Below are 72,089 nucleotides of genomic sequence, written 5' to 3' on the forward strand. Positions count from 1 at the left end.
TGATCTCAAAACATATCCAGTCAACTGTCTCATTCCAACCCATATTTTGTCAATTATCTGATCACACCTTATCTTATCAATTGTCTCATATCAAATCATATCCTGTCAGCTGTATCATTTCAAACCATATGTTGTCAACTGTCTGATTAAACTTTATACTGTCAACTGTCTGATCAAACCATATGTTGTCAACTGTCTGATTAAACTTTATACTGTCAACTGTCTGATCAAACCATATGTTGTCAACTGTCTGATTAAACTTTATACTGTCAACTGTCTGATTAAACTTTATACTGTCAACTGTCTGATCAAACCATATGTTGTCAACTGTCTGATTAAACTTTATACTGTCAACTGTCTGATCAAACCATATGTTGTCAACTGTCTGATCAAACCATATGTTGTCAACTGTCTGATCAAACCATATGTTGTCAACTGCCTGATCAAACCATATGTTGTTAATTGTCTGATCAGACCATATGATGTCAATTTTCAGATAGACCATATCTTGTTAATTGTCTCATTTCCAACCATACCTTGTCAACTGTTTCATTTCAAACCATATTCTGTCAACTGCCTGATCAAACCAGTCAACTGTCTGATAAACCACATCTTATCAATTATCTAAATGACTTGCACGAAGAAGTCATATCTACATTACATAATTTTTTCATCATATAAATACTCTTGACATCAAATCCTTTGGCACTTTTCCAATAAGTGCAATCAATAACAATCAGTCACTAACCAGGTTATTTTCAATAATTCACTTGTGCACATGGGTCTTCAGAAGTAGGAGGAAGTGAAGTACCTGCAGAAAACCCACAAAGTTAGGCAGGTAATACTATACAAACACATTACCTGAAATCAGTGTATAGTAAGTAGCCATTATGGCACTTGATCAGACCAGTTCTTTTATTAAAAAATTTGATAATTTTTTTTTGCCATGGTAAGAAGTACCGGTAAGTTATCAGAACCAATAAATATATAAAATCTCATAAATTTTAAGACTTTATTGTCATTAAAACATTCATAGCATAAGATTATATTAAGTTCTACTCTGAGTTGTATTTTATTCATTCATTTACAATCTTCACTTACAATTAGTAGGCTAATCTTATCCAAATATTACAATAAGTTTCAGCTTTATGAAGATCATGTATTACTTATCATATCAATAAACCCCTTTTGAAATAATAATTAAACAGGGCATTTTCCATGAAAAGATAGCCAGTTAAAGCATGACAATACGCCTACACAGCATCAATGTCGTGTTAACAAAGCTTTCAGCAAAAGGGGGCCGAGTATCGATGGGTTCGTCCTATTATGGCCACAATGCTTCACACCAAATTTGAAAAGAATATTTTGAAAACTATAACCTCTATTGCATTCACAAGTTTCTCAGCAGGGGTTTGTGTGTGTGTGTATGGGGGGGGGGGCGGTGGTGTAACAGAATTTAGAAGAACGCTGAAAATCGACAAATCCTGACCACCAAATTTGAAAGGAAACAGTTCACAAGGTTTATAGCAAAGAGGGAATGACTCTGGTACAGAAGATCGAGGAATGCTTAATTTCAATACATCAAATTTGAAAAGAATCGGTTAAAAACTAAAGCCTCTACATTCACAAGCGTTTCAGCATTTTTGGACTAAAATATGGTTCAATTTGATTTCAATAATTCGTTTGCATTTAGGGGTCTATAGTAGTGGGAGAAACCAGAGGTCCCATGGAATACCCACGCAGTTAGACGACCCTACTCCTCATCTCGTACAAGCTGGGAATCAAAATCACGCTACTTGACTCAATCCCTGCATTAGACCATTCACCGAACCCCCCACACTAATTTTAAAAAGAATCTGTAAACAAGCGGTTGCCATGCAAGATACGCCCACACTTTGCAAGAGATGGACAGAGAAGATAAAAAGGTGATTTTTTGTACAATCAGGGGCCAGGATTCATGAACTTACGGTCTGATACATGCCGATATTGAAAGGAACCGAGATCTTTGGGATGTAAACCTATATTTTAAGTTTGGACAAAATCAGATAAAAATTGTGACCTGTAGAGTGTCCAAAACAAAATGTGAATGGACATCCCGGGTGACGAAAATGTGGGCGTATAAAAACTAGACTATAGCGTTCACAAGGTTTTCTGCAAAGGAGGATTACTCCAGGACGAAAAGTCATGGAATATCGATAGGGTTCGTCCTATCATGACCAGAATGCTTCCCACCAAATTTGAAAATAATCTGTTTAAATATATAGCCTGTATCATGTTCACAAAGTTTTCAGCAAAGGGACACAATTCTGGTAGTGAAGGTCAATGAACGACGAAAATCGATAGGATTTGTCCTCTCATGACCCCAATGCTTCAAACCAAGTTGAAATTTTTTTGTCAAATACTGTAGCCTCTAATGGACCAACGGGTGACGACATAATAAGCCCACACTGACATAAATGTGGGCTTATAAAAAGGTTAATTTAATTTTATAGGGATGGATGTGTTCTAAGATTATAAAAAACACGGGGAATTTAACAGATTTATCATGTAATATTTATCTGTAATCCATTGCACTGAGGCATGAATTGAAATTGAAAATAACTCACATGAATAATATATAATAATAATAATCACCAATTTTAATAATACATAAATAAAATATATATTTCATATGTTTAAATAGGAATACTATACATGAATGTTACTGAACTGTTTGTGTTACTTGAAGATGGCTTTGGTCGAAAATCAATGAAATTAAGGAATGTGAATATCTTTATGAAAAGAAAAAAAAATTAATTATAATTGATTTATGTAAGTAAGCAATAATTATTAACTTCATTTAACAATATATTTTTGGAAAAGGCAAATTTATCTTAAGAAATTAATATTTTTTTAACATAAAAGAATTCATTTTAACATCCGTACAAAACAAAAGGACTGTAATTCCCATATTTGTAAAATATAACCTTGTATTCAATGAGTATTATAGAAGATAAGTTGACAGGCAATCAAACAAAATGCCTTCATATTGTTTTCCAAAACAATTTTTTTTTTACTAGCTTATTCCTTCGAGTTGACGGATGGTTCAAACATTGCATTTCTTACAAAAATATGCAGAAACCAGACTGACTGACAATATCTTACCTTTTTAGACCTTTAATTTTTTTTTAGTTACAACAAAATACAAATAATAATATACTGAGACACAATAATAACACAACACTGATTTCACTGGGGGTAAAAAGTTTGTCCACCTCTAGTAGAAACACACACCATTCAACATTGCTGCTTCCTGCAATGAATAGACACAAATCACGGTCTCCGAGTTCAAATGTCCTCTTAGCATATTGTTCTTTCTCACAAAGTATTGTAGGAGATGTACTGACCCTAGCCGACCCTAGCCTTTATAAAAAAAAATAAAAAAAAAAAAAAAAAAAAAAAAAAAACATTCCATACTCCATGTTCGCAAAATAGAATTGGATTTTCAACATTCCTCAAATTCAATTTTTTGTATTTGAGAGAATTGTTCTGTGGTGTTTTTATGCCATAGTAAAAACATCATTCTCACAAACGATCTGGTCTTGTTACATTAAGAATTGCAAAATAAAACATGTATCTCTCAAATAAGATTTACAATCACCCATTTATAAAGTGGTATGTTTTCATTGGGTCTCAGTATATATAAGAGTTTCATTTGTAAATACATGTAATATATAGAAGGCCACATGACAAATTAAATGTTAAGTGTTACAAAATGTTTTTGGCTTTGGCTTTGGTTATCACACAGTTGAAAAGGGGGGTGGGGCTATAGTACATTGATTATATATCAGATGTAGAACACGATAATTGTTCTATATCAAATATAAACATAACTATTTAATTAGATTAATACTCAAAGAGTTGTACAGTAAAAAACTATTTGACAGAAACAATCAACTATTAATTTTAATCATTAAATATTCAGTTCAATGCATTTGAAATATAGAAAGCTCTTGAATACTTTCAAATGTATGTTGACTTTTAAATGAATATATATTCAACTCTACAAGTTTGTCAAATATATTTTCATAGTATATTTTCAATTTATATTTCATGTGAAGTTATTAAACATTGATAAAGAAAACATCTGTAATACACTCTATATAACATATTTATACATACAGCAGTATAACAAAATCAATATTTTTGATTGTCTACTTTTTTTATTTAAAAGATTTTTTTTTTTTTATTCCATTTTTTTTTCTATTTCATATGAGAACAAATAACAGTTGAAATTGGATTAACATAACCATCTCAAAAATATAAATTTAAGAAACAAATACTACTTACATTCGTTTAACAAGTTCAATAACAGCGCCTTGAATTCAGAGAATTCTTAATTCGAGTAGAATAAATCTTTTAAATGTCTAAGAAAAATATGGGAATATTTTACATATCTAAACAGGTAATTTTTAAAAATATGCCATTTTTATTCAATATGGAGACATATAAATAGAACTTTTTTCTATCTGTATTTTGAGTAAAATAGTTTGCCATTGTTCCCCCAGTCACAATACCATAATACATAAAATAGTTTGATTGTTTACATATAAACATACGCAATTGTAATATTGGTAAATAAGCTGTAATAACATTTGCATTCAAACATATGACATATAAGAAGTTATCTAATAGTTGACTTATGTTATCAAAGATAACAATTATATTTATCTGGTTACTGGGGATATTGTATATTCAATTATCAAAGAATCATAATACTCAGCTTTACATTTATATTAACAATGACTTTATAGTACATAATTATAGTATATACTATATTATTTAAATAAACAGATATTTACTATAATTTACTAATAAATACTTAACTAGTTATCTCAAATAGAATGATTATAATCAAATATACAGTTGTGTTACTTTCATAAAATAAAAGAACCGGGATATATACTAACATATTAAATTAACATGTAAAGTAAGAAGAACAAATAAATGCTTTAAATATGAGTGAATGAAGATCATGTTTCAACTGAATTCCAGATATTCATACCAAACTTGATGGCCAAAATCTAAAGATGTGTCTGCTCAATAGAAGTTTTGTTCACTTGTGTCAAATTCAGAAAGTTTGAGTAACCTTTGTAAGTGTGCAAGCTAAAATTGGCCAAATCTTTCATATGAAATTATTTTCTCATCAGTTGTCCACCCCTGCTCTAGAATATGTCAAAAGATCAATATTTCATAATACCCCCCACAAAAAAATGTTAATACCTTTATTTTCCAGTATAATGGAGAAATGTGAAATCAACGTATTGACTATTTTATAAAGAATTTGAAACAAACTGTTGTGAGTTTTTTTTTAAAATAATTCAGTGATATTGATAATTACCATAGTTGAGAAAGAGGATTGAATTTATACAAGATGGATGTATGATTGACTGGCTGTGTTCAATGACATAGTAGTATGTGTAATGATATTGCATTCTCTTTGATATAATGGAAGATAAATTATTAATAAAATCCAACAGTTTAATTAACTCAACATTTAGTACGAGAATACTTCAGATCAACAATTATGAAGAAAATACATTAAATAATTATAAGTTCTAGTTGAGGCAGGATTAATATGTTTACTTATAGGAAGATTCACTTGAATGAAAAACTGCTGGCAAGTTTTACACTGTAAAGCATAAAATGTTTGTGCTGTGTAATTATTACTGATGGTCTTTAGTAATACCCATTCTAATCTTCTAGAATAGGCTTGAAAACAATTTTTCTTTTAATAATAAAATCTGAACAATAAGTTATAAAGCACTAATAATTGTTTAAAACAGTTCAATAAATCATATATATCAATATCATACCCTCTTGACTAACCTATGTCTGATTAAAAGACAGTTGAAAGGAGTTTATAGCCATGCGAATTCGATACCTATGTATTACAGCAGTTCATAAAGCTCTATTATAGTTAACTTCAACTTGGCATAATGCTGGTTTGCAAAAGTTCATTACTGACTTACGCTCACCACAGCTCAATAGCATCAGCTGTCCCATCATCAAAGGTCTGGTTTCAGGAAAAATAGAATCAATCCAAAATGTTGGGAAGACACAACTAGCTGTGCTACGTATTTAATAAAAGATATGTAAAAGTTATTTACTTAAAGATAATCAGATTTAACTAATAATTGACGGAGTAAAAGATGGAACAAGTTGATAAAACATACTAGGATTGAGACATGGTTAGGCTACACAAAATAAATGTCTTGTTTCTCGGGCAACTGACAGCTGAAACTGTAGGGGGGGGGGGCGGTTTATTTTTTTTTTACCTCATTTCTGGCTAGAGGATGGTGAAAAATCAAATTTGCCTATAGTTGAAAATTGTTGGGGCGGGAGGGCGGCCTTGTATTTTTTTTTTTTTTTTTAATGAGAAAGTCATTACTTGTCTACGGTTTTGCTTTCTGTTATATATTATACATACTTAGAACATAACCCAAAAATCAAGTCTACTCAAACACTGAACACTGACTGAAAGGAAAATAATTTTCCATATTTAATTCACGTAATGTAGCTTACTAATGGTAATGGTGACAACCATAATTGAAATTGGTTTAAAATAAAATTCCGTACAACTATTAATAGCTGTCCATAATAACGACAATATTTTAAAGAGTAAGCCTCTGTCAGCATGTGTATCAAAAATAATCATCACGGTAAACGACACTTCGATCTAAATCTAGTATCGCTGGTTTATAATGATTGACCTAATTCCAACCAATGCATGTCACGTGTCATCGGGATTCGGGAAATGACTGTTTCTCAGGTTATTCGGTGTGTTTCTGAGGATATTCGGTGTTCTATCTGGGGTATATATCGAATGACTATTTAAATTTAACTAACAACTAATAACTAATACATTTGAATGGATATTCACGTATGGGGCATGTAGATACATGCAGCATATTCATTTTTATGACTTGCTTATCGATGTTCGGGCGGGCGTTACATATTTTTTATTTTTCATCAAGACTAATAAATAGGCCGCACGCGCAAACAATTTTGCGTGCGGGTGGTGCCCGAGAAACAACTTATTTTATTTGTGTTGCCTTAGCTTCATTCTCATACACACTAGAATCATGAACTCTCTATACTTGTAGCTGTATTGGTGGCAAGAGCTGAACTTCGAAGAGGAGTTTCCTGAGTAGAAGATAGAAGAGGTTTGAAAGCTGGATAAAAGGCAGATCCTATACTAGGCTTAAATACAAACTGGTTAGGTTTTACTGGACAGAAGAATGATGGTTCTTTTTCTGGTGTTTGTCTGAAATATCAAAATAGTTTATAGTCCATAAGGGAAATAACTCTGTTGACCATGACCTTCTGTTATTAGATTGGAACTCTGTCATAGCAGAGTGGCTAAGGTAGGGTGACCCATGTACTCACAGAAATACAGTCCACCGCTGATAGTTCGAGACTACCACTGAAGCGTGCACATTCGCCGTGCCGAGACCAACTTTCTGACAGTATGATACTATAAATAGCCATGGCACGTGCAATTCTCTACAAATCTATCAACTATTACAGCCGTAAAAAATTTATTGTTGACAATTTTGAATAGCAGTAAAATTAAGCTTCTTGGTTATTACAGCAGATTTAGAAATTACGTTCGTTTCATTTTTTAAATCGCTTTATCATTAACTGTACCGTTAAGAGCGGCATCTTTTGGTTTAGTACAAATAATATCTCTGAATCACTCGGGTTAGACAGGGTGTTAAACGAAAAGATAAGGGGTGTTTAAGGTCTGCTGATAGCGACACCAATATCTCTGAAATTCCATCTTCCCCTAAAAAGTTAAAATGCATCCCGAGATCCTCATTAGGGTAATCCTCATTAGGCAGGGGATTTAACGGGAGTTGATTACAAACACACAGGTAAGTTTACAATAACCAAAGTTAAGTAGTTTGTTCATAATCGACGAAATTCGTTTAAAATTTACGATGAATCAGACAGTAGTGTATTGTTTATAACACGAGGAGTGATATCTGACCTCAATACAAACTGGGTCCAGGTCACCAATCTGCAACAAAATATGGCTGTCGCCTTTCAATTCAGCAGCCTGCAAAAGTTTTTCAGCATAAGTTTCACATGTGACTAATGCCTCCACATTTCTCTTCAATGTTCTTTTGTCAATAATAACCTTCCTCTTTTGGCATATAATGTATTCTTCTGGTAATACATGTTTTGAACGCCTCTCAACAACTTTATCCCTGCCTAATGAGGATTACCCTAATGAGGATCTCGGGATGCATTTTAACTTTTTAGGGGAAGATGGAATTTCAGAGATATTGGTGTCGCTATCGGCAGACCTTAAACACCCCTTATCTTTTCGTTTAACACCCTGTTCAATTCGTTTTTTATTTGTGAAACGTTGATAGCAAACTCTGTGAAAACCACTAGTGTCACGGGAAGTAGAATTGAATACACAAGCTATTTCTTTTTCCTTTCCATCTAGAGAAGCCCACAAAGTCATACACTCACATATCCTTCCCCAGGATACATCAGAAACAGGTAAAATTGGCTCATCTGTGCAGTCAGTGATATGACAACAACATTCAAGCATGGGCGCGGCCATCTTTGTTAGGCTCGGGCTCGACAGTTTTTAGGCCTGATGCTGCCTTCTGATTGGTTAAAATTAAGTCACTTTAAAATAGCATTTTCTAAGTAGCAAACATACATTTTGGGGAAAACATTGCAGTTTTGAAACAAGCACATTCTGCAAATTAATTTGATATATAGTTTATGTAGTCACCAAAAACTTGCACCCTTTGCCATTTTATAGAGGCCATACAGGTTTCGTCCCACGGCCTAAGAAAATTCGAAACTGAATTGAATTTCTGCAGTCCACTTAGATCCGACTTATGCGAAGTTTACTGTAGTTTGATTTTACAGATAATCATGCCAATCAGCCCCTTTGTTATACTTCTATAAGAGATCAAATATCTGTCATTTGCCAGGAGTAAAACAAACTATGTGATGTAATGTGATGTAATGTGGAGTGAATTGGGTCACAGCGTCCTATTCAATATGAGTTAATTTACGTAAAGGCTTTGTGTGTTAAAAAAAAAAAGAAAAGAAGTTCGTGTTTATAATATCCTAATAAACAGTTCCTTCGGTTCAATTTTCGGCAATGCAAGAACAAAAACAAGCAATAAAATGCCAAATCTCTATACTTAGGGACCAGCAAGCGAGTTGAACCAATTTCATCACTTCCTGTTAGAGGTGACTATTTCTAAATATATTTCAAATTTATGGAAACCTTGATGAAAATCATTGGTCTTCTACATTAAATCCCTCTTTCTACAAGATCACACCATGTGCAAACCTGTAACAAGATACATATCTAGCATGATACTTACCGAAATTCTTCAATAGCTTTTATTTTTTCACAACCATCTGGTGGCTCACGAACAAAATCATATGAATTATCTGGCTTAGGACTGGCTGGGAATTTTTCAGGCATTGGACTGGTTGGAAATGTTGAAACAGCAGGTTCAGGAGATTCTTCTTGACTCTCTGCTAAATAAAACATATATTTCACATGATAGAATACTATATCCATATTGTTGATAAATTGTAAGATTATTAAATCCATTTTGTTGATAAATATAGTATCAATATATAAACAAAGAGTAGAGGCGTTTTTACGAGAAACCGATTAGGGCTAATCGATTTGCATTTCCTTTCCAAACACATTTACGGCAAAAATTAGCCTAATCGGTTTCACCTAATTGTCGTATTTACCACGACGATTTGCCAAATCGATTATGCAAATCTTCCAACTTGCTCGCCTGCCGGATTGACGATTCGATTTCCAAGATGGCGTCCCCAACAAGGGACACGACGTGCCCGACGTTAGACCATTTTCTTTTGAATTTCACATTAAAATATGAATATTATGGACATTCCTAATAAAAATATGGGGCATTTGGGGACAGTCAACCGGTACAACTTTTCGTTTTTATTTTTGGGCGGTGTCGCCAAGAACATAATAAAGAAAAGTGAATTTTTTTTAACATTTTTTCTCAATCCTTCAGTCTTCAGCCATCTTGCGAGGCAACTCATCGCGTTTACGAGAACCGATTCGAATACCAACTCGAGACCTATGTCTTTGTACAAAACGAGATAGGTAAACGAAACCGATTTGTTTTCTCGTGAAAACGCCTTAGAAAATTATTTTTCATGACAATACAAAGCATATCTTGCATATTTACCATATGATAATGTCATTTTCTATATGTATGTAATTTTATCATGTAGACTTCTATGTACATTTAAATCTTATATTGTTTCAATTTATTTTTTTGTAAAGTGCCACTGAGCATTGCTCTGCGGTGAAGATGAGCGCTGTATAAATATCGTTTTAATAATAACAATAATAATAATATTTGGTTGATCTGGCAGCTTAGAAAATACTGTAAGGATGACTTGATATTAGTTTAGAGTATACTGATTTCACCTACCCTTTTCTGATTTACTATCTAAAGACTGTGATCGACTAGATGGTTGAGATAAATCCATAGGACCGAGTATAATATTTATGGCTGGACTGATTGATTCACATCTACCAGCCAAACTACTATTTCTACCATCATCATGGTTACTGGACGGGGTTTGTGTATCTACACTTCTGGTTGTACAAGGGATTCTTTGAATTTCAGGAACAGGAGCTCGATGGCCATCAGGAATTTCCTGTAAATATAATAAACTACATAATGATTCGATATTTTGGAAACTGTTTATGGTGAATTTGAACTAAAAACACATTAACAGACAATTAAAACTTTCATTAAACAAAAGCAAGGGCTGAAAATGGCTGTGAAGTCCTGATTTTGGTTGCGCTGACAAAGTATAACTAATTTCATTTTATTTACATAATGTATCTATAGAGCAACTAAAATCCAACACAATGCACTGCCCCCTTGGTGCTCAACCATTATGTTTATTTATTTCTTTTTTCCGCAGCTGTTGTAATTGTTGTTTTATAAACTGTATATCAAATAAAAATATATTATGGAATACATTGTCTGACCATGGATGTCAGTCTATAACTATATCAGACTGGATATTAAGAACAAAATTTAATGTCACAGATTTCGTTATATTTATTTTTGACAAATGGTTGGCACTGTGATAATGACTATATGACAAATAGTTTGGCACTGTGCATCACATAAAAATGGCTTTAACTTTAACTACTTCTTCTAAGACTAAAAAATGCCCTGCAAAGTCGTCTAGACGGGCATGAAAATTGTGATACATTGAAAGCCAATGGTACAAATGATTTATATTAACCCATTAAGTGCGTAGGTCGTTATATAACGTCCTGGACAACTGCCACTCACTGAGTGTACGGCGTAATATAACGCCTTGGAGGTATTTTCCCCAACCTATTCTTAGACCATAGTTCATCACTTCGTCAAATTAATTATACAATAGGGGGTAGTTAACATTTTAAAATCGTCACGCTTAACAGGTTAAGGAGGCCTCCAGAGTGTTAACAAAATTTCACAAATCTATTACTATTAGGTTTAGGCTGACCTTAAAAATAGCTTTGTTTCGCCTAACGCGACCGACTAACTAAAACCACCCCCGACTTAAATTATTTTATTGCACTTTTCCGCCATCTTTTTATTTTATTTTGTGTGTCAACCTGAAATATATCACGAGAGTTATTTCTCTTTACTATGGCTATGGTTTGATTTATTATTGAAACTGGTTGATCAAGACGAAAGCGTCATTAAACAAAAGCAAGGGCTGAAAATGGCTGTGAAGTCCTGATTTTGGTTGCGCTGACAAAGTATAACTAATTTCATTTTATTTACATAATGTATCTATAGAGCAACTAAAATCCAACACAATGCACTGCCCCCTTGGTGCTCAACCATTATACTCTATATATACTATTCAAAAAAAGTAGGGGATATTTGATTTTTAAGTGTTATTAAAGTCACCTAATGAAACTGACGAAGAAACAAATGACAAAATGAAATGAAGTTCACATTCATCGATTTATTCCAAATGATCGTTAGACTAAGTAAGGCACAGACTGACCATTATAAGGGTAAAATGATAGCCGGGGTCAAACAGCAAAGTTACCACAGCATCACAACCAAGTCAGTAACGGGTAAATCCTCCTCTGTTTGCCAAACAAGCATTGATCCGACGTGGCATACTTCTAATGAGACGTCTAAGGTCATTTTGGTCCAGATTGTCCCATTCCTGTTGCAACGCAGCAGCAAGTTCTTGGACATTGGCAGGACGTTGTTGACGTTGACGTAACCTCTGTCCAAGCATGTCCCAGACATGCTCGATGGGGGAGAGGTCGTGACTCTGTGACATCTTGCGTTGTCATCCTGGAAGATGAAACGGCAGCCATGACGTCGTGCGAACGGCACAACATGGACTGCCAAGATGTTGTCCCGGTAGTACTGGCCTGTAACACGCCCTGCAACAACATGTAAAGCCGTTCTTCCAGCAACAATGATGCCTCCCCACACCATAACAGAACCACCCCCAAATCGATCATGTCTGATGACGTTAACGTCTTGGAAGCGCTCGTTTTGACGACGCCACACCCTCCTACGTCTGTCCAAAAAATCAACAGTGAACCTTGACTCATCTGAAAACATCACATTGCTCCAGCGTCGATTATCCCAGTGTTGACGATCCCTACACCAACGACGTCTTGCCTGAATGTGATGATCTCTCAAACAAGGGATCACGCGAGGATGTCGGGCGCGAAGGTGACCCCTATGCAGTCGATTCCGAATCATCTGGCCACTCACTCTCACACCAGTGTCTGTTTGAAGACGAGCGCTGATCTAATTTGCTGTGATGACACGATTTCTCAAGGCCAAGGTACGGATAAATCGATCCTGGGCTTGAGTTGTCGCCCTTGGTCGACCTGAGCGTGGTCTGTCCTGTACAGATTGTGTATCACGGTATCTGGACCATAGCCTGCTTATGACAGACTGAGAAACATTCATCGTCCGCGCCCCAACCGCCTGTGTTGTGCCGATCTGTAGCATGCCAAGGGCACGTAACCTTTCATTTTGGGTAAGCTGACGCATATCAAAATTTGTTTTCTGGTCACTTAAACAATTAAACTGATGTTTCCACCCTGGAATTCAATGCCACAATGACTGTAACATTCAAAGTCAGAGTCGTGCAAATCTTGGGTTGGACCCCCATGATGATCCCAAGCATCACCTGCATTCCATGCGGTAGCTATTGGTGCGTTTGGGCGTCACATGTAACTGGAAATGTTTCTTCTGTTAGGTTCTATAGTGACTTTTTTCGTAGTCATTTGCATATTTTAGTATTATGCCCCCAAAATCAAATATCCCCTACTTTTTTTGAATAGTATATACATGGTCATTAATAAAATGTAGCTGGATTCGGTCAGTAACAAGGGTAAACCAAGCCAGAAAATCCTGAAAAGCTTTCTCATTAATTCTCAACTAACAATAAATCTTTGAAAATCAACAACCTTATTAATATATATGCTGCACCAGGGTTCTTAATCCATTTTGAAATGAACCGGCCAGAATTGTATCAAATTAGATCAAGGTAGGAACTGGATTTTAAAATTTTAAGCTTCCATTCCCTTTAATACAATCAGACTTCATCAAAAATAATTCTTAGTAATTTGTTGTGAGAAATATCTAAACTTATTCTACTGTATGTAATTACCACAAAAATAACGACAAATACATGAAGGTACACCGTTCGGAAAATTTTCCATATTTAATTCATGTACCGACTTGAAATTCATGTCACTAATATTCCTGAATAAATTACGGTATTCGATTTTTTCGATGGATATAAGCTGATACGGCACCTTGGTATTTCTTCATAACACAATTTGTAGGGGTTTTTTTCTATCAAGTAACTTGCAAATGTTTTTATTCATTCGTCTATGATAGACACACTGCACAGTGATCATGTGACAACCATAATTGAAATGGCTTTAAAATTAAATTCCATACGACTATGCAGCTTTCAATAATAATAATAACAACATTTTAAAAATTAGGTCTCTTGTCAGCAGGTGTATAAAATAAACAAGGGCAATAACTCTAGAAGTAATTATTGTAAATTGCTGAAATTCAATAGGCTTTTTCGTTTCACTAATTGAAATTATGCATATAAATTTCACAAAGATCGGGTGATAACTTTTTGCGTTAGAGCGTTCACAAGGATCAAAAAAAGTGAAACAAGGGCCATAACTCTAGACGTAATAAATGGAAATTGCTGAAATTCAATAGGCTTCTCCGTTTCACTAATCTAAATAATGTATATAAATTTCACAAAGATCGAATGATAACTTTTGGCGTTGGAGCGTTCACAAGGTTCAATTAAGTGAAACAAGGGCCATAACTCTAGATGTAATAAACAGAAATTGCTGAAATTCAATAGGTTTCTTCGTTTCACCTATTTAAATAATGCATGTAAATTTCAGAAAGATCGGATGATAACTTTTGGAGTTATAACGTTCACATGGTTCAATAAAGTGAAACAAGGGCCATAACTCTAGAGGTAATAAACGGAAATTGCTGAAATTCAATAGGATTCTTTGTCTCACTAATTTAAATAATGCATATAATTTTCAGAAAGATCAAATGATAACTTTTGATGTTAGAGCGTTCACAAGGATCAATTAAGTGAAACAAGGGCCATAACTCTGGACGTAATAAACGGAAATTGTTGAAATTCAATAGGCTTCTTCGTTTCAGTAACCTAAATAATGCATATAACTTTTGACGTGAGAGCGTTCACAAGATCAATGAAGTGAAACAAGGGCCATAACTCTAGATGTAATAAACAGAAATTGTTGAAATTAAATAGACTTCTTCGTTTCACTAACTTAAATATTGCATATAAATTTCACAAAGATCATATGTTAACTTTTGGCATTAGAGCGTTCATGAGGTTCAACAAAGTGAAACAAGGGCCATAACTCTACACGTAATAAACGGAAATTATTGAAATTCAATAGGCTTCTTCATCTCACTAATGTAAACATATATCAATTTTAAAACAATTGGATGATAACTTTTGGCGTTCAAAAAATTGTGGACGAACAGACCGACATGTGGGCGTATAAAAATCATAACGGTAAACGCTATATAAAACTAAAACTAGCATCGCTGGTTTATTGACCTAATTCCAACCAATGTCACGTGTCATCGGCACTGGAGATTCATAATATTTAATGACTGTTTCTCAGTGAATTTGGTGTTCTATCCAAGGATTATACTCAACTAGGATTTATATTTAACTAACAACTGGTCAGTGAAACCAATAAATTATGATCAAATTATTATTTAAATATTTACCGGCACACCTGGAATTCATTTGCCGTATACGGAGCGTAGAAGACGTGCAATAGATACACAATCCATGCCGTGATCGTATACCTTTGATTGCCATGTGGCTTATTTCCTCAAACGACATTACTGGAACTGTTATGAATAATCAGCAAGCTTTTTTTTTTACCGGGTTATCAAAATTACCGTTACTTGTGCTAATTACTCGGATTATGAACCACGTGGCCGATTCTCACTAAGATATTACTGTTTTTGCAGCCGACAAGCAAGTTGATGGACTTCTTAATTAACAAGTAATAATTTACCCGTTGTAATTTAGCCGATAGAAGATTGATTTATGATACCATAGTGGCCGGTTCATTGTTTTACCAATCGGCTTGATTGAACTTCAAGCAGCTAAAGCCGCCAAAAAACAGCAGATTAAGATCCCCGTGCTGCACATATTACAACTTTAGATAAGGCATTGTGAATGAAGGACTAAAATACAGAGTTGATGACAATATACCAGATTTAAATGAGGGCATATAAAAACTTACACGAAATGTTTCCATATCTTCTATATCACATCCCATAAAGTGTACTTCTTTGGACCACAATTTTTCTATTTCCTGTTACGAGAGAGATAAGAATGAAATTGATTTATACCATAAGATGCAACAATATGAAATAGTCAGGTGTTTGTAGTGAGAGATGATAACTACACAATACAATATATTATTTAGAAGAATCATCATAAATGTTGCTATTCTGAATGTACATTTATAAATTATAAAAAATGCGAGCAGGGTTTTAATGCATCGTTACTTTAACCAATAATGTTAAAATATACTTGTATTTAATTTGGAGAGGAGCTACATTACGTATCAAATTCCATCAACACCCTATAGACAGAATAATCACTAGTTGATTATTTTTCAACAGACACCAACCTAACATTTAAATCAATTATGGTCAATGAAATTTTGATTTTGACTGGCACTTACAGAGAAAATGTCAGCTACATTTGTCAGTTTAGTATCATAGCTATTTGAATCAGGATAATCATGCAATATCCTTATTTTAATTGTACTTACTATGTTTAAACCTTCAACACTATTACGCTGGTATCGAGACATGGGAGTTTTTACCGGAATGTGTGATGCTGGAATATGGATGGCCTTGGATTGGGCAAAAACAGTTGGTGGAGCTGTAAGAGACAGGGCTGAGTGGTTGCCTTGTACTGGACTTTGTCTGTGCTGTTTGGCAGATTCTGTGTGTTTATTTATTTCTTTTTTCCGCAGCTGTTGTAATTGTTGTTTTATAAACTGTATATCAAATAAAAATATATTATGGAATACATTGTCTGACCATGGATGTCAGTCTATAACTATATCAGACTGGATATTAAGAACAAAATTTAATGTCACAGATTTCGTTATATTTATTTTTGACAAATGGTTGGCACTGTGATAATGACTATATGACAAATAGTTTGGCACTGTGCATCACATAAAAATGGCTTTAACTTTAACTACTTCTTCTAAGACTAAAAAATGCCCTGCAAAGTCGTCTAGACGGGCATGAAAATTGTGATACATTGAAAGCCAATGGTACAAATGATTTATATTAACCCATTAAGTGCGTAGGTCGTTATATAACGTCCTGGACAACTGCCACTCACTGAGTGTACGGCGTAATATAACGCCTTGGAGGTATTTTCCCCAACCTATTCTTAGACCATAGTTCATCACTTCGTCAAATTAATTATACAATAGGGGGTAGTTAACATTTTAAAATCGTCACGCTTAACAGGTTAAGGAGGCCTCCAGAGTGTTAACAAAATTTCACAAATCTATTACTATTAGGTTTAGGCTGACCTTAAAAATAGCTTTGTTTCGCCTAACGCGACCGACTAACTAAAACCACCCCCGACTTAAATTATTTTATTGCACTTTTCCGCCATCTTTTTATTTTATTTTGTGTGTCAACCTGAAATATATCACGAGAGTTATTTCTCTTTACTATGGCTATGGTTTGATTTATTATTGAAACTGGTTGATCAAGACGAAAGCGTCATAGGTGTCGCTTCTCAACAAAATGGTTGCAGACGAAAGCACGTCCATTCCAACAAAATGATTGTGCCTCAATATCCGTTTTCGAGAAAAATGAAGGCACAACCCTCACGATCGTTAAAAACGTGTTGAAGGAGTTTCACACTTCAAGTTCGTGGCAAATCGTGTGCGCGTCGTGCATCACGAAAAACCCTGATGTCATTGATTTGTTTGCCAATAAAGAAGACAAATGTTTCCACCCGGAAAATTATCAAGCTGTCGAATTAGCTCTTAAGTTTAATAAAAACTTTAAGTTCGTTACTTTTTACGTCATACCCAAAATTCATTAAACAAAATTAATGAATCTGTAGTATACAGCTACCGTAATAAGTTTTCTGTATTGATTTCTAGTCTGACTTGAAAAAAAAAATCTGAAAAAAAAATCGACCTACCGACCCTTCTCCTCGATTATGGGTCAGGTTTGGTGAAAGAAAGACATTTTTAAGGTCAGCCTTAACGTCTGACTTTTCTGCACCAACTGGGATAATGAAAATGGGCATATTCCATGATTTGTGCCATAAATGATGGAAATACCAAAAGGCACCACTCTTGATACTTTGCTGTGTGTAGAAAGAAATTTTGAATGGTTCTCGATATCTGCTCCAGAAATGACCATCTAGGTTAGACAACGTATATTTAATGTTGAAAAACAGAAAAAAATAAAAAAAGCCAACAGCGAGGCTGATGTCCCCCGCCAAAATCCCAAACGAGTGTGTCCAACGAATTTGTTGTTCTTGATGTGTGAATTGGACATTGGTTATATCGCCCCACATATACTAAGAGAATAATAAATCCAACATAATGTTGTATAATCATTTCCAAAAATGTCATTTGAGGTGAACATTCATTGAATAAGTTCAACTTTATTAGAGCCCATTTCTGGCTGTATGGCCAGATTTTAGCTATAGTACACCAAGTCAAAACCTAAAAGACTGACCTCTTTCTTTAATTGATCACCTTGGCCAAACGAAGCAGATCTTTTGTGTCCCTTAATCTTCTGTAAGTCGATGCTTGGAGTTAAATCCCATTCTTCTGGGGTCTAAAAACAATTAAAATATCTTGAATAAAACAAATATCAACTTTCATTCACATCATTAAATGTTTGCATGGTTTGTTTATTTTGTCATATGCATAGTATAGTACATAGTCCAAAGTGTCACTCACCCCCTAGCTATTTTGATCGGTGTTGTGATGCACATGTATGATAGGAGAGATTCAGAATGAGCAGACCCTGTTTTTGTTAGTTTTACTGAAATATTCAGGTTTTTTTTTTTAGAATTTTTACACCAAAACAACTTACATTATAGTGGACTGAATGCCTAATATTTACTTCAAAGACTCATTCTACTGTTTGTACACAATAAGATTCAATACATAAACTGTAGAAAAACAGACAACTGAGTTTTCAATCAGTGCTTGTATGACAAATATTGTTTTAATTAAAGATGCATTATTTAAGAGCTAAATATGCCTATTAATTGTTCTTTTGGGGGCTTCAAATTATTAATTGGACACTTAATCAAGTCCATAATCAACTCTCTTAACCATCGGCTGGCTGTGATATTGAATGGATTAAAACACAATCACCATTTAATAATTTAAGAAACAAATGGATCACCCAGAATGTTAATTATTGTAGCAAGGGTACTTCAAAATGAAGACTAAATTGTCAGAAATTCAAACACTTGTAACTTTGATCAGAATGAAGTAATGTTTTACTTTGTTTTATACATGAATATTTCAGAACTTTGAACATTATAACCTACATTTATATATTAAGCCAATAGGAAATGGTGTTTTAACATTATACTTTTCTACAACAACCGGGCTATAAAGACGGACATGCAATGTGCTATGAGGGCAATTTTGCCTGGACCCTTCTCTTATTTTTGAATTCCAATTGTCAAAGGGTCATTCATGCGCATGCCAATGTGGACACCAGACCTTGGTTTTTATCCCATATGAACAACTAGACACTAAGCCAATATGAACATTCTTCTTTAATAAAACTGATTTCTACTATGGTTTCTGGTGACAGGAAGAAGGAGATCATACTCAATGATATTGGTGATCTTTGACTTTATTGCAGATTATACTTTACCTGTGTCGATTTGTCTAACATAAATACACCAGTAGTTTGATAATGGTGTAGCATGTTAATACAAGACTCTTTCGGCCATTGTCCTGTTAAATATGGCCCAAGTGTGTCCAACGAATTTGTTCTTTTTAATGTGTGAATTGGACTTTGGCGAGATTTTGATTTATCTGAAAAAGAAATGCATACCCTGTTAGTAGTGTTATTAATGCTGATTACATTAAATATCACTTTACATACTATAAAGTTAACAAATATGGGATTAGCAATCAAAAAGCACAGGAAAGAATCAGAAAACTTGAGTACATATTGTATACAAAGTACCTACATGTATTATGGGCCTCTTTTTAAATTCTTCACTGCATATAAACTTGCATTTCCACTAAAATATCTTATTTCCAAACCAATTATAGATCCAATGAACATGTATGGTATCCAAGAAACCATTAGTCTGGGTAACCGAAGTTAAAGCAAGCAAGTAGGCCGACCATAATACAAACAATAATGAAAGTGAAATACGAAGACTAGTGGGATCAACAGTTATAAGATTCTGACGCTAACTTTGACTACAGTACCAGGGTTCTCTTTTTACTAGCATCTGTCTCATCACCAACCATGAGTCTTCATGTTTGCATCCGGTGCTGGACGAGAAAGTTCCTCTGGATTTTCCAGTGAGGTTTCTCCTTAGTTGTGTAGGACGGAAGTCCTCACAAGGAACAGTGTCAAATCATTCAGATGGGATGAAAATCCAAAGTCCCGTGTAGGCCTAGACATTGACGTACACGTAAAAGAATCCTCGACAGAATAACAGAATTCGAAATAAGAGAAGTCCCTAGCACCACTGTCCAGGCACATAATTTCATTGTCTGGCGTGTAAGCCCCCATCTTCATTTGACCAGTCAGTCAAACTTTTCAAATACAATTTTGTTCAATTTTCAGTTGTCTTTTTTTTAATTTATTGAGATTCAACACTAAAAATAAAAAATGCTGCATGGGTTACAAATCAAAAATTTAAAAGTGACACTGGATTTTTAAACTGTCACAACTATGGGTTGAACTTGTCATTTCTTGGCAAAATCAGAAGCAGCCCAGTTAGTATTATCATAAAGTATTTATATTATAGTCTAAAAAAGCGATATTTTACCTTTGTAACTTGGTGAACAGGGGCTTCGTCTCTCTGGTGATGCCCTGATGTCTGGTGACTTTCTGGGCCATGTTTTCTGTGTGCCAACATTTGCAGTTGGGGAAGCTGAATTCAGACTTCTTGTTGGGCTCCCATGCTTGATGAACGAAAACGCTTTAACAGCTTTAATGGGTCCTGTTTTCGTGTGAGAGTGAGAGGGAGATCCATTCCGTCGAACTCTCTGTGACGGCTGCCCTGACATATTTCATTTGTTCGATTAGGGAATTGAACTATTTAGTAATAGCAGTACAAAGTCTTTTGAATATATTTATAATACTATACAACTTAAATTACGAAAACGTAGAACTACGTGAAATATTGTATCCCCCACAGTCACTCTCAGTTTCAACACAATGAATACCGAGTTTGCAGATTCTCATAGCAAAAAATTTGGGTCACGTGATTACTATTAGCTATATGATTGGCTGTAAATAGCTATATTTCTGACTCGGGGAAATAGGTTTCTTTTGTGTACATTTTGCATTCTTCTAATTAAACCCTAACCATATGCTTGATCTACTGTTGTAAATACACATAGTTTACTAAAATGGTTAACTTGGCATTATACAAGTTATGTTTGAAGAAACAACAAGAATTCACTAAATAAAACCCATGATTCTCTGTGTTACTGCTTAGAGTTATCTCCCCAACAAAGTCCTTGGCAACCATTGTAAACATTTTAAAGCTGGACCAAATAAATAATAATATAATATCTCTATTTTATTTTGAAAGGGTAAACAATCTACGTTCGTCACGTTGTCCCCTTTATAACAAAAGCAATAGATGAATAACAAATACAACAACGGTTAACAAGTGTTTGTGCTTGATCAAAGGCAGATCTACAGTGTGAGTCACTTGAGTGAGTAGTAATAGGCTATCTAGAAATTAGAATAGGCCTTGTGTAGTGTACACGCCATACGGGCCCGGTTCAAGTAAACACACAATGTCAATGACAATCGGTTTTGAAACATTTGACGTGAATGACATTAATTTCTGTCAGACAACAGAAAATAAATTACTTTAGCCCAAAAGCAAGGTGGGCTTACGCTACCGCGGTCGGTGCTACCGCTTCGGGGAGTCAGGAGTGTAGCTCATAGGCCATACTGAAAAGAGATCTAGGCCTATCTACAAGACAGGTCTTGGACTAAGTTACTTAGATTTTTTTGTTTTGATTTTGATTTAAACCGATAGTGCCGGTACCCAATTTCCTACAAATTTTAACTAGGCCTAGTAAAACAGGTTAACTATTTTCTTTTTTTTTTAAACTGCAATTTCTTTTACAAAATTATTACCGCATATGATTATGAAACTCAAGACTCGTCTCGACACTAGCCTACAGTCTACAGTCATCACAACTCGCGACTTGAAAAAAGAGCCATGGTCTCAAGTCCCGGTATGGGAACATTTCTAATTCCAACTTGCGTTGCGGACTCATTTGATGAACTGATGACTTGAATGTGACTTGGGCTTTGTGAACACTTGCAGACTCAACTTGGGCTTTGGGACAAATTGGGACTAGACTCGGACTTGAGGTTCTGCGAATTGGGACTGGACTCGAGGTGCTGTGACTTGGAACAAGACCCTGACTTGAGGTCCCAGGACTTGTTCTAACCTCTGGATGTTCTACCCATACTTAAAGAAGCTAAATTGCTATTCTTTGGTACCTAGAAATGGCCACAAATGGGTCGCAATGCATATAACAATTTAATATGAATGTATATAAACTGACTTACATTCAATCGTTTCTGTTTTTACTCTAATTTTTAATCAGTTATGTTTGGCGAAATATGCGAAGAGTGCAAATTGAATGGCAGTATTTACTATTTGGCATATGGTTATTCAAGTCTACACCGGCCGGTAGTATTCTCCTGTGTAGATGTAATACAAATGGCTCTCGAAAGCATTTAAAATTTTTACTGTGGCTTAAATATTGGATATCAGAGGCCCACTTTTTTTTACCAGTAAGATAACAAGATAAATGTTGATTTAATTAAACTGACCATAATGTGGTATGTCACTGAGTCTAATGGTGTGGATTTTGTTCGATCCAATTCAATAGGATGTCAAAAATTTGGGTTTGAAAAATAAGAACAAAAGTCTTTTTTATACGCCCACATTTTCAAATGGACATATCATGCCGTCGCCCTTGTCCGTCCACAATTTGTTTGTGGACACTCTACAGGTCACAATTTTTATCCAATTTTGACGGAACTTGAAATATAGGTCTATATCCCAAAGATCGGTTTCTTTGGATATTGGCATGTATCAGACCATAATTTCATGGATTGTACAAAAAATGATGGTTTTAGCATGTGGACACTCTAAGAGGTCACAATTTTTATCTGATTTTGATGAAACTCATAACTTCCTGAATTATGCCCCTGATTGTACGAAAAATCACGTTTTTAGCTTGCGGTCCCTCTAGATGTCACAATTTTTATCCGATTTTAAAAACTTTTTGATGAAACTTAAAATATGTTTTATATCCCGAAGATCTAGGTTCCTGTCGATATTCACGCATATCAGACTGTAACTTCCTGGATTATGGCCCCTGATTGTACGGAAAATTGCTTCTTTTTTGAGATTGTTTTGTCAATCTCTTGCAAAATGTGGGCGTATCTTGCATGGCAACCGCTTGTTCAACAAATCGAAAAGTTGCACTGGATACAAAGCAATGTAATTTGTAAATGATGCAACAGGTTTTGTAGATGGTTGTCTGTTAAAAATGGCATCTCTTGACAGCAGAGTGTACCTTCATGTTGGTTTTTCCAGGCAGTTCGTTTTTAAAGTGGAACTTTGCTGTCAATATATTTTAAAACCAAATGATTGATGTACGCTTTATTGCATTCTTTGCTAAGTGGTTGTTCTGCCATTATGCTTTGGCGAAAGATGAGATTAAATACCGGTATATAAAGTAGATAAGACCAAAAAAAATCATCTGCCTTTTAATGTAGGAAAATTACACGATAATAATGGTTAGCTCCCTTTAACCAAGTTTGTACCATTTTCAATTTAAAAGAAGGCAAAATGTAACCAATATTAATATCATATTATAAGGATGAGTTTAATACCCATCACTCTTTGCATGAATTTTTGATGAATGGACTTTTTGTAAAATCCATTGCAAAAAGAAATTTATGTTTTAGACAAATTATTTGTACCTGAATAATAACATAATATACTATTGGCATAAGACTCAAGTTTATGTTATTTTCGAAAGAGATCAATTTTACAAGCCAATGTCATATAGTTTGCCATGTTTTTTAATATTTTGGTTTAAAAAGTAAAATGTCATCAGAGCACTGAAAAGTTTCTATGACAAAATCATTTGCAATGACTCTAGTAGTAATTATCAGAAACTTATTCATCTCAAAAGAAACAAGTCAACATTGAAGTAATTCAGCTCCATACAATCGACCTTTACATGAGGCTGGTGTCCCATCTCTCCCCCTAATCCCAAAATAAATCGATGACACTCATTAAATACTTACACATTTATCTATTTATCCAGCAATCAATTACCTATGCACCAAGTTTGTTCACTTTCACTCAACTGGATCAAAGTTTTCTTCCAAAGTATTGACAAATCAAATTGCTTATCTCTGCTTAGCCTAAGCAGAAAATGTTTATCATCAAACTCAGTCAAGACATACTCCCCCAATGAACATCAACAACATGTTTGAACGCTGTGCATCAACTAGAAGTAAAGTTATTGTAGCACAAAAAGTGTAACAGACGGACAAAGTCCGACGAACCCATTTTAGTAATTCCCCTAATTTCCTCGGAAGAACATAAATATGTAGATCATATGATGAATTTTGCTGTTTAAGCATTGAAAACATTCTACCTAGGGCCATAGTAGGGTTAGCACTGCTTCTTTGTTTCATGAACTGCACAATGTATAGAAATACCAATAACTGCTGTTGCTACAGCGTTCATAAGATTCTACAAATGCAGCAAGGACCATAATTCCAGAATTAACGTAAATATTGTTGAAATTAAAAAGGCTTCTTCAATTCACTAACCTGGACAATGCATATGAATCTCAAGGAGATTGCAAGATATGTGTTGTTGCTAAAGTGTTCAGAAGATTCTACAAATTCAGCAAAGGCCATCACTCGAGAATTGAAGAAATATTAAAAATATAATAGGATTCCTATTTTACTAATCAGAACAATGCATATTAATTTATATTTTTAAACATAGGTTACTAGGCAACAAAGCAGCTGCTAAGTTTTCAGAGCAGTTTATCAACTAACAAGATTCAAAAACCTCTGAAGACGACAATAAGATATTATAACCAGGGGAAACAACTCTGGAAATTATTATAAACAAAATTAAAGTAAAATTCATAATTACAGCCCACAAAGTTATAAGAAGATTTAGTAACAAAGGGATTTAAACATGGAGGTCATTAAAAATAGATGAAAATCAATAGAATTCTTCTTTTGAACAAGTTAAACAAAGTTTAAAAATTGTTGAAAATCAATTATGTTGCTTCAGTTTCAATAAGATAGACAATTATATCGATTTAGAAAAGATATACAACTGAAGCTTCTAGTGTAACTAACAAGAAATGCGACCAACAGACGTCAACACTATTACAAAAGGCCATAACTGCGAAAACTATGATTAAAAATAACTGAACTAAACGAATTCCAGAAAAATTGTATAATAATTGAATCTTTTATTATACTAGCAAGATTTTGTAACAAAGGAAAATAATTATGGAAGTTATATTGATAATTAATCAAGTTCGTTTTCAATATGATAGACAACAAATGTAAATTTCAGAAAGATTGCATCAAAATTATGCCTCTATATACTATGCTGCTAACAAGATTTCATAACAAATGGAATAACTTTAGTTATTAAAACAATTTGTTGAAAATTAATAGGATTGTTGCCTTCAGTAGAATACACAACCAATATAAATTTCAGACAGATAGGACCATATGAAATCTTTACAGTGAACAATATTCCATAACAAAGGGTAATAACTCTAGAAATTATTGAAAATCTATGAAATCTTCATTTCAGTGAGATAGACATATTGATTGTTGTAGCCTCTATTGTGTAAACAAGAAATGTGAGTGACAGACCGACTGACCTACAAATGGGTGAACCACACTGTCTTCAAATGTGGGCATATAAAAATGACAATAATATTTCAAATACATACATTTTATTAAACTTAACATATTTACAATATATTTATACAATTTATTTCGTAGACATAAATTTCTAAGAAGTTGTATCAAAAATAAAGATATGTTGCCAGGCAACAAAACATACACCCACAGCAGCTAAGCTGTCCAGCAGTTCACAAAATTTGTTACATATTCATAATTTCTTTTGTAGGTATTTTATTATTATTATTATTATAGCATATTTATAGTGCATCCTTTTATATCACATGTTCAGGGGCACTTTACAAAGTGACAATGTAATCATAAAATGTAATCAAAAAAATATTATGGACATGTTAACAGTGTCAGTTAACAGCTTGTTTAAATAAATGTATTTTAAGTTGTTTGTTTAAAAGAACATAGAGATGTGCAACATCTTAAACTAAATATTAGATTATTCAATAAAACAGGGGCTTGAAAACTAAAAGAGCCCTGACCATAAGAGACTAATTAAAAAGTTCGATCATCAATTTTTAAGATAGGTTGCCAGGCAACTAAACATACGCCCACAGCAGCTAACTCGTCCGAGCAGTCGACAAGGGTTGTCACATATATGGAAGTAATCTACAGAAATTGTTCAAATTCGACAGGCTTTTTCGTTTTACTAATTCAAATAATGCATATAAATTTCATACAGATCGGATGATAACTTTTGTCGTTCGAACGTTCACAAAGTTCAACAAAGTAAATCAAGATGTAATTAACATAAATTTGCTGAAACGCAATAGGCTTGTTCGTTTTACTAATTTAAATTATACATATAAATTTCATACAGATCGGATAATAACTTTTGTCGTTAGAGCATCCACAAGGTAAAATAAAGTGAAACAAGGGCCATAACTCACGGCGTAATTAACGTAAATTGCTGAAATTCAATACACTTCTTCATTTCATTAATTTAAATGATGCATATCAATTTCAAACAGATCGGATGATAACTGTTGTCATTAGAGCGTTCACAAGTTTCAACAAAGTGAAACAAGGGCCATAACTCTAGATGTAATTAACGGAAATTGCTGAAACTCAATAGGCTTGTACGTTTTACTAATTTAAATGATACATATAAATTTCATACAGATCGGATAATAACTTTTGTCGTTAGAGCATTCACAAGGTAAAACAAAGTGAAACAAGGGCCATAACTCACGGTGTAATTAACGGAAATTGCTGAAATTCAATAAACTTCTTCATTTCACTTATTTAAATGATGCATATCAATTTCAAACAGATCGGATGATAACTGTTGTCATTAGAGTGTTCACAAGATTCAACAAAGTGAAACAAGGGCCATAACTCTAGATGTAATTAACGGAAATTGCTGAAATTCGATAGGCTTCTTTGTTTTACTAATTTAAATGATGCATATAAATTTCATACAGATCGGTTGATAACTTTAGTCGTTAGAACGTTCACAAGGTGAAACAAGGGCCATAACTCCAGAAGAAATTAACGGAACCTGCTGAAATTCAATAGGCTTCTTCATTTCACTAATTTAAATGATGCATATCAATTTCATACAGATCGGTTGATAACTTTTGTCATTAGAGCGTTCACAAGATTCAACAAAGTGAAACCTGGGCCATACCTCTAGATGTAATTAAAACGGAAATTGCTGAAATTCAATAGGCTTCTTTGCTTTACTAATTTAAATGATGCATATAAATTTCATACAGATCGGTTGATAACTTTTGTTCACAAGGTGCAACAAAGTGAAACAAGGGCCATAACTCCAGAAGAAATTAACGGAAGTTATTGAAATTAAATAGGCTTCTTCGTCTCACTAATGCAAACAACATATATCAATTTCAAAACAATCGGTTGATAAATGTAGTCTGTAGAGTGTTCACAAGAAATTGTGGACGATGGACGGACGGACGGGGGCAACGGCAATATACGACCACATTTCCATGTGGGCGTATAAAAATTGATCAAGGTTGATTTCTCCGGCAGGCTTCATCAGATGATAATTTTAGTCTCTAGAGCGTCACACTCAATGGGCAGGGTGACAACAATATAACCACATTTCAATGTTTGTTAATAAAAATAATATTGCACCATTATGAGAAAATATTTATATACGTATTTAAAATTATGCTTATATAGATCTAATAATTACTAGTTTTAATCAAAAATATACCAAGCTTTTCTTGGAAAATAACATGACATTAAAATATAGCAATTTTTAAGAAGTAAAGAAGGCTTTCAAGATGTGGGTGACATTGAGTAAATTTGATATACCGGTAGAAAGTTGGTTTAAAATACTGATATTGAAGGATTGAGTGCAGGTTCACACTTTGTTTCATAGAATAAAAGCATTTGTGTTAAGTGGTTGTTAACATCACTTCAATCTTTCAATAGTGATTTTTTTTTCTCTATATTTCCCTGATTGTTAGACTATTATAAATAAAATAAAACCAAGTACGAACAATCCAAACCATTAGACAAAATTCGAAGTCCTAAAAAAACGGTATAGGCAAAATAGTGTAATAAAGCAAAACAGTGTAATCAGCATATGGACTGTTCACCGTGTACAAAATACACGACAAACAGTGGTAACAGGTGTCCGGAAGAGTAAGCTTACCCTGCCTGGCGCTACACCCGCCATAGCTGCATCCAAACTATTAGGCGAAATCTCGGTAAAATAGCATGATTGGCCAATGGACTATCGGTATGCAAAATGCACTTGATGAACAGTGTTAACGATGTAGTAGACAGACATTATCATAATTTAACACAGATTCTACTTATGACAAATTTTTACCGACTGCAAGAAGGACAGTACTCTCAGATCTGCAGAGGTTGAAAGTGACAGATTGCCATGGTCTATTCTTTTCCGCCCATTAGCAACTGGGAAGCCTTTTATAAAGGAGTCAATTAATCTGCTCCTTAAATTAGAGGTCTGACCAGCTTTTCACACTGTCACTTCTGCAAATGGCAGAATATTATACATTAATAATTAATCTCATAAACTGTTATATAAAGCACTTTGACATCCAGTTCTTATAAACTGTTCAGAAGCACTTGTATTGTATAACAATAAATAGGATTCAAATACAGGTAAAAAGATTTAATGAGATGAAAAACATCAATACTGAGTATATGTTCTAGACAAAAGGGAGTTTCAATACTGAGTATATGTTCTAGACAAAAGGGAGTTTCAATACTGAGTATATGTTCTAGACAAAAAGGGAGTTTCTATTTCACCTTCACCAAATTCATTTAAAATAGAAATTTCAGTCTTAAAGTCATAATCATATGAGTTCCAGTTAAAATGAGTATTTGTAGCTAATAAGGAAAAATAGTTATTTTCTTGTATGTCTTTTAACACAGCCAGTCTTGGACCCAACTGGAAAGGTAAGTCTGAAATAGCTGTCATATTGGAGTTTGTTGTTGCAATAATAGAGTAAGCATCTGCTGGATATTCTGGAACTGGCATATCAAGATCTTGACTGACAGGAAATATAACAGACTGCAATTCAAAAAAGAAGTTGATTAAATAAACGTCCATAAAAAGATAGACATGTCTTCTGCATTAAGTTTTAAATCAATCATAGGGTTTATTCTCATGCCACAATTATATTTTAGTCATAAATGCAGCAATGGCAACCCCTGACAGAACAATGAATGTTCCGATAAACAGTCAATAATAATATTGCTCCCTGATACAAGAATTACTGATGACATGCACCATTGAGTTATGGTTGGAATCAGGTGAACAAGACAAGATTTGTCAGTATAATTTTGTAAACATACATGTAATACACATGATGACAAAGGTTCAATCTTTAAAATAGTGTATACTGTACTTATTAGTGAAGGTTATAATATAGTCGTGGGCTACTAACAAACGAAAACCAAATTTTGATTGCTTTATACAATGTGCTTAGTATGACAGTACCACAAAAACATGATAAATATTATTGACACTGAAAGTCAGAGTATGGATTGTTTGTCTATCATATCAATGAATGAACAAGAGTTCTGCAAATCATGTGATAAAACAATGAAGTATGACTATGATCATATGAAACAAAACCACAAGAAATGTTGTGGTGCCATAGCAGCTCATTTTAGATACACCCTTTTTTAATATTTTATGCTGTATTAGAAAAATCCTAAATTCAATGACTGCAAGTCAAGGTTGGAAGAACTTTCCTTCATTTGACATTGAGTATGTTCAAATATGAGGAAGTTTAACAGCTATTCAGCTAAACATATATCTATTTTTGGTATCTGAATAAATCGCCAACGGTAATGAATCAAAGCATCAACAAACCAAAGTGCTTGTCTCTGCTTAGCCTTAAAGAATAATGCTCATAACTGAACTTAAAAGTTTCATAACCCTTGCTCAATTACAAGTCTCACTGTTATCAAATTCCTTAGCGTGGATAAATCAAAACGTATATCTCTCATTCTCTGCTGAGCCTAACCAGAATATACTCATTATCAAACGTATGTGGATGCATAAAACCAACGAGAAAAGATACACTACTGTACCTGAGCATACGATGGAGGTGCATCAACTGTTGAGAAATTGAACTCATTATCCACTATAGTTGTTCTTTCACTTCTTGTCTCTCCAACAACTAAGAAACCATCTTCTTCTGTATCATTACCCTGGCCATCAGTTGGCATTGGTGATGGTAACAAAACATCATCGGGCTGAGTTAACTCTTTTAATTTTCCAATTATAGATGAAAACATATTTTCAAACATCCTTCAACCTAGAACTAAAAAATACACAACATAAAACCTTTAAGAAATGTCTTTAGATCAAGATAAAGAAGAGTAAACAACTGAAAAACTTTTCTATTTTTTGAAATAATTTTACAATATATTTTAAAATATCGGAGATGATTTTAAACATGTAGGTACCAGTAACTATAGTAAGTGTTTGATACAAGCAGAGTTAAAGACGCATTATATAAGATTTAGATAAAGAGCTGACAGTTTTCGCTATAATAATAGTTAAAAAAGTAATGATGAAATGAATGATAGGTTGCCATGCAATGAAACATACGCCCACAGCAGCTATATCGTCCGGGCAGTCAACAAGAGTTGTCGCATATTTTTACTTTTTTCGGTAATGAAACATTTATAATACATTAAAATCTGATAAGAGTAACAACTCATTAAGTAATTATCAGAAAACCATTAGAATTTGTTTGGTTTTTATAAAGTTGTGCCCCATGCTAAAGTTAAGTATACAAAACTTTTAACATCATGGATTTAGCTGTTCAAGTCATAAAGATTCATTGAAAATCAACATACTTGTTCGTCTCAAGACTTTAAACACTGTGTATAAATTTAAAGTCCATCGGATTTTTCAAAGTGATCAAGGGCCATAACTCTGGCAAAAATTATTGGAAATCGCTGAAAACCATAGGCTTCTTCGTCTCATGGTCTTCAACACTGTATATAAATTGAAAGTCAATCAGATATATACTTTAGCCCCTAGAGCTTTCAGAAAAATTTTCAAAGTGATCAAGGGCCATAACTCTAGCAAAAATTATCAGAAATCGCTGAAAATCAATAGGCTTCTTCGTCTCATGACCTTAAACACTGTGTATCAATTTAAAGCCAATCGGATATTAACTTTAGCCTCTAGATTTTTCAAAGTGATCAGGGCCATAACTCTGGCAGTAATTATCGGAAATCGTTGAAAATCAATAGGCTTCTTCGTCTCATGACCTTAAACACTGTGTATAAATTTAAAGTCAATCGGATATTAACTTTAGTCTCTAGAGCATCCACAAGATTTTTCAATGTGATCAAGGGCCATAACTCTGGCAGTAATTATCGGAAATCGCTGAAAGTCAATAGGCTTCTTTATCTCGTGACCTTATACACTGTGTATAAAGTCAATCGGATATTAACTTTGACCTCTAGAGCGTCCACAAGATTTATTGAAGTGATCATGGGCCATAACTCTGGCAGTAATTATCGAAAATCATTGAAAATCAATAGGCTTCTTCATCTCATGAGCGTAAACACTGTGTATAAATTTAAAGTCAATCAGATATTAACTTTGACCTTTAGAGCGTCCACAAGTTTTTTTGAAATGATCAAGGGCCATAACTCTGACAGTAATTATCGAAAATCGCTGAAAATCAATAGGCTTCTTCGTCTCCTGACCTTAAACACTGTGTATAAATTTAACGTCAATCGGATATTAACTTAAGCCTATAGAGCGTCCACAAGCAATTGTGGACGCCGGACCGAACGACGGAGGGATGGGGGCAACAACAATATACGACCACATTTCAATGTGGGCGTATAAAAAGGAATATGTTGAAAATTTCTGTCAAATTACTTCATTCTGAGCGTAGTTATGACTGTGTAAAGAACAATGTAGTCTCTACTGTCATTGCTACATACATGTACCGTTGTTACGATAATAAACAAAGTCTCAAAATATTGGACTCAATTATCCATTTTTTAATTAAATTATTAACTGGCAATTGTGTTTAAATCCATTAATTATTGTAGCACCATCTTGTCTTGTCTGTCTCTACAATTGATACATTTTCGAGGCATTGGGCACTAAGAGTTGAAGAGTAAGGAAGACTCGACTCTCAACAAAAAGCCAAAACTCAAAACTAATAAACTTCTTCGTAGTTCGTCGTTCACAGATCTTTCCGAAAGGAACTATACATATACCTTTACAGTGACATCCAAAATGAATAATTTTGTCCGCTTCGGATGATCGAAGATTTCTTAATCGTCATGATAAAAAAAAATCTTATCTTGTTTGTCAAAATCTAAAATTATTACAAGATTAATGACATCATTACCTTAAATCCACCATTTTGAATTGAGAGTATCCTTCCTTTAATTTTTGACGATTACCCAGTCGAAATTAGAATTACCAAGGGACATAACTCGCGTAATTACCCAAAGACACCAAAACCACGGTTGGACACAAAAACGTTTCGATTTAAAATAATTATCAATAATCGGTATAACTTACTGCAATGAGTTGAAATAATGATGGTATGGGTAAATTTGAGGAATGCCAGTTGTATAGAATAGACTTTTATTGTATCGAAACGTCCTTTGAGGACATACAAAGTATCAAATACAAGTACAAAAAAATTGGACGGGTACAAAAATATGGACGGGCATTAAGAACATATAGACTGGACAACCTGCTCTAAATGACGTCAGGCTGGTTCCTACGTCACTGCGCTATTCTGACTTCAATATAGAGACGGGTAGCGGGCAGCCATCTTGCCAGGAGGAATTCCTCCCGGCAGTGCGCATCTCTTTCTGCGCACATTACCAATGTAAACAAAAACATGATCGGACGCTGAAGTATGCAATAAAGATGGCGATTTGCAGTAGCCGGTAGGCCTACGATTGTATCTGATTATAAGTGCTGATTTTAAACTGTCGCTTTGTTTGGGTTTAAGATAACAATAAGATGTCGCACGAACAACGTTTAATTTGGCTAGATCAATCTTAGACATTAAAGATAAGATTAACAAATCTTCTAGCTTATTCATTTTAACGCTTAACGCCATCATTAGGGATACCTGTCTATTTATAGTAACACTACGTCAAAACACGGCTGCCCACTACCTGTCTCTGCAAGTCAGAAAAGGAGTGACGTAGGAGCGAGTCTGACGTATTAGAGCAGGTTATCCAGTCTAAAAGAACATAGCGTTATATTGGGTCTGAATGATTGAGACTATTAAGCAAAACGAAGTAAACCGAATGCACGAGTCGCTTATATCAACGTAAAGTTCTGTAAAAAAAAAACCTGTTGGAGAACATCGCTGCTTAGAGTATTTCCCGCCAATTCAACGTCATTTTAGAAACCAATGTGGATAAACTGAATATGGGAGATTTCGTAAGACCGAGAATCAATGGTAAAATGATGTCATCTCACCAAGGCAGAACTGTCTGCCTACTAGGACTAGCAAAAGATGTAAATTTAATTAATTATTAATATTACAAATTATTATTTTATTTACAGTGTGGGCTCATAATCGTCTTAATAATCGGCCATTTAATTTTAACTAATTAAAGTACGGTAATTAAGTAACTTTGGTCATGGACCAACTACCAAGTACACTTTGGTCAAAACGATCATAATTTGTTCAAAATAAACGTAATCTTGTCAAAAAGGTCACCATAAATAATTGTCAACAAAGACTAGATTAAAATTATTATTTTGTTAATGTTTGTAATTGTAAATATAAAGAAAAGTATCATTTGATTTGTTTTGTTTGTATAGTACAAATATGACAAGTAATACCTACATTTACAAACAAAACAGAATGGTACTTCTTTTTTCGGGGTTATAACGGCCAAAATAATTGGTCATAACGGCCCAAAAATTTGGTCGTAACAGCCATACGAATTGGTCATAACGTCCATACAAATTGGTCGTTAACAGCCAAAAAACCATACCATTTATTACATATACAAAATGATATTTATTAACATAAATATTGCATAATAGTTTTGTTTTTTTTAATACTATAATAGATAATACCATGATAATATAAATACATACATTACATAAACATTAATTTAATACGTAAATTTACAGACATTTAACGTAATACAAACTATAATATTTCACATACATGTACATAATACATTGTATGAATGAAACATACAAAATATGAAATTTATTTCAATAATATTTCACATACATAATACATCTAAACACATATTATAAATTTACAGTGTTGATAAAAGGGCTTTTTCACGATTTTAAAGTCCCATCAATAAACTTTTGCCCAGATTTAGCAAACTTAGCAAACAAAGCCAACATGTCTTTCTCCTTCAAAGTTGCTAAGTCTCTAACTCAATATCATCAAAAATCTTCGATATTGAAAACACGAATTATTTGTCAATTCAAATCAACATTGGTCTTGTGATCTTTCAGGGAAAAGATGGGCTTCTGATATCGAATATTCAAGACAAAATAAACATTTTACCATTGGTACACGAATCGTGTACCATAATGCGTTTCAGCCCCATTTGGAACAAGGGACTCAAATAACAGGGATAGACATATTCCACAAGTCATGTCAAATGGTGACGCGATATTCTTATCTGGAGAGCATGCTCAATAAATATCATCGGTGTAGACTGGAAAAACCAGACGCTAAAGTTTGCCATTTACATGGGATTTCTGGTGTATTACGCCAAACATAACTAATTAAAAATTACAGTAAAAACAGAAACGATTGAATGTAAATCAGTTTATATACATTCATATTACATTATTATATGCGTTGCGACCCATTTTTGTCAATTTCTAGGTCCCAAATATTATTGATTTAGCTCCTTTAACTATCAGCACGTAAAAAATCATCAGGTATTGCATCTTCATTTACCTATAAAAAAATTGTAAATATCGCTTAACCTAAGATATATTTGGAAATATAGCTTAACCTAAAATATTATTTGTAATATTACAAAATTTAATATATGTCTCCAGGACACGTGGTTTGTATAACTGTAGCACCACATCAATGTTTTGTTTAAATATATTGTTTTTATACGCCCACATTGAAATGTGGTCGTCGCCCCCGTCCGTCCGGCGTCCACAATTGCTTGTGGACGCTCTAGAGGCTAAAGTTAATATCCGATTGACTTTAAATTTATACACAGTGTTTAAGGTCACGAGATGAAGAAGCCTATTACTGCCAGAGTTATGGCCCTTGATCACTTTGAAAAATCTTGTGGACGCACTAGAGGCCAAAGTCAATATCCGGTTGACTTTAAATTTATACACAGTGTTTAAGGTCATGAGACAAAGAAGTCTATTCATTTTCAGTGATTTTCGATAATTACTGTCACAGTTATGGCCCTTGATCACTTTGAAAATCTTGTGACGCTCTAGAGGCTAAAGTTATCAGATTGATACACAGAGTTTAAGAGCTTGAGACGAACAAGTATATTGATTTTCAATGAATTTTTATGACTTGAACAGCTAAATCCATGATATTAAAAACCAAACAAATTCTAATGGTTTTCTGATAATTACTTCATGAGTGTATTATAAATGTTTCATTACCGAAATAAGTAAAAATATGCGACAACACTTGTTGACTGCCCGGACGATTTAGCTGCTGTGGGCGTATGTTTCGTTGCCTGGCAACCTATCTTTCATTAAATTAAAAATGTCTGGCCGTTGCGACTAAAGTTTTTGGCCATTATGAGCAAATTTATTGGCTGTTATGACCAAACTGTTTGGCTGTTATGACTAAAGTAGGACCGTTTTGACCAAACCTGTTTTTGGCCGTTATGGCATAGGGCCGTTATGACCACATCGCCTTTTGTTTGTACAATTACAATCATAACAAATAATAATTTCAATGTCTAGTCTACATTTACAAACAGACAAACTGTATACATGTGTTAAAACTGTCTTCTTATATAAAATGTTACCCCCCCTCCTCTCCTAGGTATTAGATTTAAACAATATTTTATTCAGATAAGATTGATGTGTAGAAAATAATGCATGATGTATTTAAATTTCAGGTTGATAACAGTGGTAAATATTTTACATTAACAACAAGTGATGGACAAGATATAAGAATAGATATGCCTGAACCAGTAAGTAGGCCTACATATAGTGCATATAGAAGTACATTGTACTTACTCCAAAATGCCTAGACACACCTATACCGCCAACGGTTCGCTAAGCAAAGAAACCTTGAAGCACATTTATTCCATGTACATGTTTTCACAATATATCTGCCGATTTTATGGAAATGGTTCTCTTGCCTTTGCATATTTGCGCGCCTTATGCCAACTTTTCCAGATAAATTTTATTGAATCAAATGAGTTCTTTCAGCGTACAGTGTACTACAGTACTCTTAGACCAGTATTACTATCGGTAGCCATATCATACCTTTTCCTCAGAAATGCATAGTTTTAGTTTCAAGTACACAAATTCCATACTATCTCCAATTATGGATAGCCATGTCTACAAACTTGCATTCATTTTAGTGGTAAGAGAGCATTGCTATACTAAATCACTGTTACAATTTCAGATTGAAATTACTTAAAAATGAGTTACATGACCACTTTACGGCGGAGCAAATAATAGCAATGGTTTATAAACCTCTCAATATTTTGAGCCGAGACATTCAGAGAAGCTATTTCATCACATATTGGAATTCAAGACTCGACCCCACTTTTATCAGCAGTTACTCTGTGAAATCTTGGACATCCCCTTTAATTTTGAGATTTTTCTGACCTTACACTGTGTGACAGGTTCATTGTAAAGGTCTTCTGTGCAATCCAAGATGAATGCTTCTTTAATATACTTCAAACTCCAGGACTACCCTGATGTAGGACAAACAGACGATAGAACAAATGTATGTTGGACGAAAAGACAACTAGAATAAAGTAATGATAGGTTTTTGGATCGTCAAATGTCTGTCAAATTCAAATGATATTTGTTTTTACCTATCCAGCTGAGCCACGACTATTTGGCATTGACCATTGTTTGTTTGACCTTCACATGTGAATGTCACTGTGCTCCTGACTTTAATTGCCCCCACCACCAGACTCATTTATACTAGAATGATAAAATATCTTCTTTGTTTATATCTTTTAGCTCAGTGAATATGTAGCAGGACTTACCGAAATCCAGGGTAAAGTTAACAGAAATACCATACAATGTGAAAATTATGTTGTATTTTCTGATGAAGCCTCTTCAAGTTTTAGTAAGTTATTTACAAAGAGATTTCTTTTTTTCAGAACTGTTTGTGATGACAATGTTATATGATTTTAGATACATAATATCTGTGGCTAGGAAATCAGAGTTCCCATATTCAAATTTTTACTCTTCATTAAAGGAGGAATCCCAGATATTATGTCAGTGAATAAAACTCGATAATTCTGTGTCAAAAGTTCTTAAAAGCCTTTTGATAGTCTAGTCAAAAGTAACTACTATCTAAAGCTATATGATACAAAGACATACCAATGTCTGGTTGTCAGGTGGAATTGGTGGAGACACACTTCTTGAATAACACAGTGACTACTTACTAGTGCTCCTACGACTAGTCGGATAGCCGTAAACGGTTAGAACTGGGCGGTTAAACGGTTCGAATTCAATGGTACGGTTATTCGGAGATGTCCCCCATTACATAGAGTTGTGTCTGATTATATTCCTCTTTATAACAAAACTTGCCCGTTGTCATTTTGTATTTGATGTTTGAAAATCTTAGAATGTAACAGTCGTCCAACGATGTCAACTGCTAAAAATTAATACTATTAATAGCACTCTTCGTAGTCATACGGCAAAGTCAACGGACCTTGTTCTGACTCTTGCTATTGTTAATCCAATCTAAATACTTCTCGGCATTTCTAACTATATTCTACCTTGTTTATTATTTACTTCAAAACGTAACCACCATTCAAAATATAATCATAAAGGCTAGAAAATGACATTATACTAGATTCGTTACTAAATTCAACACGTTTCATATCTCGTAATTTCACGCAAGAATTCTACTTTGGTTTTTATACGCCCACATTTTCATGTGGACGTATTATGCCGTCGCCCCTGTCTGTCCGTCCACAATTGTTTGTGGACTCTCTACAGGTCACAATTCTTATCCGATTTCGACGAAACTTGAAATATAGGTTTATCCCCAAAAGATCTCGGCTGCTTTCGATATTGGCATGTATCGGATCGAAACTTCATGGATTATGGCCCCTGTTTGTACGCAAAATCACGTTTTTAGCGTGTGGACCCTATAGAGGTCACAATTTAAAAAAACATTCTATTATATCACCGTTACACCCTAAGGATGACTGAGTTCGAATTTCGTGAAAATCGGCCCAAAATTGACAGACAAAATGGCCGCTGTTCGTTCCCAAATAGCGTAAGAATATGGTATATTGGTATATCAAGGTTGTGGACCCTATAGGGGTCACAATTTTTATCCGATTTTGTTGAAACTTGAAATGTAAGTTTATAACCCACCTCGGTTCCTTTCGATATTCGTGCATATCGGACCGTAACTTCCTGAATTATGGCCCCTGATTGTACGAAAAATCACGTTTTTAGCTTGTGGACCCTATAGAAGTCATAATTTTTATCCGATTTAAAAAACCTTTCTATTTTATCACCGTTACACCCTAAGGATAACTGAGTTTGAATTTCATGAAAATCGGCCCAAAATTGACAGACAAAATGGCCGCCGTTCGTTCCCAAATAGCGTAAGAATATGGTATATCAAGGTTGTGGACCCTATAGGGGTCACAATTTTTATCCGATTTTGTTGAAACTTGAAATGTAAGTTTATAACCCATAGATCTCGGTTCCTTTCGTTATTCGCGCATATCGGACCATAACTTCCTGAATTATGGCCCCTGATTGTACGAAAAATCGCGTTTTTAGCTTGTGGACCCTATAGAGGTCATAATTTTTATCCGATTTAAAAAAATGTATTATTATATCACCGTTACACCCTAAGGATGGCAGAGTTCGAATTTCGTGAAAATTGGCCCTAAATTGACAGACAAAATGCCTGCCGTTCGTTCTCAAATAGCGTAAAAATATGGTATATCAAGGTTATGAACCCTATAGAGGTCACAATTTTTATCCGATTTTGTTGAAACTTGAAATGTAAGTTTATAACACAAAGATCTCAGTTCCTTTCGATATTTGCGCATATCGAATTGTAATTTCCTGAATTATGGCCCTTGATTGTAGGAAAAATCACTTTCTTGTTAGCTTGTTCTCTATCCATCTCTCGAAAATGTGGGCGTATCCTGCCTGGCAGCCGCTGGTATGACATTTTTTATACGCCCACATTTTCATGTGGACGTATATTGTCGTCGCCCCTGTCCATTCCTCCACAATTTGTTTGTTGACACTCTACAGGTCACAATTCTTATCCAATTTTGACGGAACTTGAAATATAGGTTTATCTCCAAAAGATCTCGGTTCCTTTTGATATTGGCATGTATCAGATCGAAACTTCATGGATTATGGCCCCTGTTTGTAAGAAAAATCACGTTTTTAGCTTGTGGACACTATAGAGGTCACAATTTTTATCCGATTTTGTTGAAACTTGAAATGTAAGTTTATAACCCAAAGATCTCGCTTCCTTTCGATATTCGCGCATATCGGACTGTAACTTCCTGAATTATGGCCCCTGATTGTACGAAAAATCGCGTTTTTAGCTTGTGGACCCTATAGAGGTCATATTTTATAAAACAACGTATTATTATATCACCCTTAGGATGGCTGAGTTCGAATTTCATGAAAATCGGCCCCAAATTGACAGACAAAATGGCCGCCGTTCGTTCTCAAATAGCGTAAGAATATGGTATATCAAGGTTGTGGACCCTATAGAGGTCACAATTTTTATCCAATGTTGTTGAAACTTGAAATGTAAGTTTATAACCCATAGATCTTGGTTCCTTTTGATATTCACACATATTGGACCGTAACTTCCTGAATTATGGCCCCTGATTGTCTGAAAAATCGCGTTTTTAGCTTGTGGACCCTATAGAGGTCATAATTTTTATCTGATTTAAAAAAACGTATTATTATATCACCGTTACACCCTAAGGACGGCTGAATTCGAATTTCGTGAAAATTGGCCCTAAATTGACAGACAAAATGCCTGCCATTCGTTCTCAAATAGCGTAAAAAATATGGTATATCAAGGTTGTGAACCCTATAGAGGTCACAATTTTTATCCGATTTTGTTGAAACTTGAAATGTAAGTTTATAACACAAAGATCTCAGTTCCTTTCGATATTTGCGCATATCGAATTGTAATTTCCTGAATTATGGCCCTTGATTGTGGGGAAAAATCACTTTCTTGTTAGCTTGTTCTCTATCCATCTCTCGAAAATGTGGGCGTATCCTGCCTGGCAGCCGCTGGTATGACATTTTTTATACGCCCACATTTTCATGTGGACGTATATTGTCGTCGCCCCTGTCCATTCGTCCACAATTTGTGGACACTCTACAGGTCACAATTCTTATCCGATTTTGACGAAACTTGAAATATAGGTTTATCTCCAAAAGATCTCGGTTCCTATTGATATTGGCATGTATCAGATCGAAACTTCATGGATTATGGCCCCTGTTTGTAAGAAAAATCACGTTTTTAGCTTGTGGACACAATAGAGGTCACAATTTTTATCCGATTTTGTTGAAACTTGAAATGTAAGTTTATAACCCAAAGATCTCGCTTCCTTTCGATATTCGCGCATATCGGACTGTAACTTCCTGAATTATGGCCCCTGATTGTACGTAAAATCGCGTTTTTAGCTTGTGGACCCTATAGAGGTCATAATTTTATAAAACAACGTATTATTATATCACCCTTAGGATGGCTGAGTTCGAATTTCATGAAAATCGGCCCAAAATTGACAGACAAAATGGCCGCCGTTCGTTATCAAATAGCGTAAAAATATGGTATATCAAGGTTGTGGACCTTATAGAGGTCACAATTTTTATCCGATTTTGTTGAAACTTGAAATGTAAGTTTAGAACACAAAGATCTCGGTTCCTTTCGATATTTGCGCATATCGAATTGTAATTTCCTGAATTATGGCCCTTGATTGTAGGAAAAATCACTTTCATTTTAGCTTGTTCTCTATCCATCTCTCGAAAATGTGGGCGTATCCTGCCTGGCAGCCGAAGGTTTTAAAAATTAATTGGCTATCCAAGACTTTCTGTTTGACTTATTATGATAGTCAGATAGAACATCAATTTTTTAATGGATTTCTTACATACTTGGTGTGAAGTATTGGGCTCTTGAAAAATGAATCCTATAGATATTCAGTGTTCTGTGACCTCCCATTCTGGAGTTAAATCCCCTTTTTTATACGGCCACATGGAAATGTGGTCATATATTGCCGTCGCCCCCGTCTGTCGTCCACAATTTCTTGTGAACACTCTACAGACTACATTTATCATCTGATTGTTTTGAAATTGATATATGTTGTTTGCATTAGTGAGATGAAGAAGCCTATTTAATTTCAATAACTTCCGTTAATTTCTTCTGGAGTTATCAACCAATCTGTATGAAATTTATATGCATCATTTAAATTAGTAAAACAAAGAAGCCTATTGAATTTCGGCAATTTCCGTTAATTACATCTAGAGTTATGGCCCTTGTTTCACTTTGTGGAATCTTGTGAACGCTCTAATGACAACAATTATCATCTGATCTGTTTGAAATTTATATGCATCATTTAAATTAGTTAAACGAAGAAGCCTATTGAATTTCCTCAATTTCCGTTAATTACATCTAGAGTTATGGCCCTTGTTTCACTTTGTTGAATCTTGTGAACGCTCTAATGACAACAGTTATCATTCGATCTGTTTGAAATTGATATGCATCATTTAAAGAAGCCTATTGAATTTCAGCAATTTCCATTAATTACGCCGTGAGTTATGGCCCTTGTTTCACTTTGTTGTACCTTGTGAATGCTCTGACGACAAGAGTTATTATCCGATCTGTATGAAATTATATGCATCATTCAAATTAGTAAAACGAAGAAGCCTTTTGAATTTCAGCAATTTCCGTTAATTACGCTGTGAGTTATGGCCCTTGTTTCACTTTGTTGTACCTTGTGAACGTTCAAACGACGAAAGTTATTATCCGATCTGTATGAAATTTATATGTATTGTTTAAATTAGTAAAACGAACAAGCCTGTTGAGTTTCAGCAAATTTCTGTTAATTACATCTAGAGTTATGGCCCTTGTTTAACTTTGTTGAATCTTGTGAACGCTTGAACAATAAAAGTTATTACCTAATCTGTATGAAATTCATATGCATCATTTAAATTAGTGAAATGAAGACGCCTATTGCATGTCAGCAATTTCCGTCAATTACTTCTAGAGTTAGGGCCTGGTTTTACTTTGTTGAACCTTGTGATGGTTCGATCTGTATGAAATTTATGTGCATTATTTGAATTAGTAAAACGAAAAAGCCTGTCGAATTTCAACAATTTCTGTAGATTACTTCCAGAGTTACGACCCTTGTTTTAGTTTTTAGAACCTTGTGAACCCTCAAACGACGAAATTATAATGTCATCTGTTTGAAATTGTCTATTAAATTCCCCTAATTACCTGCAAAAGAATAATTATGCGACAACCCTTGTCGACTGCTCGGACAATTTAGCTGCTGTGGGCGTATGTTTTGTTGCCTGACAACCTATCTTTAGCAATCTAGGACTTTCTGTTTGAGATACATGTTGTTATCGCATTTCTTTTAGTTTTAAACATTTTGTAAACATTATATTTGCAGATATGGAATTATACAATCAAGCCGTAGAGTTACAAGCTAAATTACCAAATCATTATATAACTGGAGTTAATCAACAGTGAGCTTAAAACCATGTTCATATTATTTCATGAACTGAACATTCTGTAAACTGGCGTGTAAATATGTAATTAAAGAAAAATTTATAATAGTTGTGTATTTATATATAAAAAACAGATTTGATCAATGTCAACATGTGCTAAAACAAACAACAAATATTGGCTCTTTTCATCAGGAAATATTCACAATAATTATCAATAGTGGTAGTTTTGACAAGATGTGTGCATTGATCGTAACCACAGTACTGGTTATTCAAGTATTAACCTCGCTTCTCCAATTCTAAATTAAATCATTAAATGGCTGAACCATTCTAATTTACTTAAAATTGGAGCCATTGGATGGCATCGAGAGTTGATTATGGTCTTGTCATGTTAATAAATGTCTAATAAATTATATAACATTTAAGGCCCAAAGAAAGGTCTGCTATAGCCAGATTTATCCCTTATAAAATGCCTGCTGAAGTATCTTCTATAGTAAAGTTGTTTGCTGAATTTACAAGGGGCAAGAACATCACTGAAGACAAATCTCGGTTTGGTCGCCCTTAGAAGTCACCATAAAAGTTATGCTGTTAGACAAACAGCTTACTCTGGGTTCATCACTTTATAATTAACTCCCAGACAAAACGTCAAGAGTATACAGTGGAAGCATGTGATGTAGCGTCCCAAAGGTTCAAAAGAACCTTGTCCAGTGGCAAACTCATGATAGATTATCTAAAGGGTTCTACCATTAATGGTCCATATTGTGCAGGTTGAGGTAAACTTCGTCAGGGTGTCCAGCAGCTCCAGTCCCAAGTAGCAGTGAAAGCTGCACAGCCTATTCTTGAGGTCTGGCTCTTTCTTCCCACAACTCATCTGTCCTCGTATTGGGGTTGGCGCTGCAGATTTGGGATGGGCGACAAGGTCATCACTGATGTGGAATAGTTTTTAGGGTCACATTAGCATCTGAACTGATCACCTGATTGACTTTAAAATCTATCCATAGTTTTTACCTTTTATTTGAAAAGAAACCTTTTAATCTTATGTTTTTTAATAATTACTTTCAGGGTAAATATACCCATTATCACTTAGAAAAAAACTTACTATACAGTGTTAATTTTCACAAGACAAAAAAATCTATTGATTTTCGACAACTTCCAACAATTACCTAAAGTTATCAGCTATGTTCAGCACAAGAGGAATCCCATTGATTTCAATAATTACTGTCAAGAGTTATTGCCCATTTTATATGTCCACATTTAAAGCAGGTGTATATTGTCACACCTGTCCATCCAATTTGATGAAACTTGGTTTGTGACTTTATAAATCGTCAGAGAATATCAAATTTCTCATGGTTTGATCCAGGCTAATATGTACTGAGATCAAATATTTAATTAAAATGTCAACACTAGATAATACAAACATTTGTTTACCGGTTCAACTTTAAAAAAATGTAGACATGTTTTGTTGACAGATTCTGCACCATTTACATACATGAGAGAGAGAAATGGGGTTTAACGTCCACTCGACACAAACTTGGTCATTTTGGGACTAACACACGGTTCAATTGTATTTCAATAATTTGCTTGCACGTAGGGGTCTTTAGCAGTGGGAGAAAACCCACGAGGTTGGACAGACCGGTCGACCCTACTTCTTGTCAGACCCTACTTCTTGTCACGTACAACTGGGGAATCGAAACCGTGCCAGTTGACTCAATGACAGACCGTATGATACAGCATGCACATGGTAACCATTCGGCCACCCCCCACCCCCCCATTTACATACTGTAAAGGCTAGCATAGTTAGATGGAATTTTGCTGTTTTGGTAAATAACAAATGGAATGGATTCATTTTTGGACTAATATTAGAAATTCAACTTTTACAATATTGAAGGTCATACTCAAGGAGATTGTTAAATATATGCATAGTATTAGTAAACACACTTCTGATAATTACTGTTGGGTAGTTAATTTATTATTTTGTACAACAAACCATAGGGAATGTTGAAACACTTATTATTCAGACACAATATAAAACATCCAATCACAACCTCAGAAAAATCTTTGGAATTACCCAGTCACACAATTATTCGATTTCTCCAGTCAAAATGGTACACCTAACATTAACGTTTTTAAATCGTGAATATGCCCCACTAAGTATATTCATCACTAATTCTTGGAGGTTTTATTAAACAATTATGTGGCAACTTTAACCCTTGAGAAGTTGCAATTTATTAGATCTTTAATAAATTTAATGAACAATGCACAAGATTTCTGTGGTAAATTGTATCATCAGCTTTCAGTGGATACCATAATATTCGAGGCTGGCCGTCAAGTGGCCTAAACCACAAAAGTTGATCAATTGATGATTTTCCCTTGATGACGTGGCTTTCAGATGGTCAGACACAAATAAAGTTAGGGATTACTTAGCTAACCATGTAGATCTTTTTACCTGGGTATGGAGCCCACAAATCCACAGGAACATCAATGGTACTTTCACCTTTCATCAGCTTTTCAGTTAACGCTGTTGGCAAACGGCTTCAAACAAGACAGTGCCATCATATAGTTCCCAGCTTTCGAGAGAGTAATTTAGAAAAGCAGTTTAGTGAATTAAAGCATATTTTCTTCATCTACATAACTTCCTGCAAATAAAAGTAGAGGAAGCTTGCCTTGACCGGGAAAGTAGGTCCAACTGACACCCTGCAATTATCAGCATTTAAAACAAAAATATAGATTCATGAATGCAAAGGTTCTAATTAGGGAATTTCAATTTACTCTGTATTTGAAAGATGCAAATCATATAAACTAAAAAAAAAAAAACAGAATTATTTTAAGTCTTGTGAAATTCTTTTCGCTTCATCTCCAATACTGACACCCTTTTTTACAGCATTAGCTCCTTCCTTCAAGTTTCTCTGAACATTTTTCTTTTTCCTTTTTCCTGGTGCCAATGCACTGGCTGCTGGAGCATTACGACTATCTCTAATCCCTTGTCTTCTCTGATCACCTGATTTTTTACTGTTTATTTTTTTAGTCATTTCATTCCAAAACGAATTGATGTTACCTGGAGCCTGGTATCCAGGTTCAGTAGGGTTCAAGCCATCTTTTGACAACAAAATAAAAATTTCTGGGACATTTTTATTCACACGTAGTGTTTCTAAACCCTCCATCTTGGGCTCCCAATATTCTTCTAAGCGTTTATACCGCAAATGGGTGATTTGATATAGTTTTTTATTTTGACGTTTCATAATTTCTGCACATGTGATGGTTTTTGAGATAGCCTCACCACATCCATGCCAACAAATTTGACGAATTTCTTCATTCTTCATACGTGCTGAAGCATATCCCATCAAATTTCTAATTTTGCTTCCCTTGTTAACCTGCATATTCATAAGGTCAGCCGACTCATTAAATGGCACAGGTGTTGCTATTTCCTTGCTTTCCCCCTGTGTATAGTTCTCCATATTCTGACCAGACAGATTTAACCTACAAAATAAAAATAATCTAGTAAGATGAAAGTTAAACAATCTGCAGCACCTATTACGCCCATTTCATTCAACTGATCTTGTAAATAGTCAATGTTAAATTTGTATTTTGGTTGCTAAATCAACTAGATGTGGACATGTGAATTATTGCAGTGGTGTATTTGAAACAATGCATTTGTCTGGACAGTCGCACTTCACAATTCGTACATTAGACCCCAGTTGCCGTACCATCCGAATGACTAAGTGGGAAAACCACCCTGGAAATTCCCAAAGTAGCCCTACGGTATTAAATTTCTTGGCCAACAAAATGAAACTGTAATGAACAGACATTGTTGAACTTTGATTCACTTCATCCCTGCTACAATCCGAACAGGTTTGAAAAACCCATACTTACCTATGCCAAGTTTGAACATTCTACCTCAATTAGAAGGAGAGTTATTGTGTTCCTTTGTTTCTACCAATCAAATAGCTTATCACTCTGCTTACCCTCAGCAAAAAATGTTCATTATCGAACTTAGTTAAGGTATTCATATAATAAATCTATACACCAAGTTTCATCAATCTCACTTAATTAGAACTAAAGTTATCGTGTCCCAAAGCATCAACCAATCAAATTGCTTATCTCTGCTTACCCTAAGCGGAAAATGCTCATCTTCGAACTCCATCAAGGCATTGACCTAATCAACACATACACCAAGTTTGAACATTCTAGCTCAATTAGGAAGAGAGTTATCGTGCCCCAAAGTATCAACCAATCAAATTGCTTATCTCTGCTTACCCTAAGCGGAAAATGCTCATCTTCGAACTCCATCAAGGCATTGACCTAATAAACACATACACCAAGTTTGAACATTCTAGCTCAATTAAAAGTTATCGTGTCCCAAAGCATCAACCAATCAAATTGCTTATCTCTGCTTACCCTAAGCGGAAAATGCTCATCTTCGAACTCCATCAAGGCATTGACCTAATCAACACATACACCAAGTTTGAACATTCTAGCCCAATTAGGAAGAGAGTTATCGTGTCCCAAAGCATCAACCAATCAAATTGCTTATCTCTGCTTACCCTAAGCGGAAAATGCTCATCTTCGAACTCCATCAAGGCATTGACCTAATAAACACATACACCAAGTTTGAACATTCTAGCTCAATTAGGAAGAGAGTTATTGTGTCCCAAAAAGTGTGACGGACAGACAGACGGACGAACCCATTTTAATAGTCCCCTGCTTTCTTCGAAAGGCGGGGGACAATAACATGAAAAGTCGGTCGGAAATTAACCCATGATATAGGCCATTGGCATTTGGTTGCTGCAGTATGTAAACACGTGTCAACAAATGAAGATGTGAAACTTGAAACCTCTCTAGTCTAACTAAATAAACAAATCCTTGGCTTTTCAAACCTACCCTTAAAATGTTATCTTACTAATTAACGTTACAGCGAGCACGTGGCCTCTGAGTATGATGCCGATCATAAGCAATTTCCTAACTTTGTTTACGTTTGATTTATAGATATCCATGTGTTTACATTTTTTCACTCGGCCAACCCAGGACTCCGAACGCACAAGCCGCTTATGTCAACGTAAATTAAGCGACCGATAGCCTCGATCTGTTTTACACACTGATCAGTGGTAATGCGAAAGCCCCCTTTTAACTCAGTAGAAGATGACTAACCCTTTTTAGAAGACTGAACTTGGATCGAGTTTACCTTTCACTCCTCTTAAAAGGGTTAGGGTTAGTATTTCCCAAAATACTCATTTATGTAAAGCGGTCGTAGCATGGACTCCGGAAAATCCCAAACCTTCCCAACCGGCCTACAATTAGCATGTCCTGACGTGGTAACACAAACTGATCCGGACAGAATTGGTGCCTATTAATAATTTATGCCTTCACGTACTATTTTATGTACCCATTAGTTTACACTAAACAGAAAATGTTGGGGGGGGGGGGGTATCCAGAGATACTTCCTACACATTAATTATTTTTCTTAATAATTTAAAAAAAATGTTTTAGAATTTAATTTGCAGAAGAAAAAAGGTTAATATTGAGAGCTAATTAAGTCATCCCCTTGCATTGATAGTAGCGGTCAAGAGAATATTTACCGCTGATCAATTTAATGTCGTATTCCATAATATTTCGGTATATTCTGGTACATAGTCTACCCGGAAACTAATATCCCACGTGGTGTTTTAAATAAATTATCTAAAAATCACGTGTACTTGCGCGTGAATATGGCAAATTCTAGCTGTGCATTGTCATCGAAAGGAAACTATAGCGAATGCATGTAAGCTACTTTACTTTATATGTAAACCACTTTAGGTGTGAACATCATATAAACTGGCCTATATAATATGATCTTCTTTTAGTTATATCTTACATCTATACTGTATATAGGCTTATGTGTTTTTTATACGCTCACATTTCATGTGAACAGTACAACGTCGCCCCTGACATCCATATGGTCTTAATTTTTATCGGGTGTGGATTAAAACTCACCAAAACGTGGGCGGATCCAGAGGCCCCCCCCCCCCCCCCCGCTCAGCTACATATTTTTTTTTTTTTTTTTGTAAATCAACAATTTTTATGAGAAAAGTTTCTCGGCTCTATCGTCAGATGGGGGACATGATGGGCACTCAAAGCACGAGATAATGATATAGACATTATGTGATATCACAATTAATGCTTTGCATCCATGAAATTGAATCACAATGTCATTGTATTAATTCATAATAAAAATTGACGTCAAACGAGGTGTTGAATTTCTCTGTTTAAAAAGCTCAATGTGTATGTATATACGCCAAAATGACGATAGAAACCGAGCGGGAGGGGGGGAGATACATTGTCTCCGGAACCTGGCAAACCCCCTCCTGCAAAAATTCCTGGATCCGCCCCTGCAAAATAATATATGTTTTAGATAAATGCCAATAATCTCAGATTGGTTTGATTTTGGCACACGTCGGACCATAATTTATGGATTATTGCCCCTGATTGTATGAAATTTGCCTACCTTGCTTCAATTTTTATCCTATTTTAGAATACGCCCATGTTTTCACGTTGATGTATTATGTCGTCGCCCATAATCGTCCGTCCGTTCACAATTGTTTGTGAATCCACCCACCCCTCCCCACATGTCCAGGTTCTTTACGGAACTTAAAATATATATGTTTATATCTCAAAGATCTTGACTGCTTTCGATATTGGCGCGTATCGGACCGTAATTTCAATGATTATCTACGCTTATTGTACGAAAAGTCGCGTTTTCAGCTTTTGCACTCTCTAGAGATCGTAGTTATTTGGTTTATTTTAAAAACACTTAAAAAAAAATTCTGTTTCTATGAAACGTGTAAATTTGAGCTTTTTGTTGGTTCGGATGTTTATATCTCAAAGATCTTGACTGCTTTCGATATTGGCGCGTATCGGACCGTAATTTCAATGATTATCTACGCTTATTGTACGAAAAGTCGCGTTTTCAGCTTTTGCACTCTCTAGAGATCGTAGTTATTTGGTTTATTTTAAAAACACTTAAAAAAAAATTCTGTTTCTATGAAACGTGTAAATTTGAGCTTTTTGTTGGTTCGGATGATGAAGCTGGTAAAATTAAATGTAGTCTATTCGAGTCCAAATATATGCCACAAATCACCACTGACACCCTGATATTTCAAAATTTAACCGGAAAACCCCAGGCCCCCTCTAAATAAATATGCTTCTTTCGCCCCCTACCCACAGTCGGTATCCATATTCGCGATTGCATATAGATTGTCAGCTAAGGTTAGAGAGGGCCTGACAAGGACAGCTGTCTAGTCCTTCGGATGAGACGAAAAACCGAGGTCCCGTGTATACATTGGAATGCAGGTAAAAGATCCCTTGGCAGTTGGAATTCGATATATAAGAGTAGGCGATAGTGCCGCTGCCCGGGCAAAATTTCCCTCATAGCACACTGTATGGCGTATGCCCGTCTTCATTAGCCCAGTATAGGAGCAGAACAGTAGGACGTTAAACCCCATTTCATTTCAGCTAAGGTTAGATTTCGTGTTGGGGCCAAGGCGTGGTATGCTTCTTAATTTTCGTCGAATTATGTAATACCTTAGTACATTATCCCGAGGACCAATGATCAGATCCAGCCCATTTCCTGAGGGCTACGATATAGCTACCCGCTCTTAAAGCATGACTAGATCTATTTGTTAAGGCCAACTCACATACTCCTTCGCAGTGTTTCATTTGATTAGAGCTAATCCCAATACTCACTGCTGTAAACAAAGCAAATTCTTGTTCTAAATTATGACCGGTCAATAGTCCGATTAACAACCAATAGCTTACTGCGTAACAATACCAAACAGAGCTCCAAATTGGACCAAATATGTTTACATAACGTTACGTCATGACTCACGATTTTATTATGCCCAATTAACCAGTGCATAGCAGAATATTGCAGAAAAACTAATTGTGTGACACACCTATCAACTGTCAACACGATTTTTACTCTGTGGATATAATGTAAACAATAATACATTAAATCACTGTCCAAAGTTTTAGGGAAGACCCCTGATATGCGTCAATTTGTTCACATACGAATTCAGAAGCGCCATAATACCTATACATCCATCTACTTCTTGTAAGATATAGACGGAACAAGTTTGATTCTTTGCGCATGTTTAAAGACTTAAAATAATTCTTTTTTTTTTCTTCCTTTTTTTTATAGTTTTTATGATTTGCTTCTTTCAAATACAGGGTAACTGGAACTCCCTAATTAGAACCTTTGCATTTATGAGTCAATATATCTTTGTTTAACTGAAAACAGGTTAATGTGAAAGATAACATTCGCTAAAAAGGATGTAGACCTACCTTATACACGAGATTATAAAATCGCGAAAAATAATGAGTAGGTTTACTGCCTTAAACGTTATTATCCCAGGGATGTAATGCACCACTTCTTTCTAATGCGCCACGTTTGGCGTAAGCGCTGGGGTTTGTCCATCAAACATATACCGGGGGTCAGATAGACCTATGCTACAAATCGACTCTAACATGTTCCACACAGCCTAACATTACTTGGTGGCACTGGGAGGGACTGCCACACCACCACCCTCACCCGCACACACATACAAATATTGTTTTTTGGGGGCCCGGACGAGATCTTGTTCCTCATGCAAAATCATGGGCCCCTGCCTGCTCGCTAGCCCGAAGGCCGCGGGTTCGATCCCGGTGTTGGCCGAGAAGGTTCATCGGAATTTTCCGGCGTGGTTTCCTCTTTTCGGTGGTGCAGAACAGCTGATCATTCGGATGGTATGAAAAAAACGAGGTCCCGTGCACACATTGGCGTGCACGTTAAAGATCCCCTCACGGTTTGAATTCGATATAAGAGTAGGCCGTAGCGGCGCTGTACGGGCAAAATGTCCCTCATAGCGCACTGTATGGCGTATGTCCGTCTTCATTAGCCCAGTCGGAGCAGAACAGTTTAAACTCCATTTCATTTTATTTTTGTCGTTCCCTGATCAAAACGATGGCGTTTAACCTGTCACCCAGACTACCACATTGTGTTACGTGGCTAATAAAGGATCATTCGTCTAGGCCCATAAAACTAATTTCTGTTCTGTTTATTTAATTTAAGAGAACGTGTTAATAAAGAAGTGATGGCAGTCACCTGGTACCCTGTGGAAATTTGATTTGGAAGCTGTTGATATGAACTTATAATAATTGAGAACAAAATTGCGTGCCACTGTTCAATCAAATTTAAAAATTCAATTTCATTATGGCAGCGGAGACAGAAAGGAAAATTTGCAGCATTTGTTTAAGTAAATTTCACCAACCGAAAATAATCGACTGTCAGCATTCTTTCTGTTTCATTTGTTTAAAGGATTATATCCGAAAAACAAAAATACCTGGCCATTTTCCGTGTCCAGTGTGTGCTTGTGATATTACAATCCCGGAAGATGGCGCAAAATATTTTCCCAATGATTTGTGTCATGCTGATGATGATTCTACATCTAATATTCAACTGTGTGATGTTTGTAAAACTGATTGCCCGGAATTTAAGTGTAGAGACTGTAATCAGTATTTGTGCGAATTTTGCAGAACCCTTCACGACATTTTGACTGTTTGTCGAGATCATATTGTAGAAAATTGTCCTGATGATTTGTACACAGAAAAAGCGACCCCGTCTGCACCCACTTCAAATGATTTCTGTCCAAATCATAATGATCTACACAAGAAAGAAAAACGGGCAAAGTTCTATTGCTGCGATTGCTCATTAGCGGTTTGCTCAAAGTGCTTTGTCACATTCCATAATGGCCATACATTTTCACCTTTACAAGACACATGTAAACGGGATCAGATCAGAGATCAAATTGGTAACGAAAACACAAATATGTAGACGAGACAATGATAAAATTGCGGATTGTCACAAATATAACCAGAGGGGGGTTTGGATGGGGGAATGGTTAGCGCGTGCGCGTTGTATCATAAAGTCTGTCGTTGAGTCAACTGGCGTGGTTTCGAATTTCCGGTTGTACGTGACAAGGAGTAGGGTCGCCTGTCCAACCTCATGGGTTTTATCCGGGTCCTCCGGTTACCTCCCACTGCTAAAGACCACTAAAGCGAATTATTGAAATAAAATTGAACTGTATGGCCTAGGTTGTGTTGACGTACCCTCCCTCCCCTCTCTCTCTCTCTCTCTCGATGACGGTTCTAGGACCTATATTATTTTTACTGTATATACTACATCTCTTGGAGATACACTAGCAAACATTGTGTGGATTAGTATCTGATTGCAGATGACACCCAATTAAATCTAGTTATGGATAACTGATAACTTTCGATATGAAATTGGAACTCTGATAAAACTGAAGGAGCCAAATCGCTAATATTTGGGACCTACAACGCATACAATAATGTAATATGAATGTATATAAACTGACTTACATTCAATTTTACTCTAATACGCGAGAAATCTCAATCGAATGGCAATCTCTAGCGTCTGGTTATTCCAGTCTACACCGGTACTATTTATTACGTATGCTCTCCAGATGAGAATATGAAGTCACCGTTTGACATGACTTGTGGAATAGGATTGTCTAGTCTGTTCTTCGAGTTCCTCATTACAAATGGCACTGAAACGCATTCTCAAATTCTGGTACAAGAATCGTGTACCAATGGTAAAATTGTTATTTTGTCTTAAATATTGGATATCAGGAGCCCATCTTTTCTCGATAGGATCACAGCATCAATTTTCAATGTCGAAGTCTGTGGGTGATGTTGAGTTAAAGACTTAGCTACTTTAAATAATTAATATCACTGTTTTATTATCTTTAAATTATTCTGATAACCATAGTTTCCGATAACCTTATAGTCTTAATTCTGAAATCAGTATTTTATTCAATGTTATTGTATAATATTAATGTATTTTAATTATATTTGTAAAATTGATATTTTGAGTTTTAGAAACCCCATTAATTCTTTTTATACGCCCACATTTTCATATGGACGTATTATGCCGTCGCCCCTGTCCGTCCGTCCGTCCACAAATTGTGTGTGGACACTCTACGAATCACAATTTTTATCCGATTTTGACGAAACTTGAAATATAGGTCTATCTCCCCAAAATCTCGGCTCCTTTGGATATTGACATGTATCTGACCATAACTTCGTGGATTTTGGCCCCGGATTCACGTTTTTTAGCTTGTAGGCACATACTAATGATGGTTGAGTTCGAATTTCGTACGCAAATAGTGTATAAATATGGCATATCAAGATTTTGAACCCTCTAGAAACCACAATTTGTATCCGATTTTGATGAAACTTTATACTTATGTTTAAATCACAAAGATCCTGGCCCCTTTTGATAATTGCGCATATCCGAACGTAACTTCCTGGATTATGGCCCTTGATTGTTCGAAAATTCGTATTTGTTTTTAGCTTGTTTTCTATCCATCTCTTGCAAAATGTGAGCGTATCTTGCCTGGCCAGCCGCTGGTTGTATTTAGTTTTTGTCACTGTATTGGCTGTATTAGCGCACAGAGCACTCACTTGGGTGGATGTGGCGCATTATCAAATGTAATATATTATTATTATTATTAATTTAAACAGCAATAATCCCTACATTAGATGATTTGTAGAGAAACAGGTCATTATGGAAGCAAATTATGTTGGGTTTTTTTTTCAAATTCAACCCACTCAGAGTATGCTTATGAATAAAATCCGTGTAAAGATGTTAACTTTTGACAATTATAGTGAAGAAGTGTATTTGTTTTCAACAATTCCCAATAATCCCAAGTTATTCCTAAAATTAAATGCAGGCAAAACAGAGTATTTACTGTTGGGCTCCAAAAATATCTTGCAACCCTTGATTCAAATGACAAAACTTTATCGGTGGACAGTTGTGACTTCTACCCGCACCTTACTTAGCCCCCGTCTCGCATCCCTTGCTTCAAGTAACGATGTTTTATCGGTAGATAGTTGTGAAGTTTTACCTACACCTCGTAACATTGGAGTGATTTTCGTTTGAAAATGTCTCTTGAACAACACGCCAATAACATAGTAAATCATCTTATTACCAACTAAGATTAAGAAACATTGGACGAAATCGTAAAAACATTTCAGAGGACTTTAGTTCAGACTCTAGTCACATCCAGGATAGAGTCTTGTAACCATTTACTAATCGGACTTCCGAACCGGCTCGTCGATAAACCAGATAATTGAAAATAATGCTGCTAGGCGTATGTCACGAAAATTCGAGATAACATAACACCCATTCTTCATCAACTACACTGTCTTCCAGTTGTGTATCAATCCAATTCAAAGTGCGTATAACCAGACTATCTTAAACAATTACTAATTGTATACTGTACTACAACATTAAGATGATCTATTGAACATTTTAAACCGCTCGTCCGATTTTCCACTCACTGCCAATATCTGACAAATAGCCATAAAGATGAAGAGAGGGTTTTCATTTTTCTTTATTTCAAGAATAATTTAAGTTGCTTGATCACATTTTAGTTTTTGTTGGTGGTGAAATACCAATGATCATGACCATTCTGAAACAAACAAAATTATATGTAAGAATTATTTCTGACATGACGGTACAATGCATTTTTACTGCAAAAGTATATATGGGTGGGAGCGCAAGGATATGGCGAACAAAGGGGTTATATCATTAGGAATCATGGGGTGGGGTGGGGGGCTGAAAGACATTAGAAAATATCACGAACATAGGGTCCACTTGAATTAGTCATAGTTCATTACTACACTGACTATTGCTCCAGAACGTTACCAAATCAAATACATAGCACTATTCTTAAAACCATCACATTGATTATAATCAAATAAGAACAATTATGATAACATTTGTAAAAAAAAAAAATGATAAATTATACGGGAATAATCAACTTTATTTCTTTGAAAAATATTAAAACCAATTTCACAACGATAAAGAAGTTTTCGATATCAACCATCTTGGAAAAAAGTCTGTAATCCCTGTGCGCCGCCAAATTCTTAAAACCCAACCCACATATACCGCTTGATGAATTTTCCGTATTGATAAACAACACCTTATCAATCGACCAGGAGCCGAGTGTTCAAAACTCAGTTATTTTAACGATCCGTTAAACTCTAACGGTTGTTATCTTGCTAATATGTCGATTGTTCGTTCAATTTTTGTTGTTGGATAGTCAATTTCATTATCCTTTGCTAATGGACTCATTAAAGTTAATCCAAGAGAAGAGTTGACGGATTGGTCATTGGCTGAATTTTAAATTTTTAAATTCAATATACATGTTTAGCAACATCATAGAAATAATCCTTTAGAGGTATTTAGTAACTGGATAGAGAAATAAACTATAACACATACTGATTTATTTAGGCGACGTTTCGAACAATATCCGCACAACGTTTTCAAACAAGTACAGTAACAAATGTCTAGGGCAATTTTATATAGCAAGCAATAACAACAGATCTGAAACCATGCATGGCAAAATTTTCATATAATTGACTACCGAGTTTATTTCTTGACAGATATTTCAAATTATGAGTTCAGATCAAACTTACATGAGTACCCGGACAGTGGAATGGTTGATCTAGATGCCATTCTTCTTGTTTGTGTCCAGGAGATTCCAACTATAACAAATCAAATAATAAAACAATTAATGGTGAATCGCCTGGCATTAATTAAAAGATAACTGTAAATGAAACACATAACACGAATTGCCAGGGTAAATGGCGGTATTGCCTAGTCCCGGCGTTAATATGGACATTACCCAGTCCCAGCTTAATGTGGACATTGCCCAGTTCAAGCACAGTCTTAGCTTAAGGGTATGCAGCCCGAAATTAATGTGGACATTGCCTTGTCCCAGCTTAATGTGTGTATTACCCTATAAAGCCCAGCCCAGCCTAATAATATGTGTATTACTTATCCCTAGCTTAATAAGGTATTGCTCAGTCCCAGCTTAATGTGAATATTGCTCAGTATCAACCTGTTTCACAGACGTATTGCAAAAGCCTTCTTCTAACTCTGTATAAGATGAAGTCCACATGCCTTCTACGTGTGACATCACATCACACATCGTCGATCATTGGCTCGGTAGAACGTGCAGTATTTACATCAGACCATACTGGTGCGGGCAGAATGGTGCCTTTTACTCATTTTATATACCCATTTACCCTAAATAGGAATTATTTTTTATCCAGATATACTTCGAACACCTTTATTTGTTTTTCTAATACTTCAACAAATGTTCTAGAATTTAATTTGCAGAAGGAAAAAAGTTAATACTGTGAGTTATTAACCCACACCCATGTCATCAATCTCAGTGATTGGAGCGGTTTAGCGAATAATCACTGTTGTTCAGTGTAGCTCTGTAACAAATGAAATGAAATGAAATGGGGTTTAACGTCCTACTGTTTTGCTCCTATACTGGGCTAATGAAGACGGGCATACGCCATACAGTGTGCTATGAGGGAAATTTTGCCCGGGCAGTGGCACTATCGCCTACTCTTATATCGAATTCCAACTGCCAAGGGATCTTTTACGTGCATTCTAATGTATACACGGGACCTCGGTTTTTCGTCTCATCCGAAGGACTAGACAGCTGTCCTTGTCAGGCAGCTCTGTAACAGCTTAATGTGGGTATTGCTCATTCCTAACTTAATTTGGGTATTGCCCATCCCAACTTCAAGCGTGTATTTCCCAGTCCTATCTGAACATGAATATTGTCCAGTCCAACTTAATAGGGGTATTGCCCAGTCCCATAGCCAGCTTGCTGGCTGCGGAGGGGCAGTGAAGTTGTTTTTTTGGGGGGCGGGGGGGGGACACCCGGCACAGTCTACAGTAGGTATTTTAGAGCTATGGTCGCCATTTTTTTTCAGGGGGGGGGGGGCATTGCGCCCTGCCCCCCGCTGGCTACGGGCCTGGTATTGCACAGTCCCAAGACTGGATTTCTCAATTGGGTGTTAATTAATTTGAAAATAATAAAACGGTACGGTATATTTCCCGGTAATCTGATTGGCCAAACTTGTAACGTCATTAGCGGCGTATGGATTTTAGCACCCTTAACACTCAATTCAAAACGAATTCGATTCTAAAATAATTTCTCTTTGCTGTGAAAAGCGGTGAATGTGGCAACGAATTTTGTGTAAGATAAAGCAATATTTATAGTATTAAATATTACTTAGACACTCGAGGGACGCAACGAAACATTTTTCTATAGGTTCTAATCGATTTCAGTATACGGACTAGTAGAGCTGGGCGATATTTCGGTTTTTAGAAACCCCATTAATTCTTTTTATACGCCCACATTTTCATATGGACGTATTATGCCGTCGCCCCTGTCCGTCCGTCCACAAATTGTGTGTGGACACTCTACGAATCACAATTTTTATCCGATTTTGACGAAACTTGAAATATAGGTCTATCTCCCCAAAATCTCGGCTCCTTTCGATATTGACATGTATCTGACCATAACTTCGTGGATTTTGGCCCCGGATTCACGTTTTTTTAGCTTGTAGGCACATACTAATGATGGTTGAGTTCGAATTTCGTACGCAAATAGTGTATAAATATGGCATATCAAGATTTTGAACCCTCTAGAAACCACAATTTGTATCCGATTTTGATGAAACTTTATACTTATGTTTAAATCACAAAGATCCTGGCCCCTTTTGATAATTGCGCATATCCGAACGTAACTTCCTGGATTATGGCCCTTGATTGTTCGAAAATTCGTATTTGTTTTTAGCTTGTTTTCTATCCATCTCTTGCAAAATGTGAGCGTATCTTGCCTGGCCAGCCGCTGGTTGTATTTAGTTTTTGTCACTGTATTGGCTGTATTAGCGCACAGAGCACTCACTTGGGAGGATGTGGCGCATTATCAAATGTAATATATTATTATTATTATTAATTTAAACAGCAATAATCCCTACATTAGATGATTTGTAGAGAAACAGGTCATTATGGAAGCAAATTATGTTGGGGTTTTTTTTCAAATTCAACCCACTCAGAGTATGCTTATGAATAAAATCCGTGTAAAGATGTTAACTTTTGACAATTATAGTGAAGAAGTGTATTTGTTTTCAACAATTCCCAATAATCCCAAGTTATTCCTAAAATTAAATGCAGGCAAAACAGAGTATTTACTGTTGGGCTCCAAAAATATCTTGCAACCCTTGATTCAAATGACAAAACTTTATCGGTGGACAGTTGTGACTTCTACCCGCACCTTACTTAGCCCCCGTCTCGCATCCCTTGCTTCAAGTAACGATGTTTTATCGGTAGATAGTTGTGAAGTTTTACCTACACCTCGTAACATTGGAGTGATTTTCGTTTGAAAATGTCTCTTGAACAACACGCCAATAACATAGTAAATCATCTTATTACCAACTAAGATTAAGAAACATTGGACGAAATCGTAAAAACATTTCAGAGGACTTTAGTTCAGACTCTAGTCACATCCAGGATAGAGTCTTGTAACCATTTACTAATCGGACTTCCGAACCGGCTCGTCGATAAACCAGATAATTGAAAATAATGCTGCTAGGCGTATGTCACGAAAATTCGAGATAACATAACACCCATTCTTCATCAACTACACTGTCTTCCAGTTGTGTATCAATCCAATTCAAAGTGCGTATAACCAGACTATCTTAAACAATTACTAATTGTATACTGTACTACAACATTAAGATGATCTATTGAACATTTTAAACCGCTCGTCCGATTTTCCACTCACTGCCAATATCTGACAAATAGCCATAAAGATGAAGAGAGGGTTTTCATTTTTCTTTATTTCAAGAATAATTTAAGTTGCTTGATCACATTTTAGTTTTTGTTGGTGGTGAAATACCAATGATCATGACCATTCTGAAACAAACAAAATTATATGTAAGAATTATTTCTGACATGACGGTACAATGCATTTTTACTGCAAAAGTATATATGGGTGGGAGCGCAAGGATATGGCGAACAAAGGGGTTATATCATTAGGAATCATGGGGTGGGGTGGGGGGCTGAAAGACATTAGAAAATATCACGAACATAGGGTCCACTTGAATTAGTCATAGTTCATTACTACACTGACTATTGCTCCAGAACGTTACCAAATCAAATACATAGCACTATTCTTAAAACCATCACATTGATTATAATCAAATAAGAACAATTATGATAACATTTGTAAAAAAAAAAAATGATAAATTATACGGGAATAATCAACTTTATTTCTTTGAAAAATATTAAAACCAATTTCACAACGATAAAGAAGTTTTCGATATCAACCATCTTGGAAAAAAGTCTGTAATCCCTGTGCGCCGCCAAATTCTTAAAACCCAACCCACATATACCGCTTGATGAATTTTCCGTATTGATAAACAACACCTTATCAATCGACCAGGAGCCGAGTGTTCAAAACTCAGTTATTTTAACGATCCGTTAAACTCTAACGGTTGTTATCTTGCTAATATGTCGATTGTTCGTTCAATTTTTGTTGTTGGATAGTCAATTTCATTATCCTTTGCTAATGGACTCATTAAAGTTAATCCAAGAGAAGAGTTGACGGATTGGTCATTGGCTGAATTTTAAATTTTTAAATTCAATATACATGTTTAGCAACATCATAGAAATAATCCTTTAGAGGTATTTAGTAACTGGATAGAGAAATAAACTATAACACATACTGATTTATTTAGGCGACGTTTCGAACAATATCCGCACAACGTTTTCAAACAAGTACAGTAACAAATGTCTAGGGCAATTTTATATAGCAAGCAATAACAACAGATCTGAAACCATGCATGGCAAAATTTTCATATAATTGACTACCGAGTTTATTTCTTGACAGATATTTCAAATTATGAGTTCAGATCAAACTTACATGAGTACCCGGACAGTGGAATGGTTGATCTAGATGCCATTCTTCTTGTTTGTGTCCAGGAGATTCCAACTATAACAAATCAAATAATAAAACAATTAATGGTGAATCGCCTGGCATTAATTAAAAGATAACTGTAAATGAAACACATAACACGAATTGCCAGGGTAAATGGCGGTATTGCCTAGTCCCGGCGTTAATATGGACATTACCCAGTCCCAGCTTAATGTGGACATTGCCCAGTTCAAGCACAGTCTTAGCTTAAGGGTATGCAGCCCGAAATTAATGTGGACATTGCCTTGTCCCAGCTTAATGTGTGTATTACCCTATAAAGCCCAGCCCAGCCTAATAATATGTGTATTACTTATCCCTAGCTTAATAAGGTATTGCTCAGTCCCAGCTTAATGTGAATATTGCTCAGTATCAACCTGTTTCACAGACGTATTGCAAAAGCCTTCTTCTAACTCTGTATAAGATGAAGTCCACATGCCTTCTACGTGTGACATCACATCACACATCGTCGATCATTGGCTCGGTAGCACGTGCAGTATTTACATCAGACCATACTGGTGCGGGCAGAATGGTGCCTTTTACTCATTTTATATACCCATTTACCCTAAATAGGAATTATTTTTTATCCAGATATACTTCAAACACCTTTATTTGTTTTTCTAATACTTCAACAAATGTTCTAGAATTTAATTTGCAGAAGGAAAAAAGTTAATACTGTGAGTTATTAACCCACACCCATGTCATCAATCTCAGTGATTGGAGCGGTTTAGCGAATAATCACTGTTGTTCAGTGTAGCTCTGTAACAAATGAAATGAAATGAAATGAAATGGGGTTTAACGTCCTACTGTTTTGCTCCTATACTGGGCTAATGAAGACGGGCATACGCCATACAGTGTGCTATGAGGGAAATTTTGCCCGGGCAGTGGCACTATCGCCTACTCTTATATCGAATTCCAACTGCCAAGGGATCTTTTACGTGCATTCTAATGTATACACGGGACCTCGGTTTTTCGTCTCATCCGAAGGACTAGACAGCTGTCCTTGTCAGGCAGCTCTGTAACAGCTTAATGTGGGTATTGCTCATTCCTAACTTAATTTGGGTATTGCCCATCCCAACTTCAAGCGTGTATTTCCCAGTCCTATCTGAACATGAATATTGTCCAGTCCAACTTAATAGGGGTATTGCCCAGTCCCATAGCCAGCTTGCTGGCTGCGGAGGGGCAGTGAAGTTGTTTTTTTGGGGGGCGGGGGGGGGGGGACACCCGGCACAGTCTACAGTAGGTATTTTAGAGCTATGGTCGCCATTTTTTTTCAGGGGGGGGGGGCATTGCGCCCTGCCCCCCGATGGCTACGGGCCTGGTATTGCACAGTCCCAAGACTGGATTTCTCAATTGGGTGTTAAATAATTTGAAAATAATAAAACGGTACGGTATATTTCCCGGTAATCTGATTGGCCAAACTTGTAACGTCATTAGCGGCGTATGGATTTTAGCACCCTTAACACTCAATTCAAAACGAATTCGATTCTAAAATAATTTCTCTTTGCTGTGAAAAGCGGTGAATGTGGCAACGAATTTTGTGTAAGATAAAGCAATATTTATAGTATTAAATATTACTTAGACACTCGAGGGACGCAACGAAACATTTTTCTATAGGTTCTAATCGATTTCAGTATACGGACTAGTAGAGCTGGGCGATATTTCGGTTTTTCGATATAAAACCGTCACAGAAATTTAAATCGGCAAAAATATCGAAAAACCGAACATACCGCGATATATCGCGGATTTTGATTTTTCTGGATGATATTTAGTAAAAATATTGATAAAATGTTTTTCTTTTCATAATACTTACCATAATGTATTGTTTAATGATGAATAAATAGGCTACAAATATATGTTCATTCCTTTAAGATAGCAAACGCCGTTAGAACTTTGTAACACCACATGACTTCTCGCTGAAAGGGGCATTAAATAGGCTGCCCCACCATAAATAAATATCTCGACAATTACACCACAATACTTATATATATATATATATATATATATATATACTAAGCTTTAAATCAGTTTCGCACAATTATAGTCACTAAATAAACGGTCATGTTGTACTTGACCATTTAACCATCTATAAATAATACACTGAAAAATGGTTCGGAGTGTCGTCCATGTCATCCAGACACTTTTGAGCAAAAAATAGGTTACGTGCCCTTGTTTTGAAATTAGTCTCACTTAACCAGTCTACCGACCATTCTCCGTCTGATTGACAGACCGGGATAATCAAGACTACTTTTTTTACGAAACATGACAGAAAGCTAGAACAAGAAATTGAATTTACAAATAACGCCCGGTGGGCGACACAACAATTGTTTTAAGAACCTTGTAAAAGTAAAATGAAACTACTGCTAGTATCATTTTCCTGCCCAACCCGCGTTATTCAGAGATATTATTTTTACTAAACCAAAAGATGCCACTCCTAACGGTCTAGTTAATAATAAAGCAATTTAAAAAATAAAACGAGCGTAATTTCTAAAGCTGTAGTAATAACCAAAAAGCTAAATATTACTGCTATTCAGAATCGTCAACAATAGATTATTTACGTCTGTAATTGTTATTACAAGTGTTGAGAATTTCACGTGCTGTGGCTATTTATAGACACAAAGAGAGCTCGAGACTCGTCTGAAATCAATTTGAGTTACGTCACTGAAGCGTGCACATTCAACGTGTCGAGTACAACTTTTAGAAGGGAAAAGATTCGGCCACGGGGCACCCTACATTAAAAAAGTGCCCACCAAGAGATTTTATATACTAATATAGACTTGTTTATATGGGCTGTAGAGGAAGCGGACTTAAACTGAACACGGGCCCAAACTTTTGGTGAAAACCGCCATACATTTTAGTCCAGATTGGTCATATTGATTTGAGGCGGGCGCATTCAATTGTTTTGTTTAGACGTTTTGTATTCAGATGCTGATAGGCCTACGGTGTTTAAGATTAATGTCATAACTTACCATATTATTCCACAGTGAAAGAGCAGCAGCTCCGTGACCTTTACCACTAAAGTGAAAACAATCAGCAGAAAAATACGTCATGTCGATGTCTCCTTTATTTCCCTAAGAAAAGTAAAAAAGGATGCTTCAATCATTTAAAGCCCTCTGGTTCATAGGTATACATTCAAATAATTATAACAAACAAACTCAAGGTTATAACGATATGGTTATAGGAGTTGTTTAAACTGAGCGCCATGGAAAACGCATCACTTAGTTTTTCGTATAACAAAATGATGCTGTACACATATCTTATTTATTTTGCTTCTTATTGTGAACAATATTCAAATGGGAACACATCAATAACAACACATTTGTACACTTATGGATGTTTATTCTGTAATCAGTGGTACAAAGTCAGAGGGGCCAAAACCAAAAGTACGACACAGATGTCAGTAGCGCGTGTGTCCTCCACGGTCCATCATCACGGTAGGCTACAGCATTAACGCGACCCCTGCAAATGTGTAGGGCGGTCCGGTGATGAAATGTGAAGCCCCCCCCCCCACACCATTACACTTCCCCCACCCCATCGATTCGTTTCGAAGACGCAGCAGTCTGCAAGACGTTCCCCAAGACGTCTCCACACACGTTGACGGCCATCAGCGTGATAAAGATGAAAGCGACTCTCATGACTGAAGAGCACACTTTGCCAGTCTATTCTTCTCCATGTCTGGTGTCCTAAGGATAGCTCCAACATAAGGTCGTTGTGCACGGAGTCTTACTTCTCTTAGACGACGTCTTACGGTGTTGGCTCTTACTGGTCCTTGTCTTCCGACGACTGCTGCACCTGTTCGAGTCGCTGGGCCGAATCTGTCACGCAGATGAGTGACCCGGATGTAACGGTCTTGTGCCTTGGTTGTAAAGCGTTGTGGACCAGGACGTTGACGGTCACGTGTTGATCCAGTAACTCGAACACGTTCCACTAACCTTACAATAATAGACTGATGACAATTGAAGTGTCTGGCGATAGCACGTGTAGACATGCCAGCCCTGGACATTCCCATGGCTTCATTCCGTTGATTTTCAGTAGGTCTCGGCATCTCTAGCTCGATTCCTTCACACGTCCAACAACAAATTACGACAGATTGACGTTTCACAGTTCATTTACTGCACATTATGTTGAAAACATTCTTTTAAAGGGCTCACACACAATGCTGCACGTGAATATTGGGTTTTTCATGTGCATCTCGTGCAATTTTTTTTTTTTTGTGCACACGGGCCGATATTTTTTGCGTTTGGGAGCATTGTGTGAAACAATAGTTCATAGTATTGCATAATATTATACATACAAAACCACCTAGTAATAAAATATTTGGGAAAAAAAAGTAATGCGTTTTCCATGGCGCTCAGTATATTATCTAGATACTTACGTCCATGGGTGGTTCTGTATTTTTAAAGAAAGGTTGAATAACAACAGTAAAATCGTCCCGAGTATCATATCTACCAGTAGCAACCAACTGTTCTAAACCTTGTTGATATTCTATAGATACTTGTTTCAACATGGCGGCATTATTCTTATCATGACCACAATCACATACAAGACTAATTTAACAAAAAAAAATATTTAAATATTAAAGTTACAATTTCATATTTTCTAAGAAAGTCAAAACATTATCATTTCTATGTCTTTTGCTCAATAGGTTATCAACTCACTATTATACGATCATAGGTTATCTTTCTCACACTTAAAAATCTTCACACCGGAAATAATAACACAGTTACCTCCCTTGTTTTCCTATTCCCCACCATGGAATAGCTATCTTCAAACGTTTGAATTTGAAGTTGAAAATGATATTTTTGCCAATTTCTCAACTGGCAATAGTGAATTATAGGATTAATAGGATTATTCTTTAACAAGGTAGGACTGTTTATAGATACCATCTATTTTAGGCCTTTATTTTAATACAATTTTAAAATATAACTTAAAAATATAAAATTGTAACTTTAAGTAATGTAGGTTTAGTTTCGTGAATGGTTGTATCGCTTATTCAAAATTTCAAAAGTAAAATAACTGACGATGAACAGGAAGAAGGAGGAATGGTTAAAGGAGCTAAATCGCTATTCTTTGGCACAAATGGGTCGCAACGCATATAATAAAGTAATAGACTATGAATGTACATAACTGATCTACATTCAATCGTTTCTGTTTTTACTGTAATTTCTAATTATTGATATTCACTGAAATACCCGTACAATCCGAATTGAATGTCAGTTTTTGGCGCCTGGTTATTTCAGTCTATACCGATAGTATTTTCCCCTGTGGGATATTATGTTAGCCTCAGTCATTACAAATGGCACTCGAAGCACTCTGGCATGCGATTTGTGTGCCAATCTCAAAATTGTCATTTTGTCTTAAATATTGGATATCAAAAGCCCATCTTTTCCAGGTAAGATCACAACATCAGTGTTGATTTAAATTGACAAATAATTTGTGATTGCAATGTCGAAGACCGTGGATGATACTGAGTTAGCGATATGCCTCCTTTAATATTCTATGCATGCGATGCGTTAATTTTAAAGTAAGACCATGTACGATGATTTTAGTATAAGATAACTTACGACCAAGCTAGTTACATAGCGTACGATGAGGTATATTGCTGAGCAGGGCAACTTACTGAAATGGTCACATGTAAATACATACGCCACCATGGTCCCATTTAACAGAGTATAGGCTTGCGTACATGTAAAGCGAACATTTTACTCTACATCTCTGTTCATGAAACAGGCTCGAAGTTCTACAGACGAGTTTTAGATCTGCTTAATTACTCAGGAAGATTGGCGTCGTTCAGGATTGCAAGGAAAGAGAACTTACGCGTGGACAAAAGTACAGAAGAAACCAGAACTAAGTGCTGCAACAGGAGCGATGTCAAAAATAGGAACCAGGTTAACAAAGGCCCTTGGTACTTGACTGTGAAGAGTATCCAGTGCTTGTTGAATGTTAGCAGTGTAGGTTTGAGCACTATATTTATTCTGAAAAATGCAGTATCATCATCTCTACATCAAAAATCAAGATCAAAATCCTAGTCTTCTGGGCCCTTATTCACAAAACTTAAATTAAGATACAATCGAAATTTTAAGAAATACTGCAATTCGATTGGCTGACCAATATGCAAATTGGATATATGCAAATTGATTTTACTGGTCAGCCAATCGAATTGCAGTATTTCTTAAAATTTCGATTGAATCTTAGTTTCAGTTTTCGTGAATAAGCGCCCTGCAGGCTTGCATCTTTAGGCCAATATACAGAAGCGGTCTCAGATATAGTTCATAAGGCTGGATTATTATATTCGAAAGAATCTTTAAAAAAAACCTTGTCCAAGTCCTTAAGCTCCAGTGACACTATTTCGAAGAAACAAAAACTTTTATTTTCAATATATTATTGATGATAAGTCCCCAAATTCCACGCCATATATGCTTCCGGTGTTATGGTGGCAGGTGATCGTCGCGATTATCTAATCACCCATACAATGGAACAATAAAAATCTTATAAATGCGTAACGGCAGGTAACCCCGTTAAACAATTCTTTCACTAATTTCCGAATTACTCACCATTTTGATGTGCTACTTCTTCACAAAACCAATTTTTATACGCCCACATTTCAGTTATGCCCCCTTTTCCGAAAACATTGTGAATGCAAGGGAGGCCATATTCAGCATTGTGTGACCTTCCGTTCCGTAGTTACACCCCTCTTTGCCGAATACCTTGTGAACGCAATGCAGGCTGCAGTTATTAACTCTTTTTTTTTGCATTCGAGTCATGAAAGGACGAGCCCTTTTGATATCTAGTGTTCTGCAACCTTCTGTTGCCTGCGATAGAGGCTAGTATTTTTGAAGGATGGTGTTTAGCATTAGGTTCATGAGAGGATGAACCGTATCGATAACCTTGTGATGGCGATATAGGCCATAGATTGTAATGGATTTTGTTTCAAATGTCTTAAGATTTAGACCTTAACAAATTTGAAATGTTGCAGTTTATGGCTATCGTTTTAATACGCCCACATTTTCATGTGGACGTATTATGCCGTCGCCCCTGTCCGTCCGGACGTCTGGACGTCCGTCCGTCCGTCCACAATTGTTTGTGGACACTCTACAGGTCACAATTCTTATCCGATTTTGACGAAATTTGAAATATAGGTTTATCTCCAACAGATCTCGGCTGCTTTCGATATTGGCATGTATCGGATCGAAACTTCATGGATTATGGCCCCTGTTTGTACGAAAAATCACGTTTTTAGCTTATGGACACTATAGGGGTCACAATTTTTATCCGATGTTGTTGAAACTTGAAATGTAAGTTTATAACCCAAAGATCTCGGTTCCTTTCGATATTCGCGCATATCGGACAGTAACTTCCGGAATTATGGCCCCTGATTGTACGAAAAATCGCTTTCTTTTTAGCTTGTTCTCTATCCATCTCTCGAAAATGTGGGCGAATCCTGCCTGGCAGCCGCTGGTTTTTTGAGACATTATAGCTGTTTTGTGTGACTATCAATATTTACTGTGTCCGCTTAAATCGAGGACTGCCCCTTTAAGAATCGAATTGACCAAACTTTTACTTTTCTTAGCGAGACGCTTACTAGTCTGGAGGCTCAGTGCGGGGGGGTTCCATCAAATGGGCACAAAACCAGACTCAACTTTTCTAGAGTAAAATTTTGCGTAGAATACGATGCCGAGTGGTAATCAGTTCGCCGTTGGGGCGTTTTCGAGATATTCGGGGTCAAAGTTCAAATGAGGTCATTTGCACTGAAAGTGAATGCGCAGTCATTCTTATATATCATGAAACCATGCTAAAAATGATCGAAGGTAATCATTTTTTCAATAAAAATGTAAACTTGCTAAATTCACCTTTGTTCTTTGTGACCCCGGGGGTCAAAAGTTCCAATTTTCCGTTTTTGCACTCGGAAGATTTAAAGCAATAAATGTCATTGTAAAATATAAAAACTGGTTTTGTGCCCATTTGATGGACACCCCCGCGCACTGAGCCTCCGGTCTATACGTACATACCTTATCATGACAATAAGAACACAAATCATTGCCCCCGACGAATAAAGTAATGATCTTCCAATCCTTCAAAAAATTTACGTTTGCATCGGCTCGCATTCTATTAACCAACATTATAGCCTGTGCTGGCATATCACTGAAATAAAGACCGTGCAATATACATTACACACACACACATATATATATATATATATATATATATATATACATATACATATATTAAACGGGAAACGAACGGATTATTTATATCCTTGGAAATACCTAGTCTAGAGATTTTTATTGACCCGATTGTTTTAAATATGTTATATAACTCTGCTATTCAGTTATCATGTCAAGTTGTCATAAACAACACGCCTATTGCAAACAGATCAACTAAACGCATGGCTAATAATGTACATGGCGCTACACGCACACCAAATTCCACATTTTCGAAAATTATCGAAAAACGTAAATATTATGAAGAATAGGGTTATAAATATATCCACTTACTGTGAAATATCGCCTGGATCAGCCACATTAAACTTAGAATTAGAACCAGTTCTTGGCCCCGTCCCAGTAGAATAACCATACAGATTTCTACCGAACTTCTTTAATATATCTAAATATACAGGATTGTTTAATATCTTAAAGCAACAGTTGTGTAAATATAACGCGGTTTCTTTTCAATCGTTTGTAATACGTATGGCAATGTGTTAATTGTGTGAACAATTTCCAACTTCATCATTATCGAGCTAAAGTCTAATACTTTTCTGATTCCTATGGTATGGTAAAAGAAAATACTTACTAGGTAAAGTAAGTTCTCCGCTTGCAAGTGAACCATCTCCACCGATACTAACAAGGTAAAAAAATACTTTCATTTATGTTCAGAGTTTCATTAAAAAATGTTCAGACCTTATATATGCCCACAGCAACTCAGTCGTCCGCAATTCTGATTGTTCTTTTAAAGATACATTATGGGAGATTCGGTAATGAGTTGGCAGTTCTCACTATAATAGTTAAAAATTAGATAATGTAAAGGCAATTTGGTGAAAATTTCATTCAAATTGATCCACTATGAACCGAGAACTAAGCGACTGAAAGTCTCATAAGCCTCGATCATCATTACTAAAGTCAGTACGATAAACAGCATAGTCTCGATTATCCATTTAATCGTTTAATCGAGAAGGAAAGTTATGCAGTAAATCGGCTTACAATCCACTAAAGATCGCAGGCTAGCGCTGACATCTAGGGTTGATTATGGCCTGGATAGGTTAATTAATGTCTAATTAATAATTTAGATAACATTTCAGGCCTAAAGAAATACCTGAAATAGGCAGATTTGGCTCTTGCATAATGTATGTTTAAACAAAAAGCGAAATAATCCTTATACTGTAAAATATAACTGGAGCTTTCACGGGATTGTATGAAATAACCTAGGATAATAACTCTAGGAGTAAATATCAAGCTCCATCACTCTCACGGAATTATCGTGCTCCAAAGCATCAACCAACCAAACTACTTATCCCTTATTAGTATAAGCAGAAAATGTTCATCAGTTAAGCCATTTCTCCAATGAAAATTCTGCCTCAATTAGAAGCAAAGTCATCGTGTTCCAAAAAGTTTGGCCAACGAACCAATTTATGGATTATCGTAGCCTCTATTGTGCTAACAAAAATTGTAAACGACAGACCCGCGACGGACTGACTTACAGACAAACAGACGTGACGGCAATATGTAACATTGACGTGTTAGTGTATAAAAAGTTACAGGAATAAACTATTAATAATATGTATTACCTCCAAGATAAACCACGATATTCGATCAGATCACCAATAATAGTAGTGGCATCTACACCATTACCAGCCTGTATTAATATATATATATATATATATATATATATATATATTTAGAGAGAGAGAACTATCAACATTATAGTGTGGCTACCATCGTGGTTCTCACAAAACTAGTGGATGTTTGTTACAGAAGGCATTTGACCCGTCATATTAGATCCAATAAGATTTACCAAAGGAGTCTATACAGGGGGGGGGGGGGGGACTCAACTCAATATATTCACAAATTGTGAAGATGCATTTACTGTTATATATATCAAGCTAAATCATAATTCGTTGTTCGCGAATATGTGGGGTCATAATGGCTCCTTGGTCTGATCTGGATTTAGGTTATACAATGTTCCTTAAATGCAGTAAATAAGGTTTATGATTCTATAATCTCGAATAAGAGGAGATTAATGTGGTTTGGGTTTCCGGAATGTCAAATGAATTCAGTGTTGTCAGTTGTTCTGTGTTTGGTGAGAACTGAAAGTACTTTCTTTGGGAATAAAATAACAAATTCTGTGATTTAATCTCTGCAAGGAAATACTGTGTGATAATTTGGTTTAGAGCAGTACAGGTGTTCATATTGAATTGTGTCTATCTCTCGAGACTTCATCGTACTTCCTACATGTAAATATAACATACGACAAACACAATAAAAGATAAAATGATGAACGTACTGTTAGAGAATCTCCAAGAGCTGCTACAACTGTTATATCACCAGGGTGAACTTCATGTACTAATAAAACAATTACATACATATATTATTTAAAGAAACAAAACGATTGCTGTTATAATTTCTTCTAATATAATATATATATATCTGTTAAGTTAGCTCTAAAACTCATGAATGGAAGGTCGTGGGAAGCTTAATATCGATAGGGTTCGTCCTCTCATAAACCCAATGCTTCAAACAAACCCATTAAATACTATAGCCTCTATCGCTTTCACAGAAAGTGGCGGAACACTGAAAACAGATAGAGTTTATCCTCACATGGCTCCAATCCTTCACACCAAATTTTTTTAAAAAAAATTCATTAAAACTGTAGCCTTTGTGCACAAGGTTTTCGGAAAAAGAGCGTAGCTCCGAAACAGAAGTGACGGAACGATGAATATCGAAAGGGTTCGTCCTATTATGACCCTATTGCTTCGCA

At 35.6% G+C, this 72,089-nt stretch overlaps 2 protein-coding genes and 2 long non-coding RNA genes across 5 annotated transcripts in view; 1 reads left to right on the forward strand and 3 right to left on the reverse strand.

Annotated features, from left to right (window-relative positions):
- Positions 1-998: 998 nt before the first annotated feature.
- LOC126807729 (glucocorticoid-induced transcript 1 protein) lies at positions 999-21,126 on the reverse strand. Of its 2 annotated transcripts, none has more exons than XM_056103338.1 (8): positions 20,704-21,126; positions 19,566-19,729; positions 18,402-18,503; positions 16,448-16,678; positions 15,911-15,982; positions 10,506-10,734; positions 9,402-9,561; positions 999-7,306 (listed from the first exon to the last, which is right to left on the reverse strand). In XM_056103338.1, exons 1-8 carry the CDS (start codon positions 20,942-20,944, stop codon positions 7,123-7,125), a joined length of 1,383 nt encoding a protein of 460 aa, XP_055959313.1. In that variant the 5' UTR covers positions 20,945-21,126; the 3' UTR covers positions 999-7,122. The 2 variants fall into 2 exon arrangements, with proteins under 2 accessions (XP_055959313.1, XP_055959314.1); XM_056103339.1 differs by having other exon boundaries at positions 9,402-9,558; positions 20,704-21,125.
- Positions 21,127-25,910: 4,784 nt separating this feature from the next.
- LOC130014258 (uncharacterized) lies at positions 25,911-29,069 on the reverse strand. Its single transcript, XR_008789238.1, has 2 exons — positions 27,648-29,069; positions 25,911-27,505 (listed from the first exon to the last, which is right to left on the reverse strand). It is a non-coding gene; the product is annotated as an uncharacterized LOC130014258 (long non-coding RNA).
- A 3,861-nt stretch (positions 29,070-32,930) lies between these two features.
- LOC126831846 (uncharacterized) lies at positions 32,931-37,582 on the forward strand. Its single transcript, XR_008789237.1, has 3 exons — positions 32,931-33,278; positions 36,435-36,509; positions 37,519-37,582. It is a non-coding gene; the product is annotated as an uncharacterized LOC126831846 (long non-coding RNA).
- A 22,336-nt stretch (positions 37,583-59,918) lies between these two features.
- LOC126831839 (phospholipase B1, membrane-associated) overlaps positions 59,919-72,089 on the reverse strand; it is a 16,655-nt gene continuing 4,484 nt past the window's right edge. The window contains exons 4-13 of the mRNA XM_050562477.2: positions 71,616-71,674; positions 70,900-70,967; positions 69,909-69,955; positions 69,614-69,722; positions 69,128-69,260; positions 66,936-67,093; positions 65,494-65,665; positions 64,088-64,189; positions 61,071-61,139; positions 59,919-60,061 (exon numbers count right to left, since the gene is read on the reverse strand). Of these exons, the coding sequence (XP_050418434.1) occupies positions 60,020-60,061; positions 61,071-61,139; positions 64,088-64,189; positions 65,494-65,665; positions 66,936-67,093; positions 69,128-69,260; positions 69,614-69,722; positions 69,909-69,955; positions 70,900-70,967; positions 71,616-71,674 (959 nt within the window). The 3' untranslated portion in view covers positions 59,919-60,019. The remainder of the gene's footprint in view (positions 60,062-61,070; positions 61,140-64,087; positions 64,190-65,493; positions 65,666-66,935; positions 67,094-69,127; positions 69,261-69,613; positions 69,723-69,908; positions 69,956-70,899; positions 70,968-71,615; positions 71,675-72,089) is intronic.

This window comes from Patella vulgata, chromosome 9, assembly GCF_932274485.2.
Source record: "Patella vulgata chromosome 9, xgPatVulg1.2, whole genome shotgun sequence".
In the NCBI taxonomy this organism is placed as follows: Eukaryota; Metazoa; Mollusca; class Gastropoda; family Patellidae; genus Patella; species Patella vulgata.

Excerpts from the sequence above, each read along its gene's own strand:
- LOC126807729 (XM_056103338.1), bottom strand. The coding sequence starts at position 20,944 with ATGTCAGGGCAGCCGTCACAGAGAGTTCGACGGAATGGATCTCCCTCT. Across the intron at positions 19,730-20,703 it reads CTGTTCACCAAGTTACAAAG|ATAAATCAAAATCTCGCCAA; the intron begins GTAAAATATCGC and ends TTTCTTTTTCAG. Across the intron at positions 16,679-18,401 it reads GTGATCAATTAAAGAAAGAG|TTTATAAAACAACAATTACA; the intron begins GTCAGTCTTTTA and ends TTTGATATACAG.